Source organism: Staurois parvus, unplaced genomic scaffold (assembly GCF_062004578.1).
Source record: "Staurois parvus isolate SC_StPar_1 unplaced genomic scaffold, SC_StPar_1.0 ptg000339l, whole genome shotgun sequence".
Lineage (NCBI taxonomy): Eukaryota > Metazoa > Chordata > Amphibia > Anura > Ranidae > Staurois > Staurois parvus.
In genome coordinates this window covers 3371920-3444008 of record NW_028318135.1, presented here as the reverse complement: position 1 = coordinate 3444008, position 72089 = coordinate 3371920, and the positions used below count along the sequence as shown (strand labels likewise).

General features: G+C 42.2%; 1 pseudogene; it reads left to right on the top strand.

Annotated features, from left to right (window-relative positions):
* The first annotated feature begins 25237 nt into the window (after positions 1–25237).
* On the top strand, positions 25238–63503 carry LOC149456999 (uncharacterized; annotated as a pseudogene).
* Positions 63504–72089: the final 8586 nt, after the last annotated feature.

Here is a 72089-nt window from a genome sequence, read left to right as displayed (position 1 = left end):
TTGCACACATGTTCCATCCCTGTAGCCCCTCTACTCACATGTTCCATTGCTGTATCCCCTCTGCACACATGTTCCATCCCTATAGCCCCTCTACTCACATGTTCCACCCCTGTGCTCCTCTACTTGCATGTTCCATTGCTGTATCCCCTCTGCAGACATGTTCCATCACTGTACTCTCTCTGCACACATGTTCCATCCCTGTAACCCCTCTATTCAGGTGTTCCATCCCTGTATTCTCTCTGCACACATGTTCCATTGCTGTACCCCCTCTGCACACATGTTCCATCCCTGTATTCTCTCTGTACTTATGTTCGATCTCTGTATCTCTTCTACTCACATGTTCCAAGACTGTATTCTCTCTGCACACATGTTCCATCGCTGTACCCCCTCTGCACACATGTTCCATCCCTGTATTCTCTCTGTACACATGTTCCATCTCCATATCTCCTCTGCACACATGTTCCACCACTGTAGCTTCTCTGCACTTATGTTCCATCCCTGCACTCTCTCTGCACACATGTTCCATCTCTGTACTCTCTCTGCACATGTTCATGGGTATATGTGGAATTACACCCCAAAATACATTCTGCTACTTCTACCGATTATGGGGATACCACATGTGTGATACTTTTTGGGAGCCTAGCCACATACTGGAGCCTGAAATCCAATGACCACTTTGAAAGCCTGAAGGTGTGTAACTTCCTCATTTCACTCCCTCACTACATATCACAGTTTCGAAGGCCCTGAAATGCTAGAGTAGCATCAACCCCCCCCCCCCCAATTCTTTTTGGAAAGTAGACACCCCAAGGAATTTAAAAAGAGGCATGGTGAGTATTTTGCAGATCTTATTTTTTCTCACAAGGTTTTGAAATATAAAAAAAAGAAAAGAAAACATATGTTTTTGGTTTTTTTCTTCATTTTCCAAAAACCTGTGGCAACAAACAAGATCTGAAAAATACTCACCATGCTTCTTATCAAATTCCTTGGGGTGTCTACTTTTCAAAAAGGGGTCATTTGGGGGGGGGGGGGTTAGGTGCTATCCTGGCATTTCAGGGCCTCAGAAACCGTGATAGGTAGTCAGGAAGTGTAATGAGGAAATAAAGCCCTTTAAAAGCCTGAAGGTGCTTATTGGATTTTGGGGTCCTGTACTTGGCTAGACTACCAAAATGTCTCTCACATGTGGTACCCCCATACTTGGGAGAAGTAGCAGAATGTATTTTGGGGAGTAATTCTACATATACCCATGGCATGTGTGAGCAATAAATCATTTAAGTGACAATTTTGTGTAAAAACAAAAATACATTTTTTTTTGTCATTTTCAAAAACTTGTGGTAAAAAATAAATTCTTCTATTGATTCAACATGTCTCTCAGCAAATAGTGTGGGGTATCTACTTTCCAAAAAGGGGTCATTTTGAGGGGTGGGGGCATTTTATGCCCAGCATTAGAAGTTTATGCCACACATCACTCACTCTTCTAACCACCTGAAAATGAAGCCTTTTCTGACACTTTTTGTTCACGTGAAAACAAATCAGTATTTTTTGCTAGGAAATTAAATTAAACCCCAAACATTATACAGTGGAACCTCAACTTACGAGTTTAATTTGTTCCGTGGCCGAGCTCGTAACTTAATATGCTCACTCGTTAAATCAATTTTCCCCATAAGAAATAATGGAAACTGGGGTTCTCCGAATGGTATACGAGTAGCGGCTTTATTTTGCAGTCGCCACTCGCATTGGCACACAGGGCGAGGGTCAACCTATCCTTCATAGGTTTGTGTCCTGGCATCCTCTTCTCCTCTTCGGTGATGTATGTTTTCCTCGGCATCTTCTTCCAGAACAGCCCTGTCTCGTCACAGTTGAAGATTTGCTGGGGGATGTATCCTTCTTCCTCAACGAATTCTGCGAAAGTTTTCACGAACTCCTCTGCTGCCTTTACATCAGCACTTGCTGCCTCACCATGCCTAACAACGGAGTGAATCCCCGTCCTTTTCTTAAAATTATCAAACCAGCCCCGACTGGCTTTAAAGGATTCCTCCTCCGTTGAAGTGCCTGGGGTTTGCTGTTGTAAATCTGAAAAAATACTGCGCGCCTTCTCGCAGATTATTCCCTCGGTGACGGTATCTCCGGCAAGTTGTTTTTCCATCAGCCACACCAACAGCAGATTCTCCATCTTCTCATGCACATCTGTACGGCGCTTTGAAATAATCTTGACACCTTTGGCTGGCTTAATTTTCTTTAGGGACTCCTTCTGCTTTAAGATGGTGCAGATCGTTGACGTTGTACGGTCGTAGTGCTTGGCCAGTTCCTTTACTCGCATGCCTTGCTCATGCTTCTCGACGATTTCAAGCTTTATTTTGAGGGACATCATCCTCCTCTTCTCGGTACTCGCACTACCACTTGCTTTCTTTGGTGCCATGGTTACAACAAAGTTAGAAGTTGGGATTTCAATCACGTGTAGACAGTGAGAGAGAGAGAAAGGCCTGGAGATGGGATGCTGTGACTCATACCCTCTGAGCTGTGCGCGCCTCGAAAATATACACTTAGAGCTGCGCGCGCCTCAAACTCGTATCTTAAAATTCTGCTCGCGTGCTGAAGCAAAAAATCGTCCGAGCGACTGCTCGTATCTCGGAAAACTCGCACGTTAGTTCGCTCGTAGGTTGAGGTTCCACTGTATATATTTTTTAAAGCAAACACCCTAGTGAATAAAATGGTGGGTGCTGCAATTTTTTATGTCACATAGTATTAAAAAAAACACAATACATTGGCCATTTATTTAGTAAAATATAAAATATGATGGTATGCTGAGTAAATAGATACAAAACATGATATGCTTTAAAATTGCGCATGCTCCGCGCAATGGCGACAAACTGCGTATGTTTTTAATATCCATAGGCAATGTTTTAAAAGCTTTTACAAGCTACCATTTTAGATTTACAGAGGAGGTCTAGTTTTAGAATTACTGCCCTTGATCTGACGTTCACGGCGATACCTCACATGCATGGTGCAACCGCTGTTTACATACCGACACAGGGTCAACACTCGCACACACAGGTTTGCGCGTGCGGGGGAGCGAGGGTGATTTTTTTTTTGGTTATTTTGATTTTTTCAATTATTTTTACACTGTCCCTTTCATTTTTTGATCACTTTTAATGCTATCACAGGGAATGCAAATATCCCTTATAACTTCAATGGGCATTGTCATCTATTCTTTTTTGAGAAATCTGGGGTATATCAGACTCTAGATCTCTCCTATACCCTTACATTATCTAATAAAACCAAGATCGGTGTGATCAGATGCTTTCCCAATTTACAAATGGCGCTGTTTATATCCTGCGAAACTGAAGTGATGAAATGCTCGTAGCTTTCAATTTCTTAGGCCAAAGAGATGATTGCCACCATTCTGGTCTCCAATCAGCTCTATGGTCAGCTGGAAGAAACACTGTCTGCATTCTCAGGTTCCCCCGATGGCACGGGACTGCCTGAGAAGGCCGTGGAAGGCAGTGGGGGAGGGGGGCATCATCTCCTGCTGCTTGTATAAGTAATTCTGCAGCTAATTATCCACTAGGATTGCTTTTACATGAAAGCCGATCGCTGAAAAAAAATATACCAGGATGATGCCTGAAGCTGTAGACATCATCCTGGTATAACCATTCAAAGTCCAGTGATGTACCAGTACATATACATATACATATGCTATGTTCTTTTTTTTGTATGCAGCCTGTGGGCTGAATGAAAAAAAGAGAAGAAATCTCTGACAGAAAAAGTGTGTGCTTTGCTCACCATTAGAATATACCGCCCTGCATCCACCCACTTCTAATGGCGGCACACATTAGGTCACACGGTGCCACATGCGCCAGTTCCAAGATTGTACAAATGTCTGAATAGTGGCACGCTTGAATAAAAATTGTCCACGTATAAGTGTACCCCATATGGAAAAAGGATGACACCAAGTCCCAAACTATCTTGCCATTGCTCCCCATGTAGTCTGGCATCCAGGAGGCTCCACGTGACTATCTTTTCCCTCATAAATCTGAAACGTATATGTATAGCCTGTTGCCCTCTCACAGGTCTTATACATCTTGACCCCATATCTGGCACGATTGCTGGGGAGGAATTGTTTGAATGCAAGGTGGCCAAAAAAATTAACGAGGGACTCATCAACACAGATTTTTTGCTGGGTAGTATAGACAAATTTTTGGTTAAGGTGATTTACGAGGGGCCGAATTTTGTGGAGCCAGTCAAATTCAGGGTCACAGAGGATGACAGTGTATTGTCGTTGAAATTCATAAAACACATTATACTCTCATATCTATGCCTGGCCATGGCAGCAGAGAACATGGGTATATGATGAATCGTTTCTGTGAATTCTTTTTTTAGTAATGTCCATGTTGAGGGTTAGGTCCAAAAAAAATGTAAATTTGGAAACCGTAATGGGTTTGAATTTGGGTTGGCAGCAATAAATTATTGTACATATAAATTGCTTTGATCCACAATCAATGAATACAGATCTTCTGTGAAAAACAGCTCCAAAAAATCAAGGGGAGTAGTTAAATTTGCTGTTTCCACTTGAATTCTGGGTTGGACAGTGAATGGGGGAAGTACGGATGCTGCAGAATTTGTGGGTTGCCAATAGGGATTTGCAAGCATGTCCAGAAGGATACTAGGGGTTCTACGGGCCTGTGTGTGAATTCTTGGTGGTTGCAGGACAATACTTGGGCTCACCACCGCACCAGCTTGTACTGCACTTATGGGACTCGCCATGTCACCAAGTGATACTGTAGTGCTGGTATGTGAAAGATGTACTAGGGCACTGGTGCTCGCCAGTTCACCAAAAGGTAGTGTGGCATTAGTACTGGCATTCTGCTGCATATGAGAGTCATCAAAATTTACCGGCAAGTGCTAACAGAGATCAGGCCTGATTCTGCCAACACTGCAGTTTTGTGTGCAATGTATCAAGTGACAGTGACCTAATGACACCGCACTTGCTAGGGGAGGAGGGGGGGTAAGCGTAGGGGCTAAACGCAGGTGCTGGCAGGTGCAGGGGCTGATCCCGCTAATGCTCTGTTTTTGGGAACACTATACTAATGTGAATGCTGGTATAGTGCTGATCTGATCAAAGATATTGATCCGTTCAGACACTATACTAGCAATGGAGGTTTATTGTGTATGAGCATGTTCCTGGCAATCAAGGGGGTTAAATGTGATTACTGGTGTACTGAATTGCAATCTGACACTATCTGGGAGGGGCGTGAAAAGCACAGGAGCACGAATCACTTATATATATATATATATATATGTAATTTTGCACACCCGTGCAGCCCTGTAGCAGTATTTCTGCTATAGGGCGGTCAGGAAGCAGTTACAGAAGAGGTTTGTGTTATGGCACTGCATTACTTTAATTGACAATTGCACGGTCATGGAACGCTGCACCCAAATAAAATTTACGTCCTTTTTTCCCCACAAATTGAGCTTTCTTTCTGTGCATTTTTTATTTTTTTGTGCTATAAAAAAAAGACCGAGAATTTTGAGAAAACAACTATATTTTGGACTTTTTGCTATAAAACGTCCAGTAAAAAAATTTAAAATCAAATTTCTTCATAAATGTTGGTCAAAATGTATTCTGCAACATGTCTTTGCTAAAACAAATCCCAATACGTGTAAATTAATTGTGAAAGTTATAGCGTTTACGAATGGTGGTATAGATACTGGATTTTTTTTTATACTAATAATAGAGGCGATCAGAGACTTATGGCGGCAATCAGCGACTTATGGCTGTGATCAGCGACTTCTGGAGGGACTGCTGCAGACATTCTGACACTAGGGGGGAACTGACTTGGGGTCATTGACATTCCCAGTGACACCAATACAGTGATCAGTGCAAAAAAAAAGCACTGACACTGTATTATTGGCACTGGAGAGGAAGGGGTTAACATTAAAAGGCAATCAAAGGGTTAGCTGTGTGAGTGGAGTGTTTTACTAGGGGGCGGGGGGTGTGTCCTTCACTTTTACACACTGATCCAGAAAGCTGAACTCAGCAATCCAGAACAGTGTGCTGAAAACTGACAGGGAGGAGAGCTCCATTGAAAACAATGCAGCTGTGCTCCCTGTCAGTGTTTGCCGGCAATCGCCGGGCTCTGGCAAGTAATCACTGGCCTGGACCTGATGACTGACACCCGCGGCCATGACCGGTGCCACGAGTAGGGTGGTTGTGCGACTTGCGTGCCCCCTACCCCGAAATTAGCATGACGTTTATAAACGTGATCCTGCGCACAGGGGGCCATTTTGCCGCAGTATATGTGGGCGGTCCCCTAGTGGATAAGTACGTAATCGATACTTATAACTTTAATAAAGGTCATATTTCATGTTTGTTATAATATTTGTTTCGTTTACACTATAAGCCACTAAAGCTACTTATACATATACAGACTGATTTTACTGTTGTGGGTTTTGAAACCCTTTAAAGTAACTGATCTTGGCACCCAAGCACTAATCCTAGGGTACATGTGTATAGTGATTCGTTTGGTTACAGCAACCACATATAACCTGTGAGTTGGCGATTGAAACCCGTATTGAAACCATACTGCTTGAGTATTCTTATATTAACTGAGTGCGTAGCCTGGATTGTCATGAAAAGGGTGGGACAACGAGCATACAGCCTCCAGTTCTGAAACGTGCCAGGCCACATGACCTCAACATGGGGATATTACTCTGCCAAGTAGTCCCCCTGGATAAGGACTTTGCCCCCATGTCATTGGGACAAAGGCCTATTTCCCACATTCCTGGCCTGTTGTAACAGGGTCTTGGGGGGGACGTATCAGAATCTGGAAGCCCAGATATCCATCCCCCCAATATTAATGAGTAAGGAGTACATAGTACCCATTGATACTCATTCATGGAAGAAATGTACCAACAACTGTTTTTTAACTATAATTTTATTAAGAGAGAGCGAGACATTTGCATGGCCATGCAACGCTGCATCCAAATTAAATTTACATCCTTTTTTCCCCACAAGTTGAGCTTTCTTTTTGTGGTATTTGATCGCCTGCATGGCTTTTATTTTTTTGCTATAAAAAAAAAGCAAAACGTAAACTTTGAGAAAAAAACTATATTTTTCACTTTTTGCTATTAAACATGTCCAGTAAAAAAATTTTAAAAATCAAATTTCATCATAAATTTAGGCCAAAATGTATTCTGCTACATGTCTTTGCTAAAAAAATCCTAATACGTGTAAATTAATTGGTTTACATGAAAGTTATAGCATTTACAATTGGCGGTATAGATACTGGAATTTTTTTTATTTACTAGTAATGGGGGACTTATAGCGAGACTATGGGACTGCAGTGGACATTCTGACACTGGGAGGAACTGACTTGGTGGCACTGACATCCCCACTGACACCAATACAATGATCAATCATTCAGAGCAGTGTGCTCGAGTTGACAGGGAGGAGGACTGTAAGTAAACAAAACAGTCTTCCTCCCTGTCGGAGATGCTTGGTATATATACATGATTTTGAGCACCCATGGTGCCCTGTAGCAGTATATCTGCTATAGGGTGCAGGAAAGCTATTAATGACACTACCCAGAATACCTGCTGGCTTGTTTATTATATGAAACCAGCTGGTGGGTACTTTTCCCTTGTGTTGTGAATAGCTTCAATTGCTGTTAGTCAGAAACTGGGGATCAACACAATGTACATATCCGATTGCAACAAAAAAGTAAAAGAATTGCATGAAAAAAATGTTTTGTTGGTTCTGCTCCTTTAGTAAACTATAACATTCCATGGGTGTATTTTATACAACAAGTAGAAATAGATCAGCAGGGAAAGGCCCCAAAATCAAACTGCTTTTCACATACTGGATGATTCAGTAATCATGACCTCTCTTAACCCCTTCGCGCCAGTGCCTCCCGGCGCTTTACGGGATTTCTGACGCCGGGAGGTGAGGCGGGGTTTAGGGTCATGTGACCGCTGTAATTGGCTGTCATGGTAATCACATGATCGGAAAGGTCCCAATCGAAAGGAGAGATCAGGACCTTTCTGTGGGACATCGACACATGTGCTGGGAGTGCGCAGGGTGCGTGCTCTCAGCACATGTTTGTTTGCAAATGGTAAGCATATTTGCGTAAGCTCAGTGTGAAGAGGTTAATCACACTAATTCTGGTGCCATTTCTACTACAGCTACAGGGTACTAATGCCAAAATGGCCAAAAGGTAACATAGAGCTAACTTGGTCATATGTCACAGACTCTAGCATAATTGCACAATGCTTTAACCCTTTCATTGCTACTGATGTAAGGCTTACTTTGTCAGCAATGAGGGTTTTACACACACACACCTGGTAATGCATGTATATTTTAGCAGAAGCCTGGATCTTCTGTCACATCTCTGGGCAGGCTGGGTATCAGAACTGAGCTTGTTGTTGGAGAGAAGGGAGGGAGACCAACGAACATCTGATCTTTTCTAGTTAGTAAGAACCCAGAAGTGATGAGGATTACATCACTTCAGCCATCACTTTCCCTGGTTGCTATGTCCGGGTAGGAAGCAAATGGAGCATGATCTGTGCTCCATTACCTTCATTGGAGGTCAGAAGAGCTATCAGGGGTCTCAGTAAATGTCTCAGTAAAGAGAACCTGTCACAGAAAAATGCTATCACATAGAGGGCTTGTGTGTCCCCTATGTGATAGCATTAAAGTTAAGGGAAAACGAAGGTTAAAAAAAAAATTGTTAAACTACAGCACCTACAAAAAAAAACCTGTAAATGTAAAGCCTCCATATACATGCATATATAAACATACTGTAGATGTACTCACTGGGGGTGCCTATGTACAAAAATATTGATGTCACTACACATATTAGTTATTGCCACACATGGCAGTGTGAGAGCAAAACTTTTGGGGTCATCATATGTCAGGGCTTTTAAAATGTCATCAGTGGAAAATTTTGTGCATGTAAGTTTGTCACCATTTCACAGGCACATGCAATTTTAAGACTCAACATGTTTCTTATTTATTTACTCAGTACAACTCCATATTTTATTTTATATTTAAAAAAATGTCTAATATACTGCATTTGTGTGCAGTAAAATTAACTTTAGTATATTTTTTTACTGAAAGTATGGGATTGATAAATTGTTGCTCTAAAATTGTGTGACTTATAAAACTGCAACAATCATTATTATTATTATTATACAGTATTTATATAGCGCCAATAGTTTGCTCAGCGCTGTACATTATAATGGGAGACAGTACACAAGACAGTACAGTAACAATACAATACAATACACGAGGTGTTCGATGGCCCTGCTCCTTGGCGCTTACAATCTAGGAGGGAATCATCATTTTATTCTCTAGGGTCTCCACTTTCAGGAAATATAATGTGTGGGTGTTTCAACTAAAAGTTAGGCCTAAAATGTGTATTTTATGCATACATACGGTACATGAAAAAATGCAAAAATGTTCTGGCAGTGAAAAAGTTAAACATGACATTCCATGCAATATTTACTTCTTAATTTTCACTCCAGCATCTTGGGACCAACTAATAATATGATTCTAATTCTAGTTACATTTTTACATGAGTGTTTACGTCAGGTCAGCTATGTTTGGAGCAGACATTTCAGCACTTCAATTTTAGCACTAATTAGTTAGTATATGGCATTTTGATGCTACTATTTTTGTTGTAGTTAAATTCTTGTGTTGAATTTCTCAGTGTAATAAAACCTGAACATTAAAATTCTATCTAAAATTAAAAACATTTCTGGCTAGACACATACATTTTTAAGCTAAACTCCAGTCAAACAGCCCAAATAATACAACTAGGTCCTCTTGCAGCCCTGATATGTAAATGGTCAGTGATGGAGAAGCTGCAGACTGATGACCATATCTTTCTAGCAATGTTTTTCCTTCTCTTATCAGTGTGTTCCTTGTGAGTGCTACAACACAACTGTGTGGCTCCTTCTGCTGCTTTTCTTTCTCCCAGTTTGAGCTCTGCTAAATAAGGGATTGGAAGAGACTAATACTAAACAAATTGTGATATTTTAATTTAAGCTAGATAGGTACTGTCCAGGAAGGGAGGACTATGGTTATTTAGTTCCCGGGTTTCTCTTTTTAGCTGGATCTTTGGGTGAGTCCCTCTGTGAATTTAAAAAGGAACAGTAGTTCAGGATCAGAGAGTTCCTTGGAGAGAGTCTGAGAGCCTTGCTGTTGGTCCATCTATTCTGTGAGGAGCATAGACACTGAGGAGTGAGAGATGTGGAACCCACCAACTTGGAGTTTGGCTCAAAGACACCAGCTGCTGGGGAATGCCACTGATAAACCTGTTAGCATATGGCCTCTACCTATGCAGGTATGCGACAGCAGCACATAGTCTGAGTAGGATTAGGGAATAGGGATCTAGGAAGAGACTGCTTTCCGCTGTTAGACTCTGTAATGTTTTGCATTGTGATTCAGTAAATTGTTGCCATTTGCCTGGTCTGACGTAATTTAAAGGAGTGTAATGCAAGTAACCAGCACCTTGCTACAGTTTTATGTCACTAGCACATTGGGGTATGGTGAGTCAATGCTTAAGAAATCATTATGGTGCAGTGTTACATGTGGTTGCCATGGGCAATGGACGTCTACAGTCAGTCAACCAGCCTATCGGTAGCGTGTACCTGTTACAGTATAGGTGGAACAGCTTCTAGCAGCAAGGGAGATGTTGTCGAAACTGCTTCTGGTATGACCTGTCTCCTATAGTAATGGGAGCAGATTTGCACCACAGGGGTTACCATCCTATACAGAGATATGGAAGCTTAAGATTTAAGTCAACTGCACGAGTGGAACCCGTGCAAAGTGCATGGCAGGGCCCAATCTGCTACTGGGGAATGGTAGTGGACAACACTGGACAGGTGGTTGTGGACAAGGCTCAGGGTATCCCTCCTAATTGCAAGTCTACAATGGGAAGATGTACATTTACATTCAGACTCAACAGTTTACTGAAGGACAGTCATTGTGCAAGTGTACAAAGTGTATGTTCATCTCTAAGAGTAGAGTAAGGTCAAGTGCTCCCTCACAACAGCTTCAATCTTGTCACGGGGCATTGATGAAATGGTACCCCATGTGTAGTAGAATGATCCTGTTACCTATGCCTAGTGTAGCTCAAAAGAAGCCACCCCAGACGTAAGTCTCCTAAGTGACTCACACTTGTTGGCTAAGGAAGAGGGGAACATGGAGGAGGCACAATGAGAAGATGTACGTTTACACTGAGACTCGACAGTTTACTGGAGGACAGTTATTGTGCAAGTGCACACAGTGTACGTTCATCTCTAAGAGTAAAGACTGGCCTTAAGGTTGAGTGTTCCTCTACCGCGGGCTCAACCTTGTCTCAGGATGAAAGGGTACCCCATGTGTAATAGACTGATCCTGTTACAGGTGCCTAGTGTAGCTAAGAAGAAGCCACCCCAGGTGTAGGCCTCCTATGGGACCCAAACGTGTCGCCTAACGGAGAGGGGAACATAGAGTGGACAAGAGTGGACAATGCTATCAACTCTCCATTATACTTCATAATTCATAAAATGCAGACCATGAAATGGAGCCTGTGATGCCTTGCGGAGCCCTCTCTGCTTAACACAGCAGCAAAACTCTATAGGTGGAGACAGGAGCAGACTGACAATTCATGGGGCCCCCGGGCAATAGGAAATCATGGGGCCCCTGTGTCCTCACCCACACTCAAACTACACCCAAAAAAGCCTATGAAAGGTACCAGGGGCATCTCATGGGGCAGACTACTGACCCCGGGCACTCGGGCAGTGCCTGAGTGGCTAAATGGTCAGTCCACCCCTGGGTGGAGAAGAGGTGTTCATGTACCTTTGAAAGGTTACACAACATGGCTCTACTCTTGGCATTGGCATTTTTTTATACATGCACTGTTCATTTAAATGCTCAACTCCAGCAAAAAAAAAAAAAGAAGTTGGGCTTTAATAATTATTAAGGGGCAATTTATAAAGCAGCAGTTTGGCCTTTTGTATGAAACAAAAAAAAAAAAAATGTATATATATATATATATATATACATAGTGCACAATAGGCTTTATAGATGTGACTAGAACTCTGTTACATTGCCTGAGAAAACAAACCTTTCTTTTGACCATCCTTATGGAAGCCTATAAATAGTGCAGCTGAGTATCAGCTAGTATAGTAGCCAATATAAAAACAAAGAAACACAGCGCCTCTAAGTGTGTACTGTTAAGGTATTGAATAAAAAGATAAGTAGCAACTCACATCTTAGAATTTAAAAACAGGCTCATGGGTAAGAGGTTGAGACGTCTGTAGCCAGATGATGTTGTGTATCTGATCCAGAGAGGAAATCGATTGAGTCCGTCAGCAGGTGGTGCTGTGCATGTGCAACATGGATGGTAAGCATGGTGGAATCTCCAAGGTGTCTGCCAGCAGATGGTGCCATGCATATGCAGCATGGATCGTGGAGCTTGGCAGAGTCTCCAAGATGTCCGGGATCAGCACATGTGGAGTCTGACGTCATCAAAATGCAACGCGTTTCTGAGCATGTGCAGGTCTAGATAAGTCCAGGCGCGCTCTTTCATCAGGCAACTTTTTATAGTAGCCAATATAGCTGTACATTTTCTGTTTCATTGAAAATATTTCTGGTGGCATGTTCTCAAAGTGTGGCAGGACTTTGACTACAGGTTTTAACAATTGTACTAAAGGTATCTGGAAACATTATCTGTATATCAGATGTCATATTATTAGTCACAAGGGTCAACATTACACAGTTATTTTCTATGTACAATGGCATGTGGCCCACAACTCAAGTTCAGACCATCTAAAACTTAAATTTTATTTTTGTTTTAAAAATGTCTCGATTGCTTAGCAATTATATGGAATTACTCATACTATTGCTTATGCTCGTTCCAAAAATATCTACCATGGAAAAGATATGGATGAAATAATTATCACAGCTTTACTATACCCCACTTTTACTGTTGTCTTATTTCTCATTAACTCATTCCTTATTTCCTGGCCATAAATTGTCTTTACTTATCTCCCTGAACTATAGCGAGGAGATAGAAAGAGAATCAGTCCCATTTACTACAATAATTGTCCCTATATGAACAAAGCAAATGTATATTTTTTAATTTATTTTTCTTTCCAAATGTGACCTACAACCAACAAAATAATACTGACTTGTTTTACTTCATTATAGGAAAAATAATAAAAACATCTGTACAATAGAAATGCAAAACAATATACCTATCAGATATGGTAAGCTTTGATTACTGCTTGGTTATCTGTATGGACGCAAGGATACATAGGGTATACAATGTAATTCACAAAGAATAAAGTCATATGATGTATGCATCCTTATGCAAGACCTTTTTTGTTTTTTTCCTCTTTTTTATTTTTCCTGGGTTCTTGCAAAATTTCCCAGCTCATTCCATGACCTGTAAGTCACCTTCCAACAGGGTACACTTTGTGCTGTTAAACAATCCAGCTGCTAAATTATTAATTGCAGATAAACAGAGCAGCACAGCACTGCACAACACAGTTTATTTACATGCTTTTACAGTAGCAAAATCCAGAGCTTCTTATAAAGTAGGAATAGCTGCACAAGTCTTCATCGGAAAAACAGTTGGCTCCCATAATATTTTGACTTCCAAAAAGTAAATAACTTTGCAGTAATTATACATTTTTATGTGTTCATTACAACATGTTCATGCTATGTTGCTTGTCTAAATGTTGTTGTATGATATTATTTCCAGAAATTCAATGTACTAAATAAATGTTTTTAAGACTATTGCAACATTGTTTTTGAGATCATGGGCAACAGTGCAGTATAACTATATTGTATTTATAGTATCTCTCTCGCTCTCTCTCTCTCTCTCTCTATTTATCTATCTATCTATCTATTTATCTTTTTATCTATCTAATGACACAAAAATATATAGTTTATGTTCAGAAAACCACCTCAGACAACATTACTTAAGTACTTCACTGCCCCCACTGGGAAGGTCCAAGATGACAACAGTCTCCCCCATACGTGGCCCGTCTCACAGACCAGCAGTTCCCTTCCACCTTCACTCAGTGACTTCCATATCCCTCACTATAGCTACTGAGCCATGTGTGCCATTTTGACAACTCTAAGAGTCTGACCCACTAATGGATGTACCAAAGGAACAGGAAGGGCCCTGCTGAAATGTTTACCCACCAAGATGACTGTGAATTGCTGATAACCAGAGTTGACACCACCTTAAAAAAAGACATCAGATGAATCCATTAGAACATTTCTGACCTTACCTACAACCTGCAGCTGGTCTTCTAGCATCAATCAAACTGGACATCTGCCTCCAATCTCTCAAATGAAAATAATCCACCATCGATCATCTCACACAAATTCAACTTTAACTGGAAAACCTTGAAGATGGAAACTGGAGAAATAATATCCAGATTAAGGGTCTCCCTGAGGCTACCTAAGCATTCCAGCTTAGGAAACTGTCCTAAGCTGGAATGCTTTGTAGGAAACTGTCCTTGTTACTTTTCATCACCTTCTGTGGGACTCTTGTCCATCATTAATAGTCCTGGAAGGGCCCCTAGGGCAGCAGTCAAAATGTGCCAATAGACCCAACAATGTAATTTTACTCAATTCCCACTGGAGTTCAACTGAGCAATTTTGGAGATCCCATCTTCAAGCCAGTGGTCCACTCCAAGACCTCTTCCCCATCGAAATAGACCATCAGCAAAATGTCTAGCATTGACCTGCATTCACCTTTCCCAGATATTCAGTTTACAATGGCCTAGCCTCTACAACCTTACATGGGTTACGACAGGAGAACCAAAAGTCTTATGTTGGGATTTATCTGGGGAGGTGTTTAGTGAATACTACCCTGACCTCAATACATTGATGTGGTCAGACTGTTCACTTATCAGAACATTCTCTATTTCTTTGCTTTATGAACAAATGTGATGCTTCCCAGGACAGCTTTTACCCCCTTAGAATCAGAAACAGCCATTAAGTTCAATGACAGTGGCAAGGCCTCAGGACTAGATGGCTTCTATAAGAAATCTTACCCATTCTCTATCACCTCTTCCTCAGCACAATGACATTTTTTCAAGAGAGCTACCCTTTTCAACTCACTCCCTTCTGTGAGCGTTCAAGTTAATGGTACTCTTTATGACCAGTTTACAATAACACACAGTACAAAATGTGGCTGTCCCATGACGCCCTAATTTTCATATTAACTTTAGAACTTCTGGTCTCCTTCAGGTTTCATGTTTGTTATCAATGTTTTGTGTTATAGGTAAAAAAAGACACTACAGTGTTCTGAAAAATGATAGGTCTTAGTGACGCCAATAAGAGACAAGCTATGTTTATCACCCTTAAGCAATTTTCTCCATCTAGAGTATGCCTGCAAGAAACCCATCCCCACATTACATTATTTGAAAAACCATAACTTGTGCACACAGTTTCACTCTACATATACTTTTTATTCGAGAGAAGTGTTCATGCTTATTGTAAATGGGGTGGATTTCACCTGTAGGCATGCTTTTACAGATGTACAAGGGCGTTATGTCTTTTTGTATTGTGCTATACAGTAAGTGCAATGTCTTGCATCATTGCTAATGTGTATATTCCCCCCTCCCTATTATCTTATGGTCTTATGTTTGTCCAGAGTATGCGCTGGACTGACTGGATTGGTCACTGGTCTTGAATGGCTATTCATGTGGGAACAAGGAAGTAGTTCCTTTAGTTCCTTCACTGGTGGTGATGGGCCTTCTTGGGGATTGGGCTTCTGCCTTTTCTGTGTGACCTTACGGTTATTTCAGTATGTATACTTGAATAAAAAGAGAGGAGTGCCCAGTGTCCAGAGAAATGCAAAAATATGATTCATAGATGTTTATTAAAAAACAGCAATGCCTACATCAATCCCACCTGCAGCCCAACATTCACCTTTCATCCAATAACACATAATCCCAGTGCCTCCCTCCTCCAACACTTAGGTCCCCTCTCTCATCTTGCTCCTCACTTACAACCTCCACACCCCCAAACCATCGATTCTGACCATCGATCCCACCTCTAGTCCAGCCTTCACATCCTTCACTTTCTGTCATCATTAACACATAACTTTAGAACCTTATTTCACCAACACTCAAGCCCTCCCCCTCAGCCCACACCTCCCACTTTCCCATTTCTGCCATTTTTAGTACACCATCTAATCTGCAAAGACGTATTCCCAGCTAAAATTCAAAATTCAACATTTATGATACCCAAGTGGTGTGTTTTCCTTTTTCTTGATCCCTTTCTTTCCCTAAATTTGTGTCTCCCCATGGAAACCTTAATTCCAAATAACCATTTATGGGAATCTTTCCCATTAAATAGTACGCAGCAACAGGTTGGTTTCTATTCAGTACTGCTTCACTTCTTTAAAAATTAAAATAACATTAACCTTAATTTTCCAATTAACTCTGTCTATGTTGATATCATTAAGACGTTCCTAACACAAACGATTATAGACGTATATACACACTCATGAGTGTAATGCATTTATACCCATATTATCCCTTACGATCTTGCTTTCAAGTCTGCATACATTGTGTTTTTTTCTCTAAGCCTTCAATCTGTATGTCATTTTATATTTACCAAATGTGGTTACCAGCGCTATGCTCTATATATTATATTGTTTTATAGTATTTTGTTTTGAATTTTTTATACCATTTTTAATTATGTGTGCTTATTCTTAATATATATATATATATATTGCTTTATGTATCTTTTATTCGCTCTTTGTTTTGTTTGAAGAAGGAAGTCTATTCCCCCGAAATGCATTGGCTTAATGTACGTGTTGTTACTCTTTAGTAAACATCTATGAACCATACTTTAGTAGCTGCATTTCTCTGGACACTGTGCTCTCCTTTTTTTTTTATCCAAGGCTATGGTCTTACAGGAATTTTTGAAATTTCTAGTTGATAAGCCTGACGTAATTTTACTGATTGTATGGGACTTTAATAAATATTTGAATCTCCTATTGCAAAAGTATGGTACTGCTCAAACTACTTATTCCACTATGTTAACTCTATTTGTCATATTTCTCCAGAAAATAGGCTTTATTGATGTTTGGAGGGAAAAATACCCCAATGAACATCCTTACTCATGTTTTTCTTGTGACCATATGGATTTATCCAGGATCGATTTGGCATTGGGGAATGTGGCTATCCTGCCCTATGTAAAGCAGATAGATTATGCAGCAAGGGGATTATTGGACCACACTCCTTTAGTTCTCTCTTTGGAGTTTAATGACAGATCTCAGGGTGGGTTTTGAAAGGTCAACCCTTACTGATTGAACATTTAAGTCCCATGAAAAGATTATTCAAGTAATTTGGAAATTTCTGGAGATTAATTAAGAAACGTCATTAAAGATGCTCAGCAGGCTGAACTAAATTACTATATATTACACATCCCTCTCCTGAGACACAGACTGTTTGGCCAGCACAACAAGGTCTTTATGCATCCTTGTACCTACAGAAGGCAGAACAAAAACTTTTTTTATGCAGCAAGCATTTTTTGAGGAGGATGAACACAGGGGCACCTTCTGGCCACTATAGCTAAATCCCAGTGCCCCCAGCTTTTATTGGTAAAATCAGGAGTACTGCTGGTGATATCATGACATCTACATTAGCCATAGCTTCAGTGTTTTGTTCCTTTTATCAGGATCATTGTAGTATAAAGGTAATTATGGGGAAGATGCCCTGATTACATTTTTAGAATCGATCACTTTGCCCACACAGCCCTTGGAAGGCAATACTAAGCTGGACACCCTTATCACCTTGGAAGAACCACAAATGGCTCTTTCAGCTCTTCTTAATCTAATTTCTTTATAAATTTAGGCAAAAAGGTATTCTGCTATCTAGAAACATAATTAGTCTTGTTAAAAATGCCCACAGTTGATCCAGAGGAAGGCAAAAAAAACCAATAAAGCATGATTCTGTTTGCTCCAGGAGAGGAAAAAATTCCTTCCTGATACTCCAAGAGGAAATCGGATATTCCCTGGATCAACTTTACCTATGAATATTAGTATCCAGTTATATTTTGTGCATTTAGGAAAGAGTCCAGGACTTTTTTTAAAACAATCTACTGAATTGGCCAGAACCACCTCTTGAGGGTGGTCTACTCCACATGTTCACAGCTCTTACTGTGTAGAAGCCTTTCTGTATTTGGAGATTAAATCTCCTTTCCTCCAGATGTAAAAAGTGCCCCATTGTCCTCTGTGATGAATAACTCACACCAAGTTTACTATATGGACCACTTATGTATTTATACATGTTGATCATATCCCTCCCTTAATCTCTTTTTCTCATGCCAGAATAGATTCAGTGCAGCTAATCTTTCCTCATAGCTGAGCTCCTCCAGCCTGCTATCAGTTTGATTGCCATTCTGTGCACTCCAATTCCCCAATATCTTTTTTTGTGAATTTGTGCTCAAAACTGAACTGTATATTTCTGATGAAGGTTTACTAATGATTTGTACAGGGGTAACATGATATCTCTCTTTCTGGAGTCTATACCTCTCTTAATACAAGAAAGGATTTTACTCATTTTGGAAACCGCAGGTTGGAATTACATGCTTTTATTAAGCTTATGATCTACCAGAACACCCAGATTCTTCTCCACCATTGATTCTCCCAGCAGTTCACCTCCTAGCATGTATGATGTGTGAATATTTTTAGCCTCCAAGTGCATAACTTACATTTATCAAGATTAAACCTTATTTGCCAAACAGTTGTCCAATTAAACAGTGCATTGAGGTCAGATGGTAAGTCAGAGACATCCTGTAAGGATGTTATTCCATTGCATAGCTTGGAAGACTGAAAAAGTACTTTTAATTTCAGATCCTATATCTTTGATAAATATATCAAAAAGTAATGGTCCTAACACTGAACCTTGGGGTACACCACTGATAACCTTAGACCATTCAGAGTTTGAATCATTAACCATTGCTCTGAGAATGGTCCTTTAACTAGTTTTCTATCCCTTTACAAACAGATTTTTCCAAGCCTGTAGACTTTACCATACACATTGGCCAAGTGGGGGAACTGTGTCCAATGTCCAAGTATACTACCGTATTTGCCGGCGTATAAGACGACTTTTTGACCCTTGAAAATCTACTCAAAAGTCGGGGGTCGTCTTATACGCCGGTATACGGCATACTGACACTTTTTAGGGGGGCGGCGCAGTGCCGACGCCGCCCCCCCCTTCCAACAGAAGGGACACTAAGTACAGGGGTGGGCAGGGGCTGGTGTTTCCTACCTGGCTCCGGTCCCACGACGATCCGGTCCAGGAAGCGCGGCTGCTCCTTCGGTTCGGCCACTGGATGTTCGCGCGGCTGCTTGGCTCTGCCTCCTCACCGGTGATTGGCCGCCAGAACTGTAGCTCAGGAAAGGCACACAGGCGGCCAATCACCAGCGAGGGGGCAGAGCCGAGCGGCCTCGTGAAAATCGAGTGCAGGAGCAGCAGGTAAGTGTGCTGTGTAGAGGTGCTGCTGCAACCACATATGCTGGCTGCAGCAGCACCATACTAGAACAGGGTCAGCAAGTGTCATTTGTGTCAGTGGGAGGAATAGTGCCCCATCACTGATACCAATGATGGAGCACTATTCCTCTCACTGACACCAATGATGGGGCACTATTCCTCCCAATGACACCAACGATGGGGCACTATTCCTCCCCCCCACTGACACCAACGATGGGGCACTATTCCCCCCCCACTGACACCAATGATGGGGCACTATTCTACCCCCCCCCACTGACACCAATGATGGGACACCATTCCTCCCACTGACACCAATGTTGGGACACTATTCCTCCCACTGACAGCAATGATGGGGCACTATTCCTCCCACTGACACCAATGTTGGGACACTATTCCTCCCACAGACACCAATGATGGGGCACTATTCCCCCCACTGATACTAATGATGGGGCACTATTCCTGCCACTGATACCAATGATGGGGCACTATTCCTCCCACTGACACCAATGATGGGGCACTATTCCTCCCACTGACACCAATGATGGGGCACTATTCCTCCCACTGATACCAATGATGGGGCACTATTCCTCCCACTGATACCAATGATGGGGAACTATTCCTCCCACTGATACCAATGATGGGGAACTATTCCTCCCACTGATACCAATGATGGGGCACCTATTCCCCCCACTGACACCAATGATGGGGCACTATTCCTGCCACTAATACCAATGATGGCGCACTATTCCTCCCACTGATACCAATGATGGGGCACCTATTCCCCCCACTGATACTAATGATGGGGCACTATTCCTGCCACTAATACCAATGATGGGGCACTATTCCTCCCACTGACACCGATGATGGGGCACTATTCCTCCCACTGATACCAATGATGGGGCACTATTCATCCCACTGACACCGATGATGGGGCACTATTCCTCCCACTGACACCGATGATGGGGCACTATTCCTCCCACTGACACCAATGATGGGGCACTATTGCTCCCCTGGTGTGCATTGGAAGAGGGATAGTCTTATACGGCGAGTATAGCCCAAACACTACATTTTAGCAGGAAAAGTAGGGGGTCGTCTTATACGCCCAGTCGTCTTATACACCAGCAAATACGGTATATCCACAGCCATGCCTTTGCCTAAGGTTTTGCTTACCTCCTCATAAAACGAAATCAGATTTGTTTGACAATTTCTGTCTTTCATGAATCCATGCTGCCTGTTGCATTTTTTTTTCCAGCAAGAACTCATCTATATGGTCTTTTATTAAACTCTCCAGTATCTTCCCAACTATAGAAATTAAGCTAACAGGTCTATAGTTACTTGGTAAAGACTTTGATCCTTCTTTAAATATAGGCCTTATGCCAGTCCAGTGATACTATACCAGTCATTAAAGAGTCCATAATAATTAGAAACAATAGCTTTTAAATTCAAAGCTCAATTCTTTTAGGACGTGGGTGTATGCCATCAGGTTCTGGCACTTTATTCATCCTTATTCTGTCTAATTATTTCTGGACCATATCAGTTGTGAGCTATAGTGGTTCATTTGGGGCAGTGTCAATACCATCGCCAATATGGACATCAGCTCCCCCATGCTTCTTTGTATACACAGACCTGAAGAATGTATTTAATAAATTTGCCTTCTCTTTGTCCCCAGTCACCCACTCCAGATTATTTTGTAAAGGGCCTACATGCTCAGACCTGACCATTTTACTATTATTTCTATTTATATATATATATATATTTGAAGAATTTTTTAGATATTTTTCTACTTTATTTTGCAATCTGTTATTTGTTTTTTGTTTTTTTGGGAGAGAGATACGTTTAATGCGGCTCATAGAGTCACATAAATATATACAAATAATGCTTTGGGGTGCCTTGAACTTGCATGTAAAGTTTTATGTTTCAATATTTTTATTAACGTTTTCAGAGACAAACAAGGAAATGAGATATGGTTCATTCATACAGTATTGCAATAAACATTATACAGTTGAGCATTTTTGTTGTTATTCCACTCACTGGGCGGTGGTGGCATTGGTCTTGTTTAGCAATATCATCAGAGGTATTCATATGTGTATGGTGAACCTTGGTGAGGAGCTTGGATTGTTAGGGGGGTATTGGTAGGGGAGATGGGGGAGGTGAGGATTAGGGGAGGAAAAATATAACTGGGTGAATGAGGATATACCAGTCTCGGTTTAGGAGGTAATTTTTACTGTTTAAATTTCATCAGGGTTGTACAAAACATTTTGGGTGATTTAGCCATCGGGTCCATTGCTGATTACATTTATGGTGAGAAGAAGTGTTGATTGCGGATATTTTCTCCATTTCACATTGGGTGTTGAGATCTGTAATTAATGAAGTAATTGAGGGGGTATTATTTGTGTTCCATAATCTGGTAATGTTTATTTTGGCGACGAAAAGTGTGTGGGTAATAATTTTTCGGGAGTGAGGAGGGAATTTCTCAATCCCGATATGTAGGAGTGCTAATGAGGGATTCGGTGTTATCAAAATTTTGGTTATGTCAGATATTAATTGGAAGGTAGTATTCCAGAAGGATCTAAGTGACTTACATGACCAAAGAATATGTAGTGTTGAGCCTGTCTCACCGCATTGTCTCCAGCATGTAGGAGACTGTTTTGGGTTGTAGAGGGAAAGTTTGACCGGGGTCAGGTACCATTGGTGGAGTATTTTTAGATATGACTCCCAGTGGGAGCTGCATTGGGTAGCTTTATAGGGGATGTTGAAGGCATTTTCCCAGCATTGTAGAGTTATTTGTTCTGATAGGATTTTTTCCCAGTTGGTTAGAGAAGTTGTTTGTAGTATAAATTGTTGGTTTGTGAGGTATGTATAGAAAGTGGAGATACCTTTACCTGGGTATTGAGGTTTGGTGAAGAAGAGGTAGGCTGTAATTGGTACTGTATCTTAGTGGTGTGGGGTAAGATTGCTTTTTGCAGACAGTAAGCAATTCTTAGGTATGTGAAGTTTTCAGTAGTAGGGAGATTATATTTGGTTTGGAGAATTTGGAAGGGACATATAGAGTGGTTGGTGTAGAGGTCTGTTATATTAGTTATACCTTGTTTTGTCCAATGAGATAGGTCTAGCGAGGGAATAAGAAGGTGTAGTATATTGGTTGGAGCAAGCATATGTTTGATATCCTTAAATTTAGTGGATAGGTTGTCATGCCAAGCTTGTAGGGAGGCTTGAATGCAGGGATGTTTTGTTGGAGTTCTATTTGGTTGGTTGGTGGAGTTAGGATTATATTTTGGTGTTTAAGTGGGTGAAAAGGAAGGGTTTCCATTGTGGACCAAATTTTTTCTTTCAATGGGTTCCACCAAAAGTATATTTGGCCTAAAAGAGTAGCGGTGTAGTAAGACTTAAGGTGTGGGAGTCCTGCTCCTCCTTTAGCTGTAGGGAGTATTAAGAGATTGGTGGTACATCTGGGCTTTTTCGAGTTCCATAGGAACTTTGTGAGGATTGTTTGTAGACTAGAAAAAAAATGAGTTAGGGATTGGTATGGGGAGTGTGCGGAATATGTATAAGATTTTGGGTAGAATGTACATTTTCAGGGTTGCCACTCGGCCTAGCTTGGAGAGTTCTGAGGTGCGGAGTGTGGTTAGTTCTCAGGGAATAGTTTCAAGTAATATTTTATGGTTTCGGTGTATAGTTGATCTGTCGTTGGTGTGAGTCTGATTCCTAAGTAAGGAATGTTGTTCGTTTCCCATGAGAATGGGAATTGTTTAGCTAGCAGAGTTTGGAGTTGGAGTGGGATGTGAAGGTTTAGTATGGAAGATTTGGGTTCATTAAGCTTGTAATATGAGACTGTTGAGAAGGTAAAGAGGTGTGAGCGAATCATTTTAAGGGACGTTTTTGGGTTGGTCACCATTAATATAATATCGTCTGCAAATAGGCTAATTTTGTGTTGCACGTTGAGGTGTGTGATTCCTGTAAATGAACAGTCCTCTCTGAGTTTGGATGCTAGGGGTTCAATAAGGAGTGTAAATATTATCGGGGAGAGTGGACAGCCTTGTCTGGTGCCGTTGGAGATGTCAAAGGGGTCAGATAGTGTGCCATCTGTCAACAGTCTGGTGGACTGATGCGAATATAGAGATAAGATGGCATTCAACATCCAACCTGTGATACCGAATTTTGCCAATGTATCCGGTCGAATGCTTTCTCTGCATCCAGAGATAGGAATAGGGAGGGGCTTTTGGTGTTTTCTAAGTTGTGTAGGAGGGAAATAATTCTTCTGGTAACATCGGGTGCTTGGCGACCTGGGATGAAACCTACTTGGTCTGGGTGGAATAGGGTGGGGAGGTATGGGAGAATTCTTCAGGATATGATTTTCACATAAAGTTTTATGTCGGTATTAAGTAACGAGATTGGCCTGTAGTTATGGACAAGTTGCGGGTCTTTGCCAGGTTTTGGTAAAGTCGTTATGATGGATTGCAACATGTCTTTGGGAAACCTGTGGTGGCAGCATGGTTGAAGAGTTTGGTCAGGTATGGTCAGCCGTTTTTGTTTTACCGTTTTGGATAACAACGAGCTGGCTTTATTAACTAGTGAGTAGAATTTTGCTTTCATTTTTTGGAGATTTAGATCGAATTTGTAAAGTAGGAGTTATCTTAATTTGCTTCTATCTGCTGTAAGGGATGAAGAGATTGCTGGGTCTTGGGATTTTTTGTTTTTTTCTTCGTTTGTTTTGGTTGAGGCGAGGAGTTTATCTATTTGTTGGGTTCTATTTTTGGTGAAGCGGGCAATTAATTGTATCAAAATACCTCTCATGTATGCTTTATAGGTTGACCATAGAATGGGTATGGATATATCAGGTGTATCATTAAGTTAAAAAAATGTCTTGTGTGCATGTAGTATTTGTTGCTTGTAGTCTTGGTCTTTCAACAAGGTCGCGTTCAATCGCTATATTCAGGGTATCGGTGAATGTTGCTTGCTGTCAAGGGAGATAGTGATTGGAGCATGGTCTGACCATGTGATGGTACCAATCTTGGAGGAGGTGATGTGTTTTAGAGTCCATTTATCAGTGATGAAGAAGTCGATTCTGGAATAGGATAAATGGGATGGAGAGTAGTAGGTATAGTCCTTTTCTGTACTGTGTTGGCATCTCCAGATGTCATAAAGGTCGTTGGAATGAAGGAATTGGTTGAAGAACTGTTTTGACAATCTTTTATTCGATGAGGAGTCAAGAAGAGGATTACCGATAATGTTAAAGTCCCCGCCCATGATTAGTCTGCCTTTTCTGTGTTGAGTTATGATGGAGTTAAGTTTGTTGAAGAATTGGAGTTGATTGGTATTAGGACCATAGACGTTCACCAATGTGTATGGAGTGTCGTTGATTCTGAAAATCAATATGTGATAGCGGCCTTGTGGGTCTGCTGTTTCTGAAATGAATTGGAACTGCAGGGAGTCTCTTATGGCTGCAATGATGCCATTTTTCTTTTTAGGGTTTGTTGCCATATATACTGTGGAGAGGTGAAGAATGTTGAGTTTAGGAATTTTGAATGAGGCAAAGTGGGTCTCCTGTAGGAATAGGATTTCAGGTTGTATGGAGCGGACTTGTCTCGAGAGCAAGGACCTTTTGAAAGGGAAGTTGAGACCTCAAACATTTAGTGAAGTTATAGTAATCATTTTGTTGATTGTAGATGGTTTGGATCTCGTAGCGATGGTGTTTCAGGTATTGTGAAGATGAGTGATTTTCGTCGAGATGGAGGTGGTGGACCGCCAAGTATGCAGCTTGGTGAGCTTGAGTTGGTCATAGTTGTAGTATGAGCATTCCATTGTGTAGAGGGGGTTGTTGAGAGGGGTGGTTCTAGCGACTGTTGACTGGTAGATTGGGGTATGAACAGGGGTAAAAACAGGGGTAAAAAAGACTTGCAAAAAACACAAGTAACATGTGTAGCAATGTCTGCTACTGTGTAGTGTGGAGGCACGAGTAAGCATGACTCGTTTGAGAGCTCATGCTTGAGACGAACTTGGAAGTTCAACATATTCGATCAGGGGCCAATTGCCAGCTTGTGTGTTAGAGAGTGAGGCCCAGGGTATTGGGCATGGAGATAATATGTTTGAGCAAAAGGTTATGACCATTCTGCTTCCATCTGTTGCAGCCGGTTGGGTGCTGGTTGGTGGGAGTCTGCTGGGATGATGTTCCACGTTTTCAGTAGTTCGATGCCTGCTTCTAGGGATTTGATTGTGTAAAATCTGCCTTGGTGTTTGACATTTAGTTTCGTGGGGAAGCCCCATTGGTATCCGATTCCATGATTCCGTAATGCTTTAGTTATGGTTGGAGAGTGTGGCTTTGGACAGGTCTGCGAACAATGTTGGCTTGGGCTGAAGGAATTGAGGCCGAATTTCTTGCTGCAATCATTATTCTTTCTTTCACATGGTAAAAGTGTATGCGCGCCAGTATATCCCTGGGGACCGTCACTGGTAGAAATGAATGACGGTTTAGGGATTCGATGTGCTCGATCTATGGCCAATTCTACCTTTGTGAGGGTAGGGATGAGGTTTTTATATATTGTTGTATATATGGGACTATGGCGTCTGTAGTGACGGATTCCGGGATACCACGGAATTTGATGTTGTTTCACCTGGAGCGATCTTCTAAGTCTACCAATTTGAGATTGATTTGTTCAATGTCTGCCTCATGGTCTGTGTGTGCGTTTATGAGGTCATTATGTGTGGTACACATTTCCCCTAGTTTGTTCTCGATATGGCGGATATGTTTTTCTTGTTTTTGAACCGTATTTGAGATTTGAGATAATGATGCCGTCAAGTCATTATGTAGTGTTTGCCCCAGAGAAAGGAAATCTCTGTGATAGGTTGGTCAGAAGCAGGATAGGATTTGATTAAAGATGGAGCATTAGCTGTTAGAATAGTAGCTGAGAGAGAAGGTTGTCTGTCGGGGGGTGATCCTGTGTCCAGTCTGGCCCTGGATTTTGCAGGGCTGCTGGATGTAGGAGACAGGGGTGGAGAAGACTCACCCGGATCCCCTGGATATAGTGATCCCTTCAGCATGAGGTCTGGGTTGTATGCTGCCTGGTGATCTGTGTTCTCCCCTTGCTATGCTGAGAGGCCATTCTGTGTGCAGCCGGTGCCATCTTGGCTGCAGGGGCTGATTGCAGGGAAGAAGCTGGTCATCTTTCCTGGATGACTTGGCGTTTTGCAGCAGCGGGTCATAGCTCATTCGCATGGCGAGGGGTTAATGTTTCAGAAAGTGTAAGTATTATTCCCTGGGGTTGTAGGGTGCCGCTATCGTGCTGGCGGGAGGACTGAGCTCACCTCATTGAGCGTCCATCTCCGGAGCCAGCCACACATGCCCTGTTATTTGTTTTGACTTTTTGCGGCCTTGATTTTCTTTTTACATACTCTTATTTATTTAACATTTAAATGATGATAGTGTTAACTAATTTTTATATTAGGTATAAATGTGTAAGTTAGAGAGCGCACCATATAAAGCTGCTAATGCACAAAAAGGAACCACAAAACCTTTCTAGGAATATAACATAAAAATGGGGTGTGCAGCGCTATACAGATAAACACACTATCATAGATATGACAAAAAAGTAGAAAAGGTCCTGTAAACTGAATGGTAAACAGTCCGAGGTAATATATGTGATTTCAATCCAAATAGGTATATTCCAGTGATGGAGTATATATGACTTCAATCCAAATGGGTATATTCCAGCATCCTAACACGAAGGTGTAGAAAAATTAGAGGTTCCTCCTAAAGGAGGAGCCTCTGCACGCCTTGACGTCACACCACCGGATCAGGAGGTCCGGTGGCCATCATATTTATCCACTGGTCAGTGCATTCGAGAGCTCATTATATTTGTATAAGTTACTATCACCCTGTACGCTTAATTTATACCTTAATAAATAAATTTTACATTACTACACCATGAGCGTTTTCATCTCTATTACCTGGCACTGAGCCTTCACATCTCGGCCCAGCATTCCAGGAGTCCGCCCAGGCTGGAGGATTTGGGAAATAGGTCCAGACCATCATCCCTGGCACCCGTCACCTCATTAACCACCAGAGGATACCTTTATCATCAGGCTGTACCTTCACGGGACCTCCTGCTACATGGAATTTCTATGTGCACATTAAATTGCACTTCCGGTGAGTGGGCAATTTTTCTACACCTTCGTGTTAGGATGCTGGAATATACCCATTTGGATTGAAGTCATATATACTCCATCACTGGAATATACCTATTTGGATTGAAATCATATATATTAACTCGGACTGTTTACCATTCAGTTTACAGGACCTTTTCTACTTTTTTGTCATATCTGTGATAGTGTGTTTATCTGTATAGCGCTGCACACCCCATTTTTATGTAATTTTTATATTAAAAAATATATATATTTTCCTATTATTTATAAATTTTTTTAAGTTTTGACACGATCCAAATAGGGTTTATTTTTAGCCTTATATACGTATTGGCCGTGGGAATATATTTTGCAGTATATTCACATAGTCTTTTTGAAAAATTCCCATTTTTATTCTGTGTTTATGAATGCCAATACCCCTCCCCCCCCAGTTTAAGTCTTAGAGAGCTGCCCTCCACCTGGAAAATTTGCTCTCTTAAAGTTAAGTGTTTTTATTTTTCCAGTATGTGTTTTTGCTTACAGCTTACATTAAATGAAACCATGATATGGTCACTGCTACCCAGATGTTCTTTTATCTGATCATTAGTAGTAAGCACTGCATGGTTCAAGATTACCAGGTCCAGGAGAGCATCATTTCTGTTTGGGACCTCTATGAACTGTACCATAAAATCGTCTTGTAATAGGTTTATAAATGTTTGCTCTTTAAATGTTCCAGCAGTGCCATTACTCCAGTCATCATAAGGGTGGTTAAGATCCCAGATTATTATCACTGTCCTAGCCCTCGCAGCCCTTTCCATCTGTGCAAGGAGCTGAGTATCCACCTCCTCATTAACACTTTGGTGGCCTGTAACAAACTCCAATGATTAACGTTGAACTGTGCACATCCATATGCAGTTCCACACGTAATTCTTCAGCCTCATTACACTATCCATCAACTAGGTCCTCTTTTACACTTGATTTGAGATCACTTCTCACATAGAGACATACACCACCACCTTTACATTTTACCCTGTCTGTCTGAAAGAGAACATAGCCAGGAATATTATTAGCCCAGTCATGTGAAGAATGAAGTCAAGATTCAGCAATACCAATTAAGTCATAGTTCTCTTCATACACCAAAGCTTCCAACTTTCCTATTTTGCTTGGCAGACTTCTGGCATTGGTGAATAAACACTTTAATTCATTATCACTAGTGATGGTCTGGATTAGAGATGAGCGAATCGAACCAGGCGAAGTGGAATTCGATACGAATTTCAGGAAAAATTCGATTCGCGTCGAATCCGAATATTTGCCTACTTCGGGTGCGCGAATCGGATTTTTCCCGATCAGCCGGCAAAAGTGTCCCTGCAGAGAGCTCCGCTATTTCTGACAGTTCTCTGACAGTTCCTTCACATGTACAGCGGTTGAAACATTGTATCTATTTGTTTCCATTTAGGATACAGATGTTTTTATTCGGAAACAGATGTTTCAACCGCTGTACATGTGAAGGAGCTGTCAGAGAACTGTCAGAAATAGAGGAACTCTGCAGATACACTTTTTGCCGGTTTGGAATTATTCTTATTTTCATCCTACTTCTTCTTCTTCTTCCTCTTCATCCTCATCCTCTTCTTCTTCTTCTGAGGATGAGGATGAAGAAGAAGAAGAAGAAGAAGAAGTAGGATGAAAATAAGAATAATTCCAAGCCGGCAAAAAGCGTATCTGCAGAGCTCCTCCATTCTGCAGATACACTTAGAGGAGCTCTGCAGATACACTTTTTGCCGGCTTGGAACTAATCTTATTTTCATCCTACTTCTTCTTCTTCTTCTTCATCCTCATCCTCAGAAGAAGAAGAAGAGGATGAGGATGAAGAAGAAGAAGAAGAAGTAGGATGAAAATAAGAATAATTCCAAGCCGGCAAAAAGTGTATCTGCAGAGCTCCTCTAAGTGTATCTGCAGAATAGAGGAGCTCTGCAGATACACTTTTTGCCGGCTTGGAATTATTCTTATTTTCATCCTACTTCTTCTTCTTCTTCTTCCTCTTCATCCTCATCCTCATCCTCTTCTGCTTCTTCTGAGGATGAGGATGAAGAAGAAGAAGAAGTAGGATGAAAATAAGAATAATTCCAAGCCGGCAAAAAGTGTATCTGCAGAGCTCCTCTATTCTGCAGATACACTTAGAGGAGCTCTGCAGATACACTTTTTGCCGGCTTGGAATTATTCTTATTTTCATCCTACTTCTTCTTCTTCTTCTTCATCATCCTCATCCTCAGAAGAAGAAGAAGAAGAGGATGAGGATGAAGAAGAAGAAGTAGGATGAAAATAAGAATAATTCCAAGCCGGCAAAAAGTGTATCTGCAGAGCTCCTCTAAGTGTATCTGCAGAATAGAGGAGCTCTGCAGATACACTTTTTGCCGGCTTGGAATTATTCTTATTTTCATCCTACTTCTTCTTCTTCTTCCTCTTCATCCCCATCCTCATCCTCTTCTGCTTCTTCTGAGGATGAGGATGAAGAAGAAGAAGAAGAAGAAGTAGGATGAAAATAAGAATAATTCCAAGCCGGCAAAAAGTGTATCTGCAGAGCTCCTCTATTCTGCAGATACACTTAGAGGAGCTCTGCAGATACACTTTTTGCCGGCTTGGAATTATTCTTATTTTCATCCTACTTCTTCTTCTTCTTCTTCTTCTTCATCCTCATCCTCAGAAGAAGAAGAAGAGGATGAGGATGAGGATGAAGAAGAAGAAGAAGAAGAAGTAGGATGAAAATAAGAATAATTCCAAGCCGGCAAAAAGTGTATCTGCAGAGCTCCTCTAAGTGTATCTGCAGAATAGAGGAGCTCTGCAGATACACTTTTTGCCGGCTTGGAATTCTTCTTATTTTCATCCTACTTCTTCTTCTTCTTCCTCTTCATCCTCATCCTCATCCTCTTCTTCTTCTTCTGAGGATGAGGATGAAGAAGAAGAAGAAGAAGAAGAAGAAGAAGTAGGATGAAAATAAGAATAATTCCAAGCCGGCAAAAAGTGTATCTGCAGAGCTCCTCTATTCTGCAGATACACTTAGAGGAGCTCTGCAGATACACTTTTTGCCGGCTTGGAATTAATCTTAATTTCATCCTACTTCTTCTTCTTCTTCTTCTTCTTCATCCTCATCCTCAGAAGAAGAAGAAGAGGATGAGGATGAGGATGAAGAAGAAGAAGAAGAAGAAGAAGAAGAAGAAGAAGTAGGATGAAAATAAGAATAATTCCAAGCCGGCAAAAAGTGTATCTGCAGAGCTCCTCTAAGTGTATCTGCAGAATAGAGGAGCTCTGCAGATACACTTTTTGCCGGCTTGGAATTATTCTTATTTTCATCCTACTTCTTCTTCTTCTTCTTCTTCCTCTTCATCCTCATCCTCTTCTTCTTCTTCTGAGGATGAGGATGAAGAAGAAGAAGAAGAAGAAGAAGAAGAAGTAGGATGAAAATAAGAATAATTCCAAGCCGGCAAAAAGTGTATCTGCAGAGCTCCTCTATTCTGCAGATACACTTAGAGGAGCTCTGCAGATACACTTTTTGCCGGCTTGGAATTATTCTTATTTTCATCCTACTTCTTCTTCTTCTTCTTCATCCTCATCCTCAGAAAAAGAAGAAGAGGATGAGGATGAAGAAGAAGAAGAAGAAGTAGGATGAAAATAAGAATAATTCCAAGCCGGCAAAAAGTGTATCTGCAGAGCTCCTCTAAGTGTATCTGCAGAATAGAGGAGCTCTGCAGATACACTTTTTGCCGGCTTGGAATTCTTCTTATTTTCATCCTACTTCTTCTTCTTCTTCCTCTTCATCCTCATCCTCTTCTTCTTCTTCTGAGGATGAGGATGAAGAAGAAGAAGAAGAAGAAGAAGTAGGATGAAAATAAGAATAATTCCAAGCCGGCAAAAAGTGTATCTGCAGAGCTCCTCTATTCTGCAGATACACTTAGAGGAGCTCTGCAGATACACTTTTTGCCGGCTTGGAATTATTCTTATTTTCATCCTACTTCTTCTTCTTCTTCTTCATCCTCATCCTCAGAAGAAGAAGAAGAGGATGAGGATGAGGATGAAGAAGAAGAAGAAGAAGAAGTAGGATGAAAATAAGAAGAATTCCAAGCCGGCAAAAAGTGTATCTGCAGAGCTCCTCTAAGTGTATCTGCAGAATAGAGGAGCTCTGCAGATACACTTTTTGCCGGCTTGGAATTATTCTTATTTTCATCCTACTTCTTCTTCTTCTTCTTCTTCCTCTTCATCCTCATCCTCTTCTTCTTCTTCTGAGGATGAGGATGAAGAAGAAGAAGAAGAAGAAGAAGTAGGATGAAAATAAGAATAATTCCAAGCCGGCAAAAAGTGTATCTGCAGAGCTCCTCTATTCTGCAGATACACTTAGAGGAGCTCTGCAGATACACTTTTTGCCGGCTTGGAATTATTCTCATTTTCATCCTACTTCTTCTTCTTCTTCTTCATCCTCATCCTCATCCTCAGAAGAAGAAGAAGAGGATGAGGATGAGGATGAAGAAGAAGAAGAAGAAGAAGTAGGATGAAAATAAGAATAATTCCAAGCCGGCAAAAAGTGTATCTGCAGAGCTCCGCTAAGTGTATCTGCAGAGCTCCGCTATTTCTGACAGTTCTGTGACATTCACTCCATACAGCGGTTGAAACATTGTATCTATTTGTTTCCATAAATGGAACCATTTATGGAAACAAATAGATACAATGTTTCAACCGCTGTATGGAGGGAATGTCACAGAACTGTCAGAAATAGGCTATTTCTGACAGTTCTGTGACATTCACTCCATACAGCGGTTGAAACATTGTATCTATTTGTTTCCATAAATGGAACCATTTATGGAAACAAATAGATACAATGTTTCAACCGCTGTATGGAGGGAATGTCACAGAACTGTCAGAAATAGGCTATTTCTGACAGTTCTGTGACATTCCCTCCATACAGCGGTTGAAACCGCTGTATGGAGTGAATGTCACAGAACTGTCAGAAATAGGATATTTCTGACAGTTCTGTGACATTCACTCCATACAGCGGTTGAAACATTGTATCTATTTGTTTCCATAAATGGAACCATTTATGGAAACAAATAGATACAATGTTTCAACCGCTGTATGGAGGGAATGTCACAGAACTGTCAGAAATAGGCTATTTCTGACAGTTCTGTGACATTCACTCCATACAGCGGTTGAAACATTGTATCTATTTGTTTCCATAAATGGTTCCATTTATGGAAACAAATAGATACAATGTTTCAACCGCTGTATGGAGGGAATGTCACAGAACTGTCAGAAATAGCCTATTTCTGACAGTTCTGTGACATTCACTCCATACAGCGGTTGAAACATTGTATCTATTTGTTTCCATAAATGGAACCATTTATGGAAACAAATAGATACAATGTTTCAACCGCTGTATGGAGGGAATGTCACAGAACTGTCAGAAATAGGCTATTTCTGACAGTTCTGTGACATTCACTCCATACAGCGGTTGAAACCGCTGTATGGAGTGAATGTCACAGAACTGTCAGAAATAGGCTATTTCTGACAGTTCTGTGACATTCACTCCATACAGCGGTTGAAACATTGTATCTATTTGTTTCCATAAATGGAACCATTTATGGAAACAAATAGATAAAATGTTTCAACCGCTGTATGGAGGGAATGTCACAGAACTGTCAGAAATAGCGGAGCTCTGCAGATACACTTAGTGGAGCTCTGCAGATACACTTTTTGCCGGCTTGGAATTCTTCTTATTTTCATCCTACTTCTTCTTCTTCTTCTTCATCCTCATCCTCAGAAGAAGAAGAAGAGGATGAGGATGAAGAAGAAGAAGAAGAAGAAGTAGGATGAAAATAAGAAGAATTCCAAGCCGGCAAAAAGTGTATCTGCAGAGCTCCGCTAAGTGTATCTGCAGAGCTCCGCTAAGAAATAGCCGAGCTCTGCAGATACACTTTTTGCCGGCTTGGAATTCTCCTTCTTCTCATCTTTCTTCTTCTTCTCATCCTTCTTCTTCTTCTCATCCTTCTTCTTCTTCTCATCCTTCTCCTTCTTCTCATCCTTCTCCTTCTTCTCATCCTTCTTCTTCTTCTCATCCTTCTCCTTCTTCTTATCCTTCTTCTTCTCATCCTTCTCCTTCTTCTCATCCTTCTTCTCATCCTTCTCCTTCTTCTCATCCTTCTTCTCATCCTTCTCCTTCTTCTCATCCTTCTCCTTCTCCTTCTTCTCATCCTTCTCCTTCTTCTCATCCTTCTCCTTCTTCTCATCCTTCTCCTTCTTCTCATCCTTCTCCTTCTTCTCATCCTTCTCCTTCTTCTCATCCTTCTTCTCATCCTTCTCCTTCTTCTCATCCTTCTTCTCATCCTTCTCCTTCTTCTCATCCTTCTTCTCATCCTTCTCCTTCTTCTCATCCTTCTTCTCATCCTTCTCCTTCTTCTCATCCTTCTCCTTCTCCTTCTTCTCATCTTTCTCCTTCTTCTCATCCTTCTCCTTCTCCTTCTTCTCATCCTTCTCCTTCTTCTCATCATTCTCCTTCTCCTTCTTCTCATCCTTCTCCTTCTTCTCATCCTTCTTCTCATCCTTCTCCTTCTTCTCATCCTTCTTCTCATCCTTCTCCTTCTTCTCATCCTTCTTCTCATCCTTCTCCTTCTTCTCATCCTTCTTCTCATCCTTCTCCTTCTTCTCATCCTTCTCCTTCTTCTCATCCTTCTCCTTCTCCTTCTTCTCATCCTTCTCCCTCTTCTCATCCTTCTCCTTCTTCTCATCCTCCTCCTTCTCCTTCTTCTCATCCTTCTCCTTCTCCTTCTTCTCATCCTTCTCCTTCTCCATCTTCTCATCCTTCTCCTTCTTCTCATCCTTCTCCTTCTCCTTCTCCTTCTTCTCATCCTTCTCCTTCTTCTCATCCTTCTCCTTCTCCTTCTTCTCATCCTTCTCCTTCTCCTTCTTCTCATCCTTCTCCTTCTTCTCATCCTTCTCCTTCTTCTCATCCTTCTCCTTCTCCTTCTCCTTCCTCATCTCCAAGGGCATTTAAATTAAAGGTACAGTGTTCTGCACTAATTTAAAGGCTCTCTGAAGCCTAGAAACCCTTTTTATAAGATAACTTCGTAGCGAATTAATTCGCATCGAATCGAATTTCTTCCTGAAATTCGGCGAATCGGCCGAATCGAATTTTTGAATAATTCGCTCATCTCTAGTCTGGATGTTCGAGTCGAATGTACATTCGGCTCGAACATCAGTCATTCATGTGTTTGGCGAACAAATGAACGTAAAGGGCGTTTGGTGGCCTGTTCGCCCATGACACTCAAAAATGCACTGTGCTTTCACAGTGCATTGTGATTGGCCAAAGCAATATACCTAACCACAGGTCAGGTGCAATGTTTTAGCCAATCATTGCACAATTGGGCGGAGCTAGTGGTGATGTTACCACTAGCTCTGACCAATTGTTTACATCTAACCTGCAAATGTCAGATTACGGCAAGTGCTCAGCGGGTGCGGATAGGTCTGCGGGCGTTATTTTTTTTTTTTCTTGGCGAGTCAATGTCATTATGACAATGTTGGACACCGTGATTAACGATGGATTACAATGATGGAACAATTTGTTTTGCCTTTTTCTTTAATAAAGGACTTGTCAAAAACTTTTGTTTTGTTTTTTGTTCAACAAATCATTTTTTCAAAAGACTGGTCTCTTTTTTTGTTACTAAATTTAACCCTTTAGTGAATGGGTAGGAGTTCAAGTATCCCTTACTCATTGGTCAGTGGGGGGGCAGCATCAGGGTGACCCCTTATTTAAAGGGGTACCCTAATGCTAATGAGCTCCCTCACATACCCTCACAACCACCAGGCCAGGGTTGTGGGGAAGAGGTCCTTATCCCCATCGGCATGGGGATACCGTCCTATGCCAAGGGCACAGTGCCTGGTAACCTGCAGGGGGACTCTCAGTTGTCCCTCCCCCTTTCCTGGTATGCCAGGCCTGTGCTCAGATCAAGGGTCTGGTAGGAATTTTGGAAGGACCCCACGCTTTCACCACCCATTTGTGGGGGGGGGGGAGTTCCCCTTAAAATTCCTACCCCGCACACTTTTGTTTGAATTTTTTACTGTGGGGTCCCTCCAAACCTTCCTACAAAACCTAAAGGCTATGGTAAGGATTGGGGGAACCCCACACTGTTTTTTTTAGTTTTTTTTATAATAATATAATTTTTTTAATGAAAATGTCAGTCCTGCTGCAGCAAGTTCTATACATTGTACAGATATGCAACTTTGCAGGTAGTTTAAGGAGACCCACATGGTATTATATTTAATGGATTTTTTAATTTTATTTTTACTTTAAGCAATGAAAAATGACTGCCCCTTTAAAAAAGGTTCTTTTTGAAATTTTATTTTCACTGATTCATGTCCCTCAGGACAGTACCCAAGTCCCCATATCCCTTTTATGACCAATACCTTGCAAATAATACTTAAAAATGGGCACTTTTGAATTTACATGTTTAAGTCCCATAGACTTGCAATGAGTTTGAAGTTCTCTATTCACATGTTCGACTGCGAACCGAACAGGGGGGTGTTTGGCCTTTCAATAACTGTCAAATTTTGCTCTTGTGTTTTGCTTATCTTTTTTAGTAGTACAAATAGTACTATATTTCCAAATGGCTGTTTGTAACATGGGAACCTTGGGAGCTTGGCATAACCCTCCGCCATCTATCCTCATTCCACCCTCCATTAATGTCTGACCCCTAATTGACCCATCTGCCCCATTGAATTCTAGTTCACCCTCCCCCCTCAATTCTAAATTACATACTCCTCCAGACTCCCCATAAACCTCTCCCTAAGCACAGAAAACCGCTTTCCATTTAGGTGCAAACCATGGCACAGGCAATATATCAGGGAATATCACCTTGGAGGTCCTTCCCTTCAACTTGCAACCTAGTTCTTTAAATTGCTTCTTAAGGAACCTCCATCTTCCATGTATTCTGTCATTGGTTTCATTGTGGACCACGATAGCTTAGTCACATCCAGCTCCTCCCTGGTCCACCACATGCTGAATCCTGGCACCATGGAGACAGCAAACCATTCACGAGGTGATTCTGGTGACACATTTTTCTATCAGTCCTTCTAAATATAAAATCTTCTATTGCCACCAACTGTCTAGGCCTACCTGCACTAACCTCACCATGCCTACTAGATTGGCTGATCTCCTTGATGTTAGGGGTAGCAGTGACATCCAGGGCTACCATCTCTATATTTGCCACCTCTTCTGCATGTCTTTAATAAAAAAACCAATAAGTGTATTTTAAATGGTTTGTGTGAAAGTTATAGCTTCTACAAACTATGGTATATACTGTATATTTGAAAATTGATCAGTCCTCTACTGAAGGTCTATTGCATTTCCTTAAGACAAAAAATGCCAGGGCAGTACAAATAACCCCCAAGCTACCCCTTTTTGCAAAAGTAGACAGTCTGAGGTATTTAGTAAGAGGCATGGTGAGTTTTTTGTAAGTTGTAATTTGTTTTTGACACAATTTTGTTTGGTAAATGAAGAATTAAAAAAAAAAGTAGGCCAGTCACAGATCACAGTAAGCAAGCTGTTCATGAATGGAAGGCCATTCATGACAGATTGTTTCATTCATGTGATTGCTATGATCAATGAGAGCGAACACATGATATCCGGTTACCGATTATCGGTAAAAGAAACCTTCTGTTTCCGGTGGACACAGTGGTCGCTGGAGGGGCTTGCTGAGCATCCTAGAGGGTGAGCTGCATGCTCCTAGCCCGAAGCAGGCCAGATCACCTATACATATGTGACTGAGCCTACATGTGCCATCCTGCCACAGTAAATTTACTGTGGCGGGGGCGGCAAATGGTTAATGAATCTAGGGACCCTTCCCCCATCTATGAATGAACCATCATAGTTGTCCTTTTAAAACCCAACAAAACTACTCTTCTAAATTTATAGGAGACATAGTCCATCCCGATCAAACAGGTTTTATACTGTCCCTACAACACAAAACATTAGACAATTATTTCTTAATTTGCAGATTCCATCTACTAATTTGAGCAACAAGGCCATCCTCTCATTAGACAGAGCCAAGGCATTTAATTGTAGAGTGGAACCTACTGTAGCACATGTTGTGAAAATTTGACTTTTTTTTGACCGTTTATTGGCCTTCTATTTCTTTGGTTTCTGCTATCAGCTGTGGAAGGCTTATTCACTAATGTTTTGATTCTTAGATTTGAAAGAATTCTTGTATTTTACCCTCCACACTGGAATAATTTTTCTTCCTGATAGCAGTTTGTGTTCCATCTTAGGTTCTCTAGTATCAGTATTGTAGCATCACTACCTATAGGACAAATAATGGCACAATCCCCTCCTTTGCCACAATCCAGGGACATAACATTTAGGACAATGGAATGGAACATCAAAAGCAAAATGTTTTTTCTGTTGAAAACTCCAACAATAAAGAAACCTATGATATGTCTTTTTGAAAATTCCAATGACTATTGTCTACAAAAATCCATTTATGGTGGGACGTCACTGTGACGAATGCAATGCCCGACCCCTGCCCTTCTCATCAACTCGTGACAAAGGAACAGCCAATCTCACACTGCGCTGTCACTTGTGTAACAATGCCACTCTCAGCACCCTGCACAAAGAATTTCCAGCTCCCGGGACCACATTCTATGTAACAGCAGCTTGAAAGAGATTGGCATTGTGTTAATTAGGTACACAATTAACTCTTCAAACTCCAAATTGCCATCAGATAGTTTTGGGACTATCAACCCTTCACAATGTTAGCAAGAACAAATGTGAACAAAAACATCTGTAACACACACTGTCACCACAGTCAAGTATATTCAGAGGATTATTTTATACAGTAGCACTCGTAAGGAGACAGGGATTCTTTAGTTTGCATTAAAAGCCTTAGAGATAGTTTCAACACTTTTAAAAATAGGTTTTATTACTAGTAAGGTCAAGCAATGGTGCAATTAAAATATTTACAGAAAGGGATGTTACAAAGAAATAGAGAACAATAAAGCAACAGAGAAATAAAAGAAAGGAGTTAAGAAGGCAGAATACTTGCAGAGTGCAATTGTCCAAGCCAATGTCTTGAGAGCCTTGTCTCTCAAGTCCGTTAAGATGTTCCTTAGTTGATGTTAAATGAGGGCACACTCTTCACAAGTCCTGTCAGTCCCTTTTCTATGATATCAAGGGGGTGTGGACAGAAACCAACTGACCAATAATCCAGTTTAAGGGATGGGAGATTAGGAGGACACTATGTTTATGACCAATTCCCAAATACAGTTTTACACTAATATTAATATGTTCCAATACATGCAGGTGGTATTCTACCAACTGGCAGATTATTATTCGGAATTATATTTCAAACCCAGGAATACCAAACACAGCATACTTTTGTCACCCAGGAGGGAAGAGACTGCTTTCTCCCCTTTCCTGTGTGCTAACATAGTCATGTATGACCTTGATTTGTTCAGTATGATATTCCCTATTCAAATATATACCTAATACTAATGTGTCCTGTTCCTGTTGAATTCTATGAATTGTATGTGGAATTGTTACATGTGGAATAGACATTTTATAGCACACTATGCATTCCTAGAGCCTTAATGGCCTTACAGGTCATGTGTGACTGCTTGACTGAGTTATTGTTGTTTTACGATAGGGCAGAGGAAAGTGTTTTTCATGGTTCATGGAAACAAACATCCTGCCAAAGACTAATTAGCTGTTTACAGCCTGGATAGGTCTGTGTTTTAATTAAGATAAAGTTTCTTTTGAAGTTTGTTAAAAGATACAGCTATTTATTTAAGTTTTCAGGAGGGAGGAGGGGAGGAAGATCATTGCTCATGAAAACAAAAATGGCTGTAATGTACAGGTTCCATGTCCCTATTGTGTACAATCATTACAGTCACATTTCTGGATGAGTATCTAAAAGAGAAGAGGATCCCATAGGGGCCTAAGGATAAAAAAAAATTCCTTCTTTCCAGATGGAAGATGAAGGCTTCAGAACTCACTGGACTGAAGTCATAGATGAAGCATCATCTAAATTAATGAAGCTCATCGCTGAATAGAAAAAAGAACAACTTAACATACTGATCAATGAAATTGTACAGAGCCAAAAAAATCTGGACAAAGTTAACAAGCAGCCGATTTTAAATTGAGAGAAACAAAGATGACCAGATCTCTGTATACCTTAGAAGAAGACATCATGAAAACTAGGTCTACTGTAAATTTCTCAGGGACAAATCAAATTATGAAGAAGGCACAGTATACAGATGGATAACCCCAGGAATGCATTACAGATCAGTAAACTCAGGCAGATTTAAACATTCCATTCTCAGGACATTTTCTACACCAGCGAATACTCTGAAAAGAGTCAGCTTCTCAGATACAGAGGGGGAGGCCACAGCTTCTTCCTCTTCTACTTCTACACCTGTCACCAAACATAAAAAATTAATATTGAAAGATACCTTCTCAGAGGATAGTGACTCCTCGCAGTCAAAAAGGTACCATCCCCTCAAGGGGAAGGGGGGTTACAAGCACTCATCCAAAAGAAAAGAAACACTGTAGCTCCAAAAAATCACCACAATCCTTCAATATTGAATTTGACTTTCAGGATTTTTGGCTCATACATGACATGAGCTCTCTTAATGTCCAAGGTTTTTGGGGTATTTTAACATCTGACAAAATACAAAATCCAGATTGTCTTCATATTTTTTCAACTCAACAATTAGATTTTTATCTGGTACAATCCAGAGGTGAAAATCTAAACTTATTTTAGAAGTTAGTCAAACAAGTCTCTTTGGTATGTGAAACAGAAAGGTCTTCCCAGGTCCACAGAACCAACTAAAATCAACAAAAGAAAAAAGTTCTCTCTCTCCTTTCAAAAGTAATTAAAAAAATCATAATTAAAAAATAGATAAAGGTGTAGCAGTCGTTGTGCTGAATTCTACAGATTACCATCAGGAAGCACTCAGACATCTGTCTGGGCCACAAACATATGAATGTTTGACAACAGATCCCACCTTGCCATACAAACAACAACTAGAATATATAATGGAAGAATCTACACATCTCGGTGTTTTGAAACCAGATGAAGCCAGAAAGTTAGTTCCTCCATCTCCAGTTATTCCAATTTTTCATCACTTACTGAAGGTCCACAAACCTGGACTCCCCTTAAAGAGAAGGCCCATAGTAGCTAGCATTGGTTCACTTGGGGAATCATTTGGAAATCTCATTGATAATGTGCTTCAACCTTTGGTTATTCAATTATTGTCCTGTGTTTGGAACACCAAAAATGTTATTCAAACAGTAGAGAATTTCCCCAGGACAAACAATCTAAAATGGCTCATCTGCAACGTACAGTCATTGTACTCCTGTATTCCACAGACCTTAGGCCTTCAGGCCTTACAACACCATATGGAATTATATACAGAATACAGTTAAGAAATGAAATGGTTCATTCTAGAAAGTGTTTTTATTGAGACACAATTACTTTCTATTCAACCAGAAGTTTTATGTACAGAGCGTCAAAGGGAGCCAGTTTTGCACTGACATATGCTAATCTCTCTATGTGCAGATGGGTAGAACAGTTCATCTACAACATATACAACTTTCACAGACATCTCATCAGAACGTATTTCTGCTACATAGAGGAGCTGATCTTCATTGTGGATTAAAGTTTATTATTTGAAGATTTTCTCACATATTTGAACTCAAATACATTGAACTTAGGATTCACTGGAGAAGAACAATTAAATAAAATCATTTATCTGGACATCACCCTAAACGGCTCTCTCCAACAACACCGGGTTACAATGACATCATTTAGAAAACCGACATGAAACAATTCTGTACTCCATGCATTTAGTTGCCATTCTCCACAAGTCATTCATGCTATTCCAAAGGGCTAGTTGACCCATTTAAAATAAATTGTTATTCTAGTGTGGACTGTGAAACTGAAGCCAAAACCATGGAAAAAACGTTCCATGAACATGGATATAATAGACATGTGGTCAACCAAGCATATCGCTTAGTCAGTAATACATCAAGAGAGAAACTTCTCAGCGCTAACAGACCCTCACAGCTAATGAAGAAAAATGTAGCTATAACATTTTTACTAGTGATGGGCAGAACCTCCCCCTGTTTGATTTGAGATCAAACATTTGAACCTACTGAAAGTTCTACCGAGAACTTTGAACAGGGACAATTTACTAAGTGGCATCTTACCGCATCTGAGTATGTGGTAAGTTACTAAAATACTGCATGTGTTATATTATTAAATCATGCAGTATTTTAGTAGTAAGACATCCATTCATGTTTGAGCTGTCAGCGGGATTCCCCGCTGACAGCTGAATGTCAAAAGAATTGTTGGCATTGCCCCCAACAATTAAAAAAAATGCATGGGGTCCTCCCCATCCATACCCTTTGGGTCTGGTATGGATTTTGAGAGGAAACCCCATGCAAAAATTTAAAAAAATTGTGTGGGGGTACCAGACCCTAATCAAGCATGCAGCCCAGCAGGTCAAGAAAGGGGTGGGCAAGTGAGTGCCCCCCTCCTGAACTATACTAGGTCACATGCCCTGAATGCTGGGGGGGGTGCTTTGGGACAGAGGGGGTTCCCCTACCCCAAAGCACCTTGTCCCCATGTTGATGGGGACAAGGGCCTCTTCTACACAACTCTGGATGGTGGTTGTGGGGGTCTGTGGGTGGGGATCTTATCAGAATCTGGAAGTCCCCTTTAACAGGATTCCGCCCTCCCCCCAAGTGAGTGAGTACATGGTACCACTACTCATGCACAAGAAAAAAAAGACAGTAGACAGGCTTTGACAAGTCTTTTCTTAAAAATAAAAATAAAAAAAGTCCCCCAAAGTAGATCCAATGTCAATCAAGATGTCTGCCACCACCACCAACCCGAAAAAAGACAAAAAAATTCTGCTCCGCCCTCGACCCTGGCTCCCGCCGTCTGACAGCTGAGCCGCGATGACAGTTCTTAAATAGGGTGATGACATCACAGGTGGGCGGGATCACCTGTGGTCAGGTGCAATGCTTTGGCCAATCACAATGCGCTGTGAAAGCACAGTGCATTGTTGGGTGTCACAGGCGAATAGCCTGCCGAACAACCATACCATTCGTGTGTTCACAAAACACAGGAATGGCCCATGCTCGAGTCAAACTTATGTTGGACTCGAACATGCAGCCCATCATTAATCTTTAGTTTTCTCAATGCGATACAGCAAGCAGTATCAGATTATTAAAACGGATAATATCCCAATACCTACCAATATTATACAGTGATCCTGAGTATAAAATCATCTTATCCAGACGAGTAAAATGTGTGACCAGGAGGGCAAGGACAATTGAAAATATGGTTTCTCCACGTATGCTTTCTTCCAATCAACCTTCACAAACTTGGTTACACACAATTTTTCAAGTGCAATGCAACACGCTGTTCTAGTTTTCAATATACTGGGGACTGGGGACAATGGGTATAACATCAAACAACTTATTAACTACCAAGATATGTGATATGTATAATCACTAAGACAAGACTTCTTTGTGGCAGAATGAGAGATGATATATCATTTACTTCACTTCAGATTGAATCATAATTCAGATACAAGTTCCATCAAAATACAAATTATTGAGTGGGTAGACACCCCTGCCAGAGGAGGTGATCTGTTTTCCCTCCTTTGCAAAATAAATATATTGGATATTCAAATGATAAACCCGTATTCCAAATGGACTTAACTTTGAGTGGGATGTCACTTACTATTATGAGTGACTTCAACCTCATTTCTGCTCTCATTCCTTCCCCCTTTTCCCCTCCCCCCTACTCACCTCCCTTTTTCCTCTCCCCTTCTCCCACTTCTTTCTCCCTTCCTCTCCTTTTTTTTTCTTTTTCCCTTTCCCCTTTTCTTTCCCCCTAACCACATTTTTTCCATCTCTTTGAATCTCCATTTGTAAGGATTTTTACCTTTGACCTACATTTAAAAATTCCTTTGTGACATCTGATGAATATATTATAGTTCCAGAATGTTTCTTATCTTATATTTTTCCCCCACTGTCCTAAATGTACCTAAATGTACCTAAATGTACCTGATTGGACAACAGAAATTTGGTTTTATGATAATATTTGTTTTGAAATTTTGCATTCTTTATTTTTCACATTCACGTTTTCAGACACCTTTTCTCACTTCTTTTATTTTTATTTGTTATTTTTTACCTTTATTGTTTATCGTTTTAATTTGGTATTACCATATTACCATATCCTTTTCCCATTTCACAGTCCATGTTATATATGTATAATTTTCTATTTATTTTTTTTAACAATTTCCTCTATTTTTCTTATTTTCACCTTACTTATAATTTGTTCATAATTTCAAGATTTTGCCTCATGCTGTAAGGATGATCATGATAAAAGTGAAGGATAAGCTCAGAACTACACGGGAGGAGCTTGCGAATGATCTCAAGGCAGTTGGGACTACAGTCACCAAACAAATCATTGGTAACACAATACATTGCCATGGATTGAAATCGTGCAATGCCTGCAAGGTTCCCCTACTCAAGAAGGCACATGTACGGGCCCATCAAAGGTTGCCAACAAACATCTAAATAATTCAGAGAAGGATTGGGAGAATGTGCTGTGATCAGACAAGACCAAAATTGAACTCCCTGGCATTAACCGTGTTTGGAGGAAGAAAAATGCTTACTATGATCCTGAAAACACCATCCCTACAGTCAAGTAGGTTGAAACATTATGCTTTGGGGCTGTTTCTCTGCTAAAGGTATAAGCTGACTTTGCCACATTGAGGGGCAAATGGACTGGGCCATGTATTGTAAAATCTTGGATGAGAACCTGCTTCCCTCAGCCACTGAAGATGGGTCGCGGATGGATCTTCCAGCATGACAATGACTCAAAACATATCCCCAAGGCAACAAAGGAGTGGCTCAAGAAGAAGCACATTAAAGTCATGCAAAATTTATGGAGGGAGCTGAAACTTCGAGTTGCCAAGCGACAGCCAAGAAACCTTAAGGTTTTAGAGCAGATTTGTAAAGAATAGTGGACCAAAATCCCTCCTGAGATGTGTGCAAACCTGGTAACCGACTACAAGAAACGTCTTACCTCTGTGCTTGCCAACAAGGGTTTCTCCAATTTACTACTTAGTCAAGTACTAAGTCTTGTTTTGCTTAGGGATCATATACTGTGCTTATTTTGCTCACTGAACTGCAACTTAATTTGTATAATTTGTATTGTGTTTTTTTCTGGATTTTTGGTTGATATTATGTCTCTATCATTTAAAATACACCTATAGTAAAAATTATAGACCCTTCATCTCTTTGTAAGTGGGCAAACTTACAAAATCTGCAGGGGATCAAATAATTGTTTTACCCACTGTACAATGTAGTGAGGGATGGAGACAGAATGTGGGCAATATGGGCAAGAACTAATGCACAGTTGGATTGGAAGTAGCTCCCTTAGTATCTATTTCTCCCTCTCAGAAATGTACAAAATTATTTATATTACAAAGAGAAGGGCTTGAAAAACCGCTTGCCCACTCGCCAAATGCGAGGAGAAATTCTTGTGTGGTGAGCGGCGAGCACAGATGATGGATGGAGCGGCTGCACCTGTGCTCCAAATTTAAAGGTTTAAAGCTGTAAAACTTAATATTTTGATTGCAGCCTATTACTATTAAGCTATTGCTGTTATGTTTAAATTGACATAATAAAACAATGTTATAATTGCAGTTTTTTATATTTTGAACTCTTTATTCTAAAGAAAAATGTAATTTCATAAGCTTTAAGGGGGCGTGGTTGGAGCAGGGCTGGGGGCGGGGTTGGGGGACTGCCAGGGGTGGGGTTGGAGGCAGACCTGGGCAAGGTTGGGTGGGGAAACTGGTGGAGAGTAAGGTTTGTGCCTGGCTAGTAGGTCTAGGCTCGAAATTTTAAGCCCTGGCATAGAGCCATACAGTACCCTTCAAAAATTGTACACACAATTGACAACATCTTAATCCATATGCTTTGGCACTGTCTTAAGTTATACAGATACTGGTTTAGCATCTATTAAACTATTCGGGAACAATTTTTTTTGCAACTATCTTTTTATCCCAAAGTAGCACTTTTGAGCAAAATTCCTGAAGATGTTGTTCAGTCATCCATTAAACTGTTAATAATACATTTGCTGTTTATTGCTTGAAAACTCATAGCCCAGAGTTGGTTAGCTTCCTATCCACCAACAATGGGACAATGGCGAGATACAGTTAACACCATATTGGAGAAAGAGAAAATTACCAGCATAGGGGCTGTCCAAGATATGTATGAAACATGCCCCTTTTTCCTGCCACTTTGGTGTTTTTTTTTTGGATGATTACTAAATGCATCCAGGAATATTATGTTCACTGTACAAACTGCTTATTTAAAGGGGGCACTCGTGAGCAGCAATTAGGATGGCCGCATTGTAGGCCTGCTCCTCGGCCGCCGGACTAATCGGCCGATCTTCCAGCCCCCAGGGGGGGTTGCCTGCCTTTCTTCCAGCCCCTCCTAGCCCCCTGTCCCCCACTGCCCTAATGGGCAAGAAATCTACAGCTGCCAGCTCGGTGGGCTGTGTCGGAACTTGCGACCTACCTGACGGAGGCCGCGTCTGAAGCCGCGGCATCGATTTTGGGTCTCCCGCCGAAGGCCGCATCCAAAGCCACGGCCTCAAGTTTGAGTCCCCCACCAGAGGCTGCATCTGAAGCCCTGGCCTCAATTTTGGGTCCCCCGCCGCTCCCACCGGGTGGGCCGGATCCCAGCGGTGATGACAACCAGGCATCAGAGGCATCCCTGCAATCTCCCCCTCCAGCTCTGAGGGATGCTGAGCTCCTGCGCCGCTTGAAGTCCATACTGCTGTCAGAATTATCCTCTGCTACTTCCAAGCTGGCCGATCATCTTTTGCAAGAAATTCAGGAGTTGGGCAATCGGACGAATGATCTTGAAGATAAAATGGACTGTCAGGGATGTGGGTGTGACCAGAAGTGTGTGGACTGACACAGGGAAACGTAGGCTTCAGATATAGTAAATAATATAATTTATTGAGACTAACAATACAAATATAAATGCAGTGCACCAAACCCCAAGCTAACACAAATACATACAACAAGGTGAAACAAACACAAACCTAAACTGATATAGATACACAGGTACATACACATATAGAGCACAACGTAGTCAGGCAGGCCGGATCGATAACTATCGGGCAGGTAGGTACAGGAGGAACAGGCGGAGAGAATGGTCAGGGTCACAAGCCAGGGATCAAACAGGAGAAGTCAGCAGAGGTCAGGATCAGGCAGGGTCGGCATCAAGTCAGGCAGGAACAGGAACAGGAACAGGAATGCAGGTTACAAGATACAGGGGCCCATGGAAAAACACACACCAAGGCCCTGACTGTGAGTCTGGCCATTCCTTAAATACAACCCCTGCAATAAGCTTCAGGTGTTTTGGCTGACTGCAGGGGTGAGTCTCTGATTGCTGAGAGCACCCGCTGGCCAGCCCTGGTACTGCAGCCCACAAGGCAGGTGAATCCCACCGTTATTGGCAAGTCCATTCCTGACATGGACACTGTGGCCACGGTCATTAAAAGTCACGAACAGGATCTGTATGACCTCAGTTAAAAATTGGCGGACGCGTTGTTCCGGCTTGAGGATTTCGAAAACCGTTCCCGCCGCGGCAATTTGTGATTAAGGTGTATCCCAGAAACTGTCACAGATCTCAACTGCTACTGCTCTGTTTCAGGAGCTGACACCCGTCATTCCCATTGACAGGCTAGAATTTGACTGCATACACCGTGCATTGGGCCCCAGACATGGGGGGGCAGGGGGGGGCAGGGGGGGGTCAATGGGATATTATCATCAAGTTCACTTACTATTGCACTAAGGAAACTATCCTCTTGATGGCCAGAAATAACCCAGACATCAGATTCCAGGGGCATCACTACCAGCTCTTCGCGGACATCTCCCAGACCACTCTTCAGAAGCGCCGCCAGCTGAAGCCTTTCACTTCAGTCCTGGTGAACCGCAGAATTAAATACGTCTGGGGCTTTCTGTTCTGCCTCACCTTCAACTGCCACTCTGCAGCCTAGAATCTTTACACCTTCTTTCGCCAGGAGGAGCTACTCAGAGCCCAGCTCATTGATCTGGATCTCCGGTGAGGCCACTTCCTCTGGGCCGCCTCTGGGAGAGGTCGTCCAACAGGAAGAGGGCCCTCCCTCAGATCCCTCTACAACCAAGTCCGTCCTGCTCTTCTCCGGGCTGAAGCTGTATCTTGGACCTTCCACGTTGTGTTTCACTGTTAGACTCTCCTGACAGGGCCCTTAGGGCGTTTCCAGTTTGTTAATGTTCCAGGTTGGGCCTGATCCGGCCTGTTGCCTTGGGTTCCATCCTTGAGTGGGGGGGGGTATCCTCCTGGACTTGAGGATTATGACTTTTTGCCATTGCGGCCTACCACGGGTCTGGTTGCTGTTGCTCGGGTTCCCGTTGGTGGAATGGGCTGATGGTTCCCTTGGGCTCCAGGGTGAGAGGTTGGCCCGGGTGGATGTCGATCCTACTGGGAGGTTGGTGGGGGACCACTTGGGCTGTGTTGTGGGGTACCACGGCGGCCTGTAGTCATCCTCCTGGAGGGGGTTGACCCCCAAGTTTAGCTGGGTCACAAAATGTTCAAAGCTTCAATTCGCATCAGAAGCAGGCTAAAGTTTTTCATCACCTCAAATCACAACAAATTGACTTGGTATGTTCACAGGAGACCAGGTTTTCTTAGTCCTCCACCCCACGGTATATTTTGCTTCATTATCCAACTTTTTTCATGGCCTCGGCTCCTGAGAAACATCGGGGTGTACTGATAGCTTTCAAATGCAATCTCCCCTTTGTCTGTGCTCGGAATATAGCAGACCCCACGGGCAGGTATTTGCTCCGGCAGGGCACCCTCTGGGACCAGGAGGTTACTTTTGTCTGTTACTATGCGCCCAATCGCTTTCAGCATAAATTCTTTTCTCATCTTTGCACCATCGTTTCCTGACACTCCTTCTTCTTCTTTTGGGAGATTCAAATGTTACCTTGGATTCCACATTGGCTAGGCACTATGCCCGGGGGGTGGCCCCTTCTCACCTTCTCCACGACTCCGTGCTAGAGGAACGTATGCGCTCTCTTTTGCAGATGGTGGGGCTGGCGGACGTCTGGAGGGAACTTCACCCAACTGAGCACAACTTTACATTCTATTCCAATCCTCATGACAGTTTTTGTAGGATTGACCATATATTCATGCATGTCCAGCAGCTTCCCTTGGTCAGGCAGATAAATATTCCCTCCTCGCCCTGTACGGACCATGATCCCCTTGCACTCCTCCTTGCCCTCTCTGGGTTGGTATGGCACCTCTTGCACTGGCGCATTAATGATTCTCTATTGACCACTCAGGTTACCTGCCAACAAATAGAATCTTTCTTACGCATATACTTCAGGAAAACTCGGGATCTGTCTCTTCAGCAGTGCCCCTGTGGGAGGCGCTTAAAGCCACAGTGCGGGTTCATGTTATACAGCTGGCGGTGGCTCGGAAGTGGGAGTGGGGGCTCCGACTTTTGGATCTTCATTCTCTACTGGCCTCTGCGGATGCTCGTTGGAAGTCATTTCCATCCGCGGCCCATAAACGCGCACGGGATGCTCTGGCAGCAGAGTTGGACCTACTTACTTCTTCTGAGGCAGAACGGGCCTTGCGTTGGACCAAACACAAATTTTATTCCTGTGCTAATAAGCCGGGTCTGATGCTGGCCAGAAAACTCAATTCTGTGGGGAAACCCCATAAACCGATATGATTGCGACTTCCCGTGGCTGGCTGTACTTCTAATCCCCAGCAGATTGTTTCCTGCTTTGCAGACTTCCTTTCGTGCCTTTATGCTAAACCAGATACCTTCCCCGTGGCTCAGGCAGAGGCATTCTTCCAACATCTCTGACGTCCTGGATTATCGTGCAGATGACCCTCAACGCCGGAGTCACCGTACCGGAAGTGCTCCAAGCTATCAAATCTCTACTGTCCACCGCGGCCCCAGGTCTCTATTATAAGAAATTTGCAACCCTGTTGGCGCCCTTCTTAACTGATTATTTCAATGAGTTATGACAGGGCTCTTTGCCCGCTCCGTATGCGCTTAGAGCTCATATCTCCATGGTTCCTAAAACGATCGATGATGTGCAGGAACTGCAAGCCTTCCGGCCTATTTCTCTCCTTAATGAACACCTGAAGATATTGGGCAAGATCCTTAGTCTTTGTATCAATAAATATTTACGTAGTCTGGTCCACAGGGACCAAGTAGGTTTCATCCCTGGGAGACAGGCGGGTGATAACGTTTGTAAGGTGGTCCATCTTATACACTTTCTACATCGGAAAATCGGAAACTCCCGGGATTCTTACTGTTCTTAGACTTATATAAAGCCTTTGATTCTCTCTCCTGGGAATATTTGCAGTTTGTGCTGTCTCGTTGGGGTTTTGGGGATTCTATTCTTTCTTGAATTCAAGCCTGGTATTCTTCCTCTTCAGCTTCCGTTAAATACGCTGGGTATTTCTCAGATCCCTTTCCTATTTGGCGAGGGACGAGACAGGGCTGCCCCCTATCCCCGGCGCTCTTTGTCCTGGCGCTTGAGCCGTTGGCTTTAGCAATTCGTCCGTAATATATCGAGTGTTCCATACGTGGGACAGGAGTTCAAGTTGAACATTTTTGCTGACAATGTCCTCTTAACTCTCACTAATCCCCTGATGTCCCTTCCAAATTTGCAACAGGTTCTTGCGCGCTTCTCCTTGATTTCGGGTCTCCGTATTAATTTGGATAAGACTGTTGCTCTCAATATTACTTGGACCTCAGATTTGGTTTCACGCCTACAGTCCCACTTCTCTTACAAATGGGCGTCCTCTTCTCTCTAATACCTAGGCATTCTCTTGACCCCTACCTATGGCTCGTTGTTTGCTGCAAATAATTATCCATTGCTTCGCTCTGCGTCCTCTCTTTATGCATTCCTGTCACTTTCCGCACCTGCCTTGGATAGGACAGGTTAATTCAGCGAAAATTACCATCTTGCCAAAATTGGTATACTATTTTCACACTCTCCCAGTGTGGGTTCCTCCTTGTTTCCTTCTGTTGAGTCAGGCGAAGAATATGCATTTTCTATGGGCCGATAAGCTCCCCAGAGTCTCCAGAAATACGCTTTTTGTTCATAGACTCCAAGGTGGTCTTGGGGTGCCTAATGTAACTAAGTATTATCAGGCGAGCCAAATTGCCCCACTATCTATGTTGCATGCTTCCTCGAATGTTCCTCTCTGGGTCCTGCTGGAACTTCCTAATTGTGCCCATATTTTGACATTGATGCTTCTATGGCTTCCCCCTGACCTACGCCCTATGGCACTGAGTCTGATTTTGCTCCATGGCTTACAAGTGTGGGACTCGGTACATTACTCCAGTGGCCTGATGTCACCTTTCCTACCTTTGCCCCCAATTATTAACAACCCTCTCTTTCCACCGGGTTTAAATCAACCAAGGGTGTTTTCTTGGTGGATGGCCAATGGTTTTTCGCAGGTGCGACACTTTTTAACTTCTCGGTCCTTCCCTACTTGGAATTCTCTTCGGGAGTCACGGGATGTCCCTCCGGCGGAATTTTTTTGTTACCTTCAATTGCAGCATTGGCTGACCTCACTTCGGGGCACTTCTGCTTTCCTGTACCAGAAATCTGCCTTTGAACTGCTTTACCAACAGTGTTTGGGCGCCCCGGGCCTTATTTCCCTTCTTTATGAAGCTTTGAACAGACGCTCGACACATAATTTTCTCTCATATGTCGCTCAGTGGGAGCGCGTTCTGGGGGCAGTCATGGATCTGGAGGACTGGAATAAGGCCTGGTCGCTTATAGCTAAATGTTCATTTAATATGACCACACTGGAGGCGGCATACAAAGTATTGTTTCATTGGTATTCGTTTGGCCCAGGCAAACCGTGCCTGCAGTGATTGATGTTTTCGGGGTTGTGGCCATTGTGGTGATGTATTGCATATCTGGTGGTCATGCTGGAAACTGTTTCATTTTTGGTCTCATGTGTTTGGCATCCTTTTCACATTGTTCTATCTCTCCATACGCCGGGATGCTCGGTATGCTTTGCTTCATTGTCTCATACCGGGCCTCTTGGCTCACCAGCAGAAGTTGGCTTCCTATTTGTTCTTGTCGGGCACTAGAACAATTGCTCAGGCATGGAAGAGCCCATTTGTCCCTCTTCAGGGAGTGCGGGACCGTATGACTACTATAATGCTCAATGAACAGATGTTGAGTATCTGTAACAACTCTCAACGGAAATTCTTGAAAACATGGGAGCCGTGGTTGCAATATGCCTTTCCCACACTCCCCTCGGCTAGTCTGGGATTGTGATGCTGCTCTTGGTCTTGTTATCTTTTTCCTTTTGTACTCTTTCATTTTCTTTTTTTTGTTTGTTTTTGGTGTGACAGTGGATAGCTGCCTTTGGTTTGAGTTACTGTCTGTGTTATACCAATGTTTTTGTCAATTATGTGTCATTGATAGCCCCTGCATGGGTGCACCTTTTGCTCTGTTGGTGTTAAAACGCTGTTTTGTTTTGTTTTTTTATGTGCAATTGACAGGCCTGCATGGGTGTGTTTTGTTGCTCCTGTCTTCTTAAACTGTTTATAAATTAAAAAAACCATTGAAATACAAAGTGCTTATTAAATTTCTATTATATGACAAGTTGTTTGGATATTTTAAGAACTCATTTAAATTACAATGTCCTTATGTTGTTGTAAGTAATGCTATTATTTTTGATTGTTTTATTGTGTTTTAGAATGTTTCCTCTGCATGTATTTTTGTAAAAACCTCTAAGGGATATTATCTGATTTAGAAAAAAAAACCTTAAGAACTTTTGCTTCATTTGGTTAGAGATAACACGGACATCAAAGTCACTGCCATAGGCTCTTATTACCTAAAAGGTAACTGCCTATGTGCATGACCTTTTATTCTTTGTGATTAGAGATGAGCGAATTATTCAAAAATTCGATTCGGCTGATTCGCCGAATTTCAGGAAGAAATTCGATTCAATGCGAATTAATTCGCTACGAAGTTAACTTATAAAAAGGGTTTCTAGGCTTCAGAGAGCCTTTAAATTAGTGCAGAACACTGTACCTTTAATTTAAATGCCCTTGGAGATGAGGAAGGAGAAGGAGAAGGAGAAGGAGAAGGATGAGAAGAAGGAGAAGGAGAAGGATGAGAAGAAGGAGAAGGAGAAGGATGAGAAGAAGGAGAAGGATGAGAAGAAGGAGAAGGATGAGAAGAAGGAGAAGGAGAAGGAGAAGGAGGAGAAGGAGAAGGAGAAGGATGAGAAGAAGGAGAAGGAGAAGGATGAGAAGATGGAGAAGGAGAAGGATGAGAAGAAGGAGAAGGAGAAGGATGAGAAGAAGGAGAAGGAGAAGGATGAGAAGAAGGAGAAGGAGAAGGATGAGAAGAAGGAGAAGGATGAGAAGAAGGAGAAGGAGAAGGAGAAGGAGAAGGATGAGAAGAAGGAGAAGGATGAGAAGATGGAGAAGGAGAAGGATGAGAAGAAGGAGAAGGAGAAGGATGAGAAGAAGGAGAAGGAGAAGGATGAGAAGAAGGAGAAGGATGAGAAGAAGGAGAAGGATGAGAAGAAGGAGAAGGATGAGAAGAAGGAGAAGGATGAGAAGAAGGATGAGAAGAAGGATGAGAAGAAGGAGAAGGATGAGAAGAAGGATGAGAAGAAGGAGAAGGATGAGAAGAAGGATGAGAAGAAGGAGAAGGATGAGAAGAAAGAGAAGGATGAGAAGAAAGATGAGAAGAAGGAGAAGAATGAGAAGAAGGATGAGAAGAAGGAGAAGGATGAGAAGAAGGAGAAGGATGAGAAGAAGGAGAAGGAGAAGGATGAGAAGATGGAGAAGGAGAAGGATGAGAAGAAGGAGAAGGAGAAGGATGAGAAGAAGGAGAAGGAGAAGGATGAGAAGAAGGAGAAGGAGAAGGATGAGAAGAAGGAGAAGGATGAGAAGAAGGAGAAGGATGAGAAGAAGGAGAAGGATGAGAAGATGGAGAAGGATGAGAAGAAGGAGAAGGATGAGAAGAAGGAGAAGGATGAGAAGAAGGAGAAGGATGAGAAGAAGGATGAGAAGAAGGATGAGAAGAAGGAGAAGGATGAGAAGAAGGATGAGAAGAAGAAGGATGAGAAGAAGAAGGATGAGAAGAAGGAGAAGGATGAGAAGAAGAAGAAGGATGAGAAGAAGGAGAAGGATGAGAAGAAGGAGAAGGATGAGAAGAAGAAGAAGGATGAGAAGAAGAAGAAGGATGAGAAGAAGAAGAAGGATGAGAAGAAGGAGAATTCCAAGCCGGCAAAAAGTGTATCTGCAGAGCTCCGCTATTTCTTAGGCTATTTCTGACAGTTCTGTGACATTCACTCCATACAGCGGTTGAAACCGCTGTATGGAGTGAATGTCACAGAACTGTCAGAAATAGGCTATTTCTGACAGTTCTGTGACATTCACTCCATACAGCGGTTGAAACATTGTATCTATTTGTTTCCATAAATGGATCCATTTATGGAAACAAATAGATACAATGTTTCAACCACTGTATGGAGTGAATGTCCCAGAACTGTCAGAAATAGCCTATTTCTGACAGTTCTGTGACATTCACTCCATACAGCGGTTTCAACCGCTGTATGGAGGGAATGTCACAGAACTGTCAGAAATAGCCTATTTCTGACAGTTCTGGGACATTCACTCCATACAGCGGTTGAAACATTGTATCTATTTGTTTCCATAAATGGATCCATTTATGGAAACAAATAGATACAATGTTTCAACCGCTGTATGGAGTGAATGTCCCAGAACTGTCAAAAATAGCCTATTTCTGACAGTTCTGGGACATTCACTCCATACAGCGGTTGAAACATTGTATCTATTTGTTTCCATAAATGGATCCATTTATGGAAACAAATAGATACAATGTTTCAACCGCTGTATGGAGTGAATGTCCCAGAACTGTCAGAAATAGCCTATTTCTGACAGTTCTGTGACATTCACTCCATACAGCGGTTTCAACCGCTGTATGGAGGGAATGTCCCAGAACTGTCAGAAATAGGCTATTTCTGACAGTTCTGTGACATTCACTCCATACAGCGGTTGAAACATTGTATCTATTTGTTTCCATAAATGGATCCATTTATGGAAACAAATAGATACAATGTTTCAACCGCTGTATGGAGTGAATGTCACAGAACTGTCAGAAATAGCCTATTTCTGACAGTTCTGTGACATTCACTCCATACAGCGGTTTCAACCGCTGTATGGAGTGAATGTCACAGAACTGTCAGAAATAGCCTATTTCTGACAGTTCTGTGACATTCACTCCATACAGCGGTTGAAACATTGTATCTATTTGTTTCCATAAATGGATCCATTTATGGAAACAAATAGATACAATGTTTCAACCGCTGTATGGAGTGAATGTCCCAGAACTGTCAGAAATAGCCTATTTCTGACAGTTCTGTGACATTCACTCCATACAGCAGTTTCAACCGCTGTATGGAGTGAATGTCCCAGAACTGTCAGAAATAGCCTATTTCTGACAGTTCTGTGACATTCACTCCATACAGCGGTTGAAACATTGTATCTATTTGTTTCCATAAATGGTTCCATTTATGGAAACAAATAGATACAATGTTTCAACCGCTGTATGGAGTGAATGTCACAGAACTGTCAGAAATAGCGGAGCTCTGCAGATACACTTAGCGGAGCTCTGCAGATACACTTTTTGCCGGCTTGGAATTATTCTTATTTTCATCCTACTTCTTCTTCTTCTTCATCCTCATCCTTTTCTTCTTCTGAGGATGAGGATGAGGATGAAGAAGAAGAAGAAGAAGAAGAAGTAGGATGAAAATAAGATTAATTCCAAGCCGGCAAAAAGTGTATCTGCAGAGCTCCTCTATTCTGCAGATACACTTAGAGGAGCTCTGCAGATACACTTTTTGCCGGCTTGGAATTATTCTTATTTTCATCCTACTTCTTCTTCTTCTTCTTCTTCTTCATCCTCATCCTCTTCTTCTTCTGAGGATGAGGATGAGGATGAAGAAGAAGAAGAAGAAGAAGAAGTAGGATGAAAATAAGAATAATTCCAAACCGGGAAAAAGTGTATCTGCAGAGCTCCTCTAAGTGTATCTGCAGAATAGAGGAGCTCTGCAGATACACTTTTTGCCGGCTTGGAATTATTCTTATTTTCATCCTACTTCTTCTTCTTCTTCTTCTTCTTCTTCCTCATCCACAGAAGAAGAAGAAGAGGATGAGGATGAGGATGAAGAGGAAGAAGAAGAAGAAGAAGAAGTAGGATGAAAATAAGAATAATTCCAAGCCGGCAAAAAGTGTATCTGCAGAGCTCCTCTATTCTGCAGATACACTTAGAGGAGCTCTGCAGATACACTTTTTGCCGGCTTGGAATTATTCTTATTTTCATCCTACTTCTTCTTCATCCTCATCCTCTTCTTCTTCTGAGGATGAGGATGAAGAAGAAGAAGAAGTAGGATGAAAATAAGAATAATTCCAAGCCGGCAAAAAGTGTATCTGCAGAGCTCCTCTAAGTGTATCTGCAGAATAGAGGAGCTCTGCAGATACACTTTTTGCCGGCTTGGAATTATTCCTATTTTCATCCTACTTCTCCTTCTTCTTCTTCTTCTTCAACCTCATCCTCAGAAGAAGAAGAAGAGGATGAGGATGAGGATGAAGAGGAAGAAGAAGAAGAAGAAGTAGGATGAAAATAAGAATAATTCCAAGCCGGCAAAAAGTGTATCTGCAGAGCTCCTCTATTCTGCAGATACACTTAGAGGAGCTCTGCAGATACACTTTTTGCCGGCTTGGAATTATTCTTATTTTCATCCTACTTCTTCTTCTTCTTCATCCTCATCCTCTTCTTCTTCTGAGGATGAGGATGAGGATGAAGAAGAAGTAGGTTGAAAATAAGAATTCCAAACCGGCAAAAAGTGTATCTGCAGAGTTCCTCTATTTCTGACAGTTCTCTGACAGCTCCTTCACATGTACAGCGGTTGAAACATCTGTTTCCGAATAAAAACATCTGTATCCTAAATGGAAACAAATAGATACAATGTTTCAACCGCTGTACATGTGTTCCTTCTGTCAGAGAACTGTCAGAAATAGCGGAGCTCTCTGCAGGGACACTTTTGCCGGCTGATCGGGAAAAATCCGATTCGCGCACCCGAAGTAGGCAAATATTCGGATTCGACGCGAATCGAATTTTTCCTGAAATTCGTATCGAATTCCGGTTCGCCTGGTTCGATTCGCTCGTCTCTATTTGTGATCTCTGCAGAAACTCCCATTTAAACCTTCTTCAGAATCAGAATTCATGAAATTGGGGAATTGTCAAACTTTCACATCAACTACCAGAAATTGGAATCTCTTCACATTTCCCTCTCCAGCAATATGCTCACTAAAATCCTGGGTAATTTTTCATTTACTGAATTTCCTTATATATTTCGGAACTGATTTAACAAAAGGTCCAGTCAATGCCTATGCCACAAACTCCCCACATTTCTCTAGAAAACAAAAAATTACCTAAAAGCCTGATTTCAATGCACCCTTACTTGGATGGAAAGATGTAACACTCTAAAACTGAACTGAAAATAACCCCTCTCCCCATATTCCTGTGAGGTTATCAGTGGATAGCTTGTTACCACCATGAAAGCTTGTCATCCACTAGTCTTGCTGGGACATATGAGGGAAACACTGGCCACTTGGATAATATAATATATTGCTCCCATTTTTCAGCTGCTACATCTTCAGTCCATTCAAGACCATGTGACTGGATGGAGATTATGACACCCACTTTCCTGCTTATTCTTTGCCCAGCCCTTAAAGTGATTGTAAACCCTCACCTTGTAAAAGTCATTATAAACCCTCATCTTGTAAAATAACCCATTTAGTTTACCATAAAAATAGAAGGCAAAAAAATGTGTGTATAGATATAAAAACATTATAAACATTATATTACATTCCACTTTTTTTTTTCTATAAATGATCACCTATCCTCTATGCTCAGCTGCATAAGACCTATGGAAAGAGAAACAGCAGCACACTGATCTTCCTAGTGAAAGGATATGCATGAGCAAAGGGGGTGTCAGGACAAGTCTGATCATTGGAGGAGAGCAATATCAGTTCCCAGAATAGCTAGAGAACTGATTAGTGTGGTCAGTTTTTAATAGGAAAGCAGAGGGACTGGCAGGAACACCAGGGATTTCACACAAAGGGGGCAATATAAAGAACAGGATACTTTTTCATACAAATACATGATACAGCAGGCACATATCAGAAAGATGAAATGTTGGGTTTACATATTGTTTATTTCTTTCCAGCCCAAGCCATATACACTGACAGCAATGTTACTGACTTGTGCCAGACTGAAAGCATCAATTATGATTCTCCGACAGAAATCCAGCTTGTTACTAAAGTTTTGAAACCAGGCCCCTAGACACCCACAAACTCTAGCCAGATGCCTAGATCATTTGTGGATGATCCAGCCCTGGTCATGTCAAGTGGTTACTGCAAGCCAATACAGGCATGCTGATGCACCATATAATCTTATGAATAATATATTTATAGTTATCTTTAGGGATATGGTTCTGGTTGGGAAAAGCCAGCCCTCTCAAATAAAAGGGTATACACAGCACTCATATTGATAATGTGTTTTTTCTGTGATAGGAAACCAAAGTTAATGTTGTTGGCAAAGACCATACAGAGAAATTACTGAAGAGATTTCAGGTAGGTTTGTAGAGATACACCCTTGCTGAATGTCATGTTGGTGGAAAAATTCTATGCATTTTAGAGAATTTTACCTCTTTAATTCTTTGTTATATCTCAATGTTTTCAAAGTCCTACTGCCACTTTTCAGCCTGCACCTTTCAACATCCAAATGGTGGCAACAGAACAATCAACACTACTTGAGGGCTCAGCTACTAATTTTTTTTTAATTCGATTTAGTGTATACTGTATCTCTTCTGAAAGGTCTGTCACACCCACACTGTATTCTATACTTCATTTATTCTGCGACCTCCCTGCTTATTTTGCTTCGGAACGTGAGAATGGCCAACACCACTGGAGGGCTTTGCTCCTCACTTTTTTCTTACCTCAGTGCATCTCCTGGCTGTTAGAGAACTCTTCAAAATGAGACATGCTTCCTCCTGTGTACTGGTGGATTCCCCTAATAGTAGAGTGGTAGACATTGCTACCTACAGGCTTATAACCCAGATTACCTATTTGCACAGTGCTGAGAGTAGAGCCCTCCCCCATAAGGGGATTGCTCCTCTTTGAGAACACTTATTTATCACTTTTTAGGTAAAGCTTTTGGTTGTACTATTATCATGCTTTCTGGGTTTTCTAGTAAGCTCCTTCTATAAACAGTTGCCTCTTTACATGGCTGAGGGCCCCTGCTCCTTATAAACAGGTTGTGCTGACCCTGCTGATAAATATGACAGGTCAGCCATTAAGGGCGGTTACTGAATCCTTGCTACAGTTGGGGGAATGGTCTGAAAAAGGGACTCCATGGTGAGCTGTTCTCTGTACTAATAAAGAATGGTGTACCTAGAGAGCAGATAGATGGCATGGACACAGAAAAACTTTATCCTCTGTATAAGGGATTGCATAAGAAAAAGGTGAATAATATGAGACAGAAACCAGACATTGTAAGCCCATCAGCCCCACCCATGGATTTGTCCCCATTTAAACTGACACCTTTTGGGGACACAGGGGTTGCAAATCTCCTTTATCTGACTATGCTCTTAGCCCACCGCCTTCTCCTGCTCTGGATTTGTCACTCCCTAAATCACAGTGGGCAGTGTACTCACTTGACCCCCAGCACCCAATGCACTTGTAACTCCCCAGCGGTTGGAAGGGTTAGAGCATAAACTTGAGATCTTGGGGAAAAAGACTGGATGCTGTCTTGGATGCTCTGGCCCGCTCAGGCTCTGATGCTATCAGGGAGGATATCTTGCAACACCCTAACAAAATAATTGAGGAAACCATTAAAGAGAATGCCATTAATTTAAATTTACTTGACAGGCTATTCAAAGAAGCTGAGGTTAATGGGCAGCTAGATGCTCTTCCCAAATAGGATAATGGCCAAGCCCCCATGCCCTAAGTATTCAGTAAGTAAATTTGGTAGATCCCCCAATTCAATTTGTTTTTAATGCTGAAACCCGCCTGAATGTGGAATTAACTGTCTGCTGGAGGAAGGGTAATATTCAGACAGTTAGGGCACTTGTGGATACAGGAGCGGAGGCCACATTAATTTATGGAGACCCTAGAAAGCACAAGGGAATCCCAGCAGTAGTCAAAGGACTAGGAGGTAAGGAGATAAAAGCAGTTAGTACTGAGGTAGAATTACAGATAGGAAAAAATCCTTGTAAAAAGTACAGAGTTTTGATTGTGCCAATCAAGGAATACGTTATAGGGATTGACATCCTGAGAGGTATGACTTTGCATTTAACAGATGGCACTTATGCATATGGAGTTCACAAAGCTGAAGTTAGATTAGGGGAGGTTAAGGACATATTGGTAGGCACATTACAGATACCACCAGTAGTATTGCCCCCCACAACACAAAAGGTGTGCACAAAACAGTATTGCATACCTGGGGGACCTCAGGAGATTACTAAATCAATTGAGGGCCTCCTCAAAGCAGGAGTTATAAAGACATTACCTCTGCTTGGAATTAAGCTACTTGGCCATTGCGTAAACCGGGCGGTACTTATCTCATGACCGTTGACTACCGAGCACTCAATAAGGTGACCCCACCATTGACAGCAGCAGTCCCTGATGTGGTCACAATTATAGAAAATAAACAAAGACACTTAGGTGTTTGATATGGGGCCTTAGATCTGGCCAAGGCCTTTTTCACCATTCCTATAGCTACCCCAAGGCTATGTACATTCCCCCACCATCTGCCACCTGCTGGTGGCAGAACATCTGGTGGAGCTAACCCTCCCTCCAGATCAACAGATACAACATTACATAGATGACATTGTCATTCAAGGTTCAGATGAGCAGGGGGTAGCAGACACTCTAGCCAAGATAATTCACCATATGAAACAAAAAGGGTGAGAGATTAATCTAGATAAGATACAAGGTACTTCACAAACAGTGAAGATTCTGGGTATTCAATGGCACTGTGGAAACAGAGAAATACCCCCAAAGCTAGATAGAAAATACTAGATTTTAAAGAGCCGCAAAATAAAACTGAAGCACAAAGATACATTGGGCTCTTTGGATTTTGGAGACAAAACATCCCTCATTTGGGCCAGGTTTTAGTGCCCTTATATCAAGTTACCTGTAAAAAGAAGGAATTTGATTGGGGGAGGGAACAGTTGGCTTTTGAAACATCCAAACAGATAGTCCAGCAAGCCCTGGACTTATGGCCCTTATGCCCTGGGGATGTAGAATTGCAAGTGTCAGTGAAGGATAAATTGGCTAACTGGAGTTTATGGCAAAAACAGGACAAGAAGCGGGTCCCTTTGGGATTTTGGACCGGTAAATTGCCAGAGGCAGGAGAAAGATATACTGCATTTGAGAAACAGCTGCTAGTTTGCTATTGGGCACTGATAAACACAGAACAATTGACATTAAATCAAGCTGTGATTTTGAGACCAGAAATCCCAATTATGAAGTGGGTAATGAGTTCCCTAAAGTCTCACAAGATTAGCCATACCCAAGAGACCAGTGTCATTAAATGGAAATGGTACATACAAGATAGGGCTAAAGTAGGGCCTGCAGGTGTCTCTACTCTTCATGAACAGGTAGCACGTGAGGCCCTAGCAACCCCTGTAGATAATCCACATCAGCAAGTGGAATCACCTGTGAAATGGGGTAAGCCTTTCAGTGATCTCACAACGGAAGAGCAGCAACATGCTTGGTTCACTGATGGCTCTGCTAAATACAAAGGAGCAGAGTGCCACTGGAAAGCTGTGGCCTATGGGCCTGTTAACAAACAAGAAGGAAAAGGTAAGAGCAGCCAATATGCAAAATGGTATGAAGTGTATTTAGCCCTTGTAAAAGAAATGCCTGGTCAATGTCACCTGTATACAGACTCATGGTCAGTGGCTAATGGCCTTGCTATATGGATGCCAATGTGGGCTGCTAAGCATTTTATGATTCACTCTAAAGAAGTGTGGGGAAATTAATTGTGGCAGCATATTTGGGACTTAGCATCCCAAGGCACCATCATGGTGTATCATGTGGATGCTCATTGTGGGACTGACTCATTAGAACATCTGTTTAATTCTATAGTCAACCAAAGGGCCAAAGTGGCTGAAGTGACAGTCCCCCCAAACATGGTTGTGGTGAAAGGAATGGCTGCTTGGGCCCATGGGAAATGCAGACACCTGGGAGAAAAGCTACTTACAGGTGGGTGCAGCAAAGAGGGTTGGGACTCAAAATTTACATAATTAAAAATGTAATTGCCATGTGCCCTGTTTGTCAACAGCACAGGAAAATATCTTGTCTCCAGCCCTATGGAAAATTGCTATTAGGAAAAGGGCCAGCGCAGATATGGCAAATAGATTTTGCAGGGCCCCTGCCCAATAGCAAACATTGCCAATACATTTGTGTTGTTGTAGACACCTTTTCAGGACTGATTGTGGCCTACCCGTGCCTCAGGGAAAATCAGAAAAACACCATTCTTACTCTGGAGAGAGTAGTAGCTATGTATAGATCACCTCAGCAGGTACACACTGATAATGGTATGCATTTTACAGAGAACAAAGTTAAACAATATGCTGAGGAAAATGATATTCAGTGGGTATACCATATCCCATACTACCCAGTCTACAGGCCTTGTGAAACGCATGGTTGGCCTACTTAAACAACATTTAAGGAAACTAGGAGGAGGAGAGTTGCATGCTTGGATGACTCACCTTCCCCTAGCAGTTAAGCAACTTATTGACAGACCACTGGCTAGTGGTTTGACCCCGCTAGAAAGAATGCTAAACCATAACTGTACAGGTCACATGCTTTCAGACCTATCTTCAGATGATCAAGGGGTGGATTCCTTCTACATTGGCTCTGGCACCTGTTACAGGTAAAGGAATCCTGAGAGCTGGCACCAGGGTATGGTGGCACCAGGAAAATGGTCTCCCATTGCAGGCTGAAATCATAGCCTCCAGTGTTGACAGTGCCCTGATTAATTTAGTGGACGGAGAAGACAAGTGGCGGCATGTGCTGTCTGGAAAATGCTTCATTATAGAGTAAACATTAACAATATACTAACTGTAAGGTGGTAAAGGCTCTTTCCACCTCATAGCCTTATGGCAGCTTTATAGGACCTAGAAAACTCCAGGAAACATCTCACAGGAGTTAGAAGGGTAAACGGCTGTAAGAAAATAACATTTATAAGACCGATAAGGTACTTTGTGTGTGTTTTTTTTTTTAGGATGAAAGACATTAATGCAACAAAGTTTTTTTTTTCTCTTAATAAATTAAGATAATAGAAATATGTTTAAGGAGTGACGTGAACCCTTGGAGTTAGTGTTAAGATAAAAAACTTTACCTGATATTCACAAGAATGATTTCTTCCATAGGAAATGAGGACCATCCTGTAACATGTTATTGTGACGTCTGTGCATACACCACTCAGTTGGGAAAGTTCCGGAGACAGCCAATTACCTACTATGGGTAAATCTGGTGGTGATCCTGTTATCCAGGATTCCAAGGCTGCAAGTGGAACCAGATGATGGTGAAGTCCCTGATATCCCTATGCTTACAACAGAGGCAAGCAAAGAGGAAGGAGAGGAGAGTGAAGAGGAGGGTTAGTTTAATGCTCCAGACCAAAATTCATCAACACCCTCAGTCGAAGGGCAAGTAAAGTTGGACATTAACCTCCCCAGCGGTTTTCCCGAGCCTGGCTTGGGGTTAAATCTAGCTGTCAAAATCGGTAACCCCAAGCTAGACTCGGGGTCACTGCAAACTAAGTACCTGGTCCTGATCCGTGTCCTGGGTCCTGATCCACAAGCAGCCATCCCCTCCGTCCGTCCCCAGTCTCCTTCCCTGCTTCCCTGGTATCTCACGCTGATCAGGGGATCAGGGAGCGGGGCTTGCGGGAGGCGGTAGCTATAAAAATAGATCAGTGTCAAAATAAAGTGTTACTCTAGTGCAGGGGTGGGCAACTGTGGCCCTCCAGCTGTTGTAGAATTACAAGTCCCATGAGGCATTGCAAAAATGACAGTTACAAGCATGATTCCCAAAGGCAGAGGCATGACTTGTAGTTCAACAACAGCTGAGGGGCCACAGTTGCCCACCCCTGCTCTAATGCATACATTGCAACTTTACCTCAGATATTTCCATAGTGCAGTTTTCAGTTTCTGTGACTAAAAACGGTTTTGCGCTCATGGCTTCCAAAAAATGCCTTGCTAGCGCCAAAGCGGTTTATGATGAGCTAGCGAACAGCGACAGTGAGGAGCTACTTGAATTGAGTGAAAGCGACTCATGTAGCAAATTGTCTTCAGACACCAAAAGTGAAGACAGCAGCGAATCTGAGATTGACGTGAGTGATCTGCGCACGTGGTGCACTATTGATTGCGATACGCCAGCGCCACCAAGATTTCCGTTTATCGGCACACCTGGTATGAAAATCCAAGTTGAAGGTGACAACCCCTTGGCGTACTTGGAAATGTTTCTGACCGATGAGGTTATTGAAATTATCGTGACGGAGACAAATAGGTATGCAGCTCAACAACTAGCTGTTCCACAGAGCCGGTTTTCCCGAAGCAGAAAGTGGGAACCTGTCACCAAATAGGACATTTGGCTGTTTCTCGGCCTAATTATTCTGCAAGGAGTGGTGTCGGAGTACAGCTTTTCCCTTATTATGAAATTTTTGCAGTTCACAAATAGTGAGGATTTTGATGAATTGACTCATCCGGCTCCCAAGCTAAAAAAAAATTGGGAAGTCTCCCAAATAATTGTAAGAAATTTACAGCAGAGCTATGTGCCAGAGAGAGACATAAGCATAGATGAAAGTCTAATGGCCTACAAAGGAAGGCTCAGCTGGATACAGTATCATGTCCAAGAGAGCACAATTTGGTGTCAAATCCTACCTGCTGTGAGAATCCTCTACCGGCTACATCTGGAACACAGTTATATACACTGGCAAAGGCACAAAATTTGATCCCAAGTACAGCAACTATGGAATGGCAACATCTTCCGTCCTGTCACTGATTGAGCCTCTGCTAAACCAAGGCTACTGAGTAATGATGGACAATTTCTACACCTCTCCAGAACTTTACAAGTTCTTCTTCAGCACAGAATGGATGCATATGGAACCGTTCGGGCTAACCGGCGCAACCTGCCATCGATGTTTGCAAAAAAACAAACTGAAGTCGGGAGAATTAGTTGCCTGGCAGAAAGGCAAAATGATTGCACTTAGATGGCGGGACAAGAAGGATGTGTGCCTAATGAGTACCGTTCACAATGCCTCCACAGTGATGGTACAAACAATAGGTGTAAAAAACATCCAGAAGCCATAGGTTGTTATTGACTACAATAGCACCATGGGAGGTGTCGACAGAGTTGACCAAGCTATGATTTTCTATCCGGCGATGAGAAAGCAGCAGAAGAAATACTATAAAAAGATTTTCCGGCATCTTCTGGAACAGTGCTTGTGGAATGCCTATATTTTGTTCCGCAAAAACAGTGACAAGACTGTGGTTCATGCGGACTTTATCTGGAAAGTGGCGGAATGCATTTTCCTCAAGCATCAAACACCATCAGTGTCTGTGGATAGATCCGGACGACTTTCTGTGGGAGTTATCAACCCAGAACGTCTGAATGGCTGTCATTTTATGGACCACATCCCACCAACCCAGAAAAAGGCAGCACCTACACGGATGTGCGTGGTATGTTGCTCTCGGTGAGATGAGAGTGGAAAATAAATCTGCAAGGAAACAAGGTTCCACTGTCCTGATTGCGATGTCGGACTTTGTGCAGTCCCATGTTTCAAACTATACCACACCCGTGATGTTTTCTAAAACAAAATGCAGTGTCTATATAATATTGTTTGGACAGAGTTCTGTGTGTTTGATTTGATTACATTATTACATTTATTATTAGATTATTATTTTTTATTATATTACAATTTATGATTTAGTTTATTAAACTTTATTGCACCAAGGATGTCTACTAGACTCTTGTTTAAACAGATTTCAGTGAGTTATTCCTAAGAATTACAGGCCTACAATAAAAAAAACAACATATTTCCATTGAAAACAATGTACTGCTTTGAGCACAGAAATACTGACACAATCATACCACTAGGGAGGTTAAGACTCTTGAAGAAACCGTTACAGGAACTACATTGGCACTTCAGGTTCTTAATAAGGAAGGAATGATATCTGAAAATGGGACTCTACACCTGTTCCGGAAAGATGTGCCCCTAATACAAGTGGAGCACTCTCGCCCCCTGATGTGTTGTTATTCGCAGCCATCAGGAGGGTATGGAGAGGTCTTATGGACAATAGAGATGGTCCACCATTGCTGGGAAGCAGCAGATGCAGGGACATTTTATTGGACAATGAATACTACTAGAGGGTTAAGCAATATACACATTTGAAGTAAAAGAAAATGAAGGGTTGTATTTTTGTACTAATGCTATTTTAATAGAACAACCGTGGGTAGTAGAGGTGTTAATCCAGAGGAGCAGGTACTGTGGGCCTATGTTGCCACCAAGGAACCCCAGCCAGTGGGAAGCACACAACTCATTGATTCAATCAATGCAGGCGGTGTGCTTGGCTGAGGACCACTGCAAACCATGCTGGATGTTTGCACATGCCCCTTGCAGTCACCAGACAGGTATGCCTTATCTGGGGGTGGCTTTGACCATGCCTGAACTGATCAAAGCCATAAGAGAACATTTTACCATAGAGTGGTGGGTGGTGGATCAGACTCGTTCTGCTCCCCCACTTCACCTCCTGGGAACTATCCAAAAAGAACAAACGGTAGTCAGACCATACCTGGGGTCAGGTGGCCTCCCTACAACTGACAAAACTATGCCCATTACAGTGACATTGACTACTATTGGTCAAAATCATCACTGTTATCACGGATCCAGGTATGACCATAGATGTGTGGACTGACACAGGGAACAGCAGGCTTCAGGAATGATGTAATAATAATATAATTTATTAAGAGCAGCACAAATATACAAAAACGCAAAGTAAACAAAAACCAAACCTTCAACTAATATCAATATGTACAGGAACACAGGCGTAGTCAGGGCTGGAGAGGTGGAGTGGTCAGGCAGGCCTGGTCAGGAACAATCGGGCAGATATGGCACAGAGAGGCAGGCAAACGGACGGTCAAAAAGGAGAGCCAGGTCGGGACAGGCAGAGTTCAGTTGTGGTCAGAAACGAGCAGAAGAGTCAAGCAGGAAGAAGACAGGATACAGGTTCAGAACAACAAGGATCATTGGAAAACACCAAGGCACTGATTGCAGGCCTGGTACTGCTTAAATACACCTCCTGCAATCAGCCTCAGGTGATGGCTTGATTGCAGGAGTGAGATCCTGGCTGATGAAAAGCACCCGCTGGTGAGAACTGATACTGCAGCCCACACAGCAGCTGAGCCCCAGCACCACAAGCGGTGAGTGCTTTCCTGACAACTGTAATGTATTTTTTCAGCGGCAATGTGCCCCGCACTGGGACTATGAGGGGTTCAGAAAGGAACAGTGGCACTCCCGGGACCGAAAGATAAGGAGGATGCTTGGTTATGCTATTGGTGGTTTGGGAATGCAGATAAGGGAAAAGTGAGCTCAGGTCTTGCTTCCCCATCAGATCATTCTAGGGGAAGGGATAGATTAGATAAAGGTAGGGGAAACATACAAACTATGCGTATGCCAGCACGGATTTGTACAAAACTTGTGGACTATACTTATAAGTATGATACTAGCCATTGCAAGGCATCCGTAGCCAATCTCCCTGCAAGAAATTTATATTGGTTGTGTGGAAATCGGGCTTACAAGACTCCCCCATGTGAGCAACAGGACCCCTGTGTTTTGGGCTTTGTGGTTCCATTCATCTAAAGGGTGGAAACACTGCCCGAATACCCAGGAGGGCTGTCTCGGTATTCCCGTGTCTCTCCTCAGGAGAAATGCTCCCAAGACAAGTACAAAAATGTCAGAACCACGGAAGCTGGAAAGTTTTGAAAATCAGTCTTTTGTCAGGGCAGGAGCAGGTCTAATGGTAAGGTCACGCAGCGACTGATGACAGCCGCTACTCACCGACCAGAGTCCCTCAGGGCGCGGAGTCTAAGCCCCAGGCTGCCCTTCATCAGGGCCCCTGATGGTGGGGATGGACTTGACGCAGCCTGAGACCAGGTCGCGGCCCCCGAGTAACCCCAGCTGCGGTAACGACTGCCGCCAATGGTGTACAGCTGGTGGGAGCCAGATGGAAAACGTATAGCGTGGTCGGACAGGCCGGGTCGATAACAACAGAGCAAACAGTACAAGACGATTGACAAGAATACTCAGGTCACGGGCTGGGTTCAGCAACGGGAGGTCAGGTAATGGAATAAAGCAGAGAATAGTCTTGTCCAAGCCGAGTCGGTTACCAGGCGAGCAACGAGAACAGAACAAGAGCTTGCTGCAAAGGAACATACAGGACATAAATGCAAAGAGCAACTGCAGACAGCAGGCTTAAATGTGATCAGCCACACCCTTCTGGAGGAGGAGCCGCAGAGGCTTGAAAGCATAAAGGCTCCCACTATGCTTTGCAGGAACTTAAGATGGATGCCAGCACATGGAGCAAAGGACCTTGACATCTTTTCCCAGATAGATGTGGGGTATTTATACACAAAAATTGATTATTTGCTTAATGTACTATAATAAGCTTTCAATGCCACAGGTAAGGCTATTTCTGTAGTATCAGCTGAACAAGAACAAAGGCGCCTGGAGGTACTTCAGAACCAAATGGCTCAGGACTACCTCCTGGCGGCCCAAGGTGATGTTTGCCATGTGGTAGGAGATGCCTGCTGTTCTTTTATAGAGGATGAGACTGGGCAAACCTCCCATGAAGTTGAAAGGTTGGAGGAGGTTCAGGCCCATCTCAAGCCTATTAATGACACCACCTGGGATATAGCAGGAAGTATCTCAGACTTCATTAAGGATTTCAACTGGACCTTAGGATTGGGAGGAATGTTCAGCAGGCTGGTTGGAACCTCACTTAAGTGGGCTCTTATTATTGTATGTTGTTTATTGGCCTTAATAATAACATAGAAGTTGGGCTGGTATTTGATATCATGATGCTGGCAGACCTCGGAAACCAATGGACCAATGCCAAGTGGTGGAATGTAAGATGGATCCTCCTGCGCTTAAATGGAGCCCTAATCCTAAAGCTGCTAACACTAAACTTAAACCCAATAAGTGTAAGTGACAAATAATAAACACAGTGTAGCGCTTAACATCAAACTAATGTGATAAATACTTCCCAAAGTCACAATAAAATATTATAATGAAAATGAAAAAAATAATATTATGTACATATATATAAGTGCACAACACTCAATCCCCCCTAAATCCTCACTTAAGGGATCCAATATGCAAAATAATAATAATAATAAGTGCAACACGTGAATTCCCTCTATGTGAACATAAATGGTGCAAACAGTGCTATGTGCCATACATCACACAGGACAAAATACAAATAGCACTCAACAATAATTAGATCAATCTGCAAACAAATTGATAATCAAGTCCCAAAAACAGATATATATATTCGTGCTCCAACTGCAATTGCATGCAAGTGATGATGTGTAGGTGGTCACAAAATTAGTGGCAATCCTTCAGTGGCTAAAATGCCCCCTCACCACCGTACATTGACCTGAAAAGGCCAGCTCGCTTAAGGGATCACACCGATCCTCATAGGAATAGACTCCTCACAGGCTCCCCCTCAATGGTGGTATGCACTCCTCAATCCAAGCCTCCTCCACACAGCTACCAGCAAAAACTCTCCCAGGATCATAATAAAACAAAAAGATCCTCCATAGTGCAATATGTTTATTCATGGCAAGAATATATAAATAAAATGCCCACTCACATTTTCCTCCTTCACATGTCCACTTTCTACCTCATGCTATGGGTGTACTGCATGGGTATATGAAAAAGGTGTTCCAATATGGCGCCCACGCCGGAAATGATGTCACCGCGTTACCAGAAGTTCCTCCCCGTGTACCAACGCATTGCGCCACGCTTACCACGTGACTTCCTCAGGGTACACGCCCATGGTGACAGGAACTTCATGAATAGGTGTCATTTCCGGCGTGGGCGGAAACTTACTGTATACCTGGATGATGGATCCAACATCAAATCTGGAGCAGTTACCCAGGAAACAATTCCCCTACTGGTCACGATACCATCCTTGAGCCACAAGGAACTATTATGTCTAGATGCCATTGCCTCCCAAATATTTCCGGTTATCCTGGGAATTCCCTGGTTACAGGTACATAACCCTAACATCAATTGGGTATCTGGTGAAGTAAAGTTCCTGTCCACCTACTGTCATGAGCACTACCTGCTCCAACCCTTGGCTCCATCCAGACCCCTCCTATGTATTGACACAGAATCTGAGGTACACCAAATAGTCCCAGTGGCCTATCATAGTTTCCTGGATGTTTTTAGTAAACATGCTGCTGACTCCTTGCCACCACACAGACCATACGACTGCCCAATCAAGTTACTACTTGGGGCTGAAATTCCCTTCGGTTGGTTTTTCCCTTTGTCAGAGAGGGAATCTTCTTCGTAGAGAAGAAGGATCATTCTCTTCGTCCCTGTGTGGACTACCGTGAGCTTAACAATATCACCATCAAGAACAGATACCCCCTGCCATTGGTTCCAGAACTATTTCAGAGGCTGAGATCTGCAACCCTGTTCACTAAGCTGGATCTAAGGGGAGCTTATAACCTGGTACGTATCCCAGAAAGGAATGAGTGGAAGACTGCCTTTTGCACCAGATTTTGGCATTTTGAATATCTAGTAATGCCCTTTGGCCTATGCAATGCTTTAGCAACATTCCAGCATTTTGTAAACAACATTTTCAGAGACTTTTCATTATAGTGTACCTTGATGACATTTTAATTTTCTCCGCTTCCCTTGAACTCCACCGAGGCCACGTACAGAGAGTCCTCAGCTGCCTAAGACTTCATGGTCTTTACGTCAAGCCCACGAAGTGTGAATTTGAACGTCAAAGCATCCAGTTCCTTGGAATAATCATTTCCATGGAGGGGTTCAGGATGGATCCTCAGAAGGTTTCTGCCATCTTGGAGTGGCCTGCACCAGCAGACAAAAAGGGAATGCAATGTTTCATTGGATTCACAAATTTCTATAGGAGATTCATCAAGGGCTTCTCAGCCATCATAGCTCCTATTAACCAGCAGGGCATCCGATTCCATTGGACAACCGAAGCACAAACAGCTTTCGACTCACTAAAGGAATTATTCACCTCAGCTCCCATCCTGAGTCATCCAGAGCCAACACTCCCCTCTGTGGTGGAGGTTGATGCATCAGAAAACGCAGTCTGAGCAGTCCTATCACAGCGGCAGGGCCCAAAACTTCTGCTACACCCGGTAGCATTCTTTTCCCACAAACTGTCTCCCCCAAAGAATAATTATGATGTGGGAGATAGGGAACTACTGGCAATCAAATCGGCTTTGGAGGAGAGGAGGTATCTCTTGGAAGGAGCAGCACACCCCACCCTAAACTATACAGATCACAAGAGAAAAAGGAGAAAAGCGCCTCTAAGTGCAATAAGTCTTTTAATTCAAGTCTAAATGTAGAAACACTCACATGTGTGAAGTAATCATAAGCATAAAAACCGAGCTGACCTCCCCACATCGCAGAGAGATGACGGCTCTTCACCCGGGTTACCACCCCACCGTTAACGATTGTTAACCACGGTTTTTATGCTTATGATTACTTCACACATGTGAGTGTTTCTACATTTAGACTTGAATTAAAAGACTTATTGCACTTAGAGGCGCTTCTCTCCTTTTTCTCATCTACAGAAGTTTCTACAGCTTATTTGGAAGCCTTGCCCTCAGTGCCACACGGAATCCTACGCTCTTCATACAGTAGCCACTAATACCACCATCACCCATACTACCATTTCCCAGGACTTTGCAGTGTTTGCGTTGTTACAACCCTTCCTCATTTTTTCTATACAGATCACAAGAACCTGGAATACCTGAAGACGGCTAAACATTTAAAACCCTGCCAAGCAAGGTGGGCACTCTTCTTCTCACATTTCACTTTTCATATTGCCTACAGTCCAGGATCCAAGGATGTTAAACCTGATGCCTTGCCCCGGATGTTCGACGATCCTAAAAATCTCCCCATTCCTGAAATGGTGCTCTCAGCAG